Below are 69,008 nucleotides of genomic sequence, written 5' to 3'. Positions count from 1 at the left end.
ATGTCATGGGCACTAAGAGCACTGATAAGTCTCCAGGAATTTCCCATTCGGTGTACAATTTCTGAAATATTTATATTAACGTTGTAGCCATGCAAATCTGACTTAGGGAAGCCTAGGCCTTTCTCCTCCTCCTCCTCCTCCTCCTCCTTTTCCTCCTCCCCCTCCCCCTCCTTCTGGCATCCCTTCTGATTTTCACCTCTTCCTGTGCAACTCATCAATAATAGCACATCAAATAGCCCTGGTTGTCTTCACTATCTGCCTTTTTGCAAGGGGACAGAACGCATCGTTAGGATTTTCCAGGCACCTTCGGGGAAGTCTCAACCACAGGTGTAGGTGGAAACAGTACCTTGAAAGTTTTAGTTGACATTTAGGATTCGATTGGGGGAAGGCAAAGGTTAAAACCGATCAGAACATTTGAACACTTAGGAGAGGAAACAAACCATGATTGCTGGAGAACTTAGGTGGTTATTGGTTTCAAAGTTACAATAAAACCGTTAAAACTAAGCACAGAAGGTAACATGACTGTAAACGACATTATTCCTATGTAAGAAACCTTTGTTTTCTTCAGGAAGGACGACACAATCAATGTAAACGATAAAGCTTATTCTGCTAAAAAACAGAATATTTGCTGTCGGAGAAGGTTACACAGGGGAAACAGAAAGAACCGGTCATATTATGGGTGAGGGCACCGAGCAGTTAACCAAAGGAACAAACACATCAAAGTGAAGCAGACCTTCCCAGATTTTGGTGTATTCCGTGGCTCTTCAAACTCAGGTATTCTAAATGGGGATAAATAAAATTAACCTGCCAATTTTGCCCATCTTTATGTTCTTCCACACCCTGGGACAATCTGACACTGTCCTGGCTTCAGGGGTCCACGAGGTTGGAACCGATTTCACACCATTGCTGAGATGTTACCAACATGGATTGTGTCCGACTGTGCGATCTCCAGATGCGCTAAGAAGTACGATTTTTTAAACGGCGTGTTGGGATTGTTTGTAATGGAACAAGCATTTCCAGTCAAGCTCGTATTTTAGATACTTAAACCTTCAAGATGTAGTTTATTCAATTGTTTACAGTGTTTTTCAACTGCAGCTTTCCAGCGTAAAGGGCCCGTGAAATCCCAGGCTTCTGACCTCCCTCCCAGGGGAACCGACTGGAACGCTGAAGAACGAAACAAGAAACAGGAGGCTCTCGCGATCTAACTGACCCTCAGCGTGAGAAGTGTTCTGCCCGTTCCAGAATGTACATGTTAGGTAAACGAACAAACAGATCCTTAAAAGCCATAGTTCAGGATTTGATTCACAAATCCGTTTAAAAACCAAGGCCGCTGCGGGTAAACGGTCAGATATTCTTATTTCCAAATATTTTTCCTTTCGTTTGAGGCCTTTTTGTTTGTTTATTTTGATCTGACTGTCTTGCTTTCTCGGATCTGTTCTAATTGTTATCTCTCTAAGATTTCCTGTCCTCTATAAAAAAAAATCTTCACTGAATCTGTTATCTTGCAAACCTTGAAACGTTGGCATCCTGTGTTCTGTGTCGTCTTCTGTCATTCCTCCTGACTTCCTGCCTCCTCCTGTCCTAAATGTGGCAAGAGAGAGAGGAGAGACGATTCCATTTCCTTACCCATCAACCAGGCCGCGAGTGGGGTCTGCCGATGAGCTAATATGGAGGAGGCCTCCCTGTAATTGTCGTGACTTTGGAGCATCGGACAGTGTCACGTGGGCAGAGTTTGGCCCTCGGTTTGTGAGTTTGACTTCCTACTTGTGACACGGATTGTTCGGGGCCACTTCCTGACATACCTGTGGCATATCTGTCCCTCCCCGCCCAAGTTTCTGGTAGGGAACAGGCAGGAGTGACACTAATATGTGATGTCTGGGTTCCCAAGGTGTTTTCAGCCTTCACTGCATCGGGTTCACAAGCAGCAATCCTGCAGAATTAGAGGTACTCGAGGCTTGTGACTGAGGTGGGAAAGATAGTGCCCCGCGGCCTCTCTGAGGTCTTCGCCGAGACCCCGGTAACGAGCGAGTAAGAAGGAAAAACCGACCGAAGTTTGTTAACCCGTTTGCCCCGGGTACAGGTGGGGACACCCGGGGAGAACAAGTAACTGTCGCCGTGGCTTAGAAGTCCAGCTTACGCGGCATCTTCAACAAAGAACAGTGGATTTGTGGTGAAGTCATGGAACAAAGGAACGCGTGTCAGGCCAAGGGCAGAGAGACAGGCCAGTCAGTAAAGTTTGTTATTTGATTTCCAGGCTGTTGGGGTCTAAGGTTGTCTGGGGGTGAACCTCCGTCTTTCCCCGCAGAGAGGGCACAAGGGCCTCTTGGCAAACTTCTGTCCTAATTCCTCTCTCTCGCTTTCAGCTCACAATAATCCTTGTGCCCAAGTGGCATATTTGGGGGTGGCCTAGTCCTTCACCTTCGCTGTCTTGTTTGTTCACATTCCTTTGGAAGTTGGGAGGGGGGAACTGCTATGAATAAACGATGAACTCAGGGTTGCTGCGGTGTGAACGGGACGCCGCGCGCCGGGCTGGGCCGCTTGTGCTAGGTGAAGAGACAGTGACTCTCAGGGGACCCCAGTCAGAACCTTCGAGATCTCTACATAAAACGGAAAAGCCCAGTGCGCGGGCCAGGGCTCCGTAGATTCAGGAAGGCGCCAGTCTGTTTGTGGTTTATTTCCTCCCCGAGCTCCAGTCTCTCCCCTTTGCCCAGAACGTGCATCTGATGCACAAAGGCGGCGGTTCCCGGGCCCACACAAAACCAAAGTGGCGAGGGTCCAAGTCTGGCCGCTGTTCTCCTACTTGATCTCAAAAAATAAAATCAGAGTCTGACTCAAGCCAGACACCCTGGCTTATTCCCTGCCTGACACGGACCACCACACTCCCTCAGCTGAAGATGTCCCAGGTTCAGAGATCTGGGACCGAACCTCCAAGCCACAGAGTGGCACATTGCTTTCTATCTCTACTGCAAGGCACCTGTCACTCAGTTCTTAACCCAGTCTTACCTGCCATGTGCAAACCCGTCACCTTCTACCAACTACAGAAACCTTCCTCATTTTCCCTTCACCCCAGGCCCTCATAATGGGATGGCAGTGACCTGGCAAGAGACTCTCCTCGCCTGGAATAACAATTCAGCGCAGGCTTACCCGCCACACAGATTCTTTAATGCCTCTCCGACATATTTAGTGGCACCTTCCACCATGGAAAAACAGAAAACTAAACAAAGAAGGCCCCGCTGGGATTCGAACCCAGGATCTCCTGTTTACTAGACAGGCGCTTTGACCAGCTAAGCCACAGAGCCCCTTTTTGAGTTTATGTTCAGTTATATCATATTTATACCGTTTTCTGTGAGTTGTAGCAACTTGTCAGAAACTCACTTGATTTTGTGACCAAGAGACGATATCTGTGTTTCCGAGCTTGTACTTAAACGGAAACCTCCAACATTTAAAGAAGATGCATTCTTCAATGCAAGAAAGGTTTAAAATTTTTCAAATTAAAAATGGGTTAAATTCCTATTTCATGGCGACTCTCGCCATCTAGAGGACGCATTGGTTATTGCAACACATTTTAATTTTGTTTCTTCTTTAAATCCTTTGTCCTCAATCGGGAGTCACTAGCCGGTCAAGCCCTTTTCTAGGTATGGGCGATAGAACAGTGAACAAAAAATAGACAAAACTTTCTTTTCTGACAGAATTTGTGTTCTAGAGGGAGGTGGAGAAAACACGTTCCAACGATTTGCCCCAACCCCTAACCCCCACCCGCCGGATAGATAAGGGGGGATGTAAGAACGAATCCAACTACTGCCGGGTTACAAACCCACGGGGCGACCTTCTGAGCTGATTTCCTGCACTGGAGCAAGACTGTCACGCGTCGCTCTGTTATGTCTAACTTGGCTCAGGACAGCAAGCAGAGATGAGCACACACCGAGGCAGATTTGGGGCCGCCCTGCTTCCAGCGTGCCCAGACCAGCCACTGTCAGGCCCTTTCTTTCCAAGACAGTCTGGACCCCAACAGATCTGTTGCTCGGTGGGGAGTTCCACAGGAGGACACTTTACTCCTGGCACAGTCTCGTCCCGATCGCGGATTGACCCGCTGGGTTAAAACCGCCTTGGTCTCTGTCAAGACAGAAGGACTGAGAAGAGGGTGCGGAGAAGGAGAAACCGGGGCAGAGTGTGACAGATAACCCCATGGGATGCTGTGGGATCTGGGCTTGGCGCAGGGCGGGGGTCTTAGCAGAGTCACACGACCTGTCCTCTGACAGGTTCTGCGCCAGGTGGACGAAAGCAGAAGGGGACTGTGGCACCTGGGGCCCGAGTGCGGCTCAGCGTGGAGAGAGCAGGTGGGGCCGTCATCCTGAGACGTTTAGATGCTGCTTTGTGCGTTCTGAGCGACAAGGGCACGTGCGTTCCTGGGCAGCCACAAAGGGCAAGACGCTGCAGGGGTGACAGATCACTTCGGGGATCTCCTGGGGACAGGCAGATCTCTGTACACCTGCTTTCCTCTGGACACCAGCCCCGCCCCCCCCCCCGGCTCTCTTCCCAGCCAGCCTAGCCTGTACCTCACCCGGTTGGCCTTTTCTTGTGTCGCTTGAGGGTTATGCTTTCCCTTCGTCCCCAGGTCCTGCTGCCATTCCTCGCCTGGTACCAGCTCGTTTGTTTACGGTACGGCCATTTTGAGGTGTATTTTTTGCAAAGTTGAAATTCCGTGCACATATGTTACACATTTACATAAATGGCATATTATCTAGTTTTATGCCTTTCAAAGAGATTATGACTAGGTAAGCCAATTTGACAACAAATTATGTTTAAAAAAAACATACTGACTTCAAGGTCCATCAGGGTTGTCCTGTGCTCCGAAGTCGTTGCTTCTAATGCCGTATAAATTCCCATAGTGGGCGCTCCCACTGTTTCCTCTCTTCCGTCCCAGTGATGGACTCACCCAGGTTGCCTCCACTGCCCCCCGCAGGCCCCCCCCAGTTCCAAATAACACCGCCTTTTCATCCACCCCCTTTACATACATGGTGGAGAGTTTCACTGGGATGTGCGTGTAGGAGCAGAATGGCTAAGTAATCCCAGCGTGCTCTCCAGTCCACACTCCACCGCTCTGCACGCCCCTTTATCCTGGTCTCGACGCTCAGCACGAGTCAGCTTTCTACTTTGTAATCTAATATGTGTAGAGCGATGCGTCTCATCACTGTTGCTTCAAAGTTTGCCTTTATGTTTTCTAAAGATTTTGAGCATTTGTTTGTGTTTGTTGGCCATTGGCATGGACTCTTATAATCCGCCTGTGTTCTTACTGAGGCCGATGGATCTTTCATGTTGATTCGCAGGGGCTGTTGGTGTATCGTGGTTATTAGACCGCTGTGAATCTGGGATCTGGAAAGATCGTCCCCCGTTATGTTACCCACTGGCCTGTTGATGGAGGAACCTGATGGCGGATCCTTACTTTTGTTAAGGGTTTGTCTTCCCCGCCCCGCCCCATGGTTTGCCCTTTTGAGGTTAGGCTTAAAGGGCCTTTCTCTGTTACTAAGTTAAAAACTGTTCTCCTCTCTCAACAAATAATGTGTCGATTTTCTTTTTCACGTTTGAGACGTCGATCCATCTACTTTTCTAGATAAGTGTGTTGGTTTTTTATGACAATCTGTTGGAATTGTGTCTTCCAGTTGTCAAGAGTTTTTTGGTTTGGTGAGGGTGCCCAGCAGGTGAACTTGCTCACTTAGCGTCCTGTTTCCTTTCTCTTAGCTGCTTCACGTTTTTTACGCAATTACATATTTCATAAAGTTACGTGTTTTTCCTGTTAGAACATATGTCTGCAAGGTTGGGGAGAATCCGATTATCCCCTAACACACAGTACAAGTCATAGCATGGAAAGAATCTATTTTAATTTTTATTATTTTTTAGAAGTTTATTTATTTATTTTGAGAGAGAGAGAGAGGGGCAGAGAGAGAGAATCCCAAGCAGGCCCTGTGCTGTCAGCACATGGCCCGATGCAGGGCTCGATCCCACATACCGTGAGATCATGGACCTGAGCCAAAATCAAGAGTGAGACGCTTAACCGACTGAGCCACCCAGGCGCCCCTGTAAAGAATATATCTTAATAAAACACTGTTTGAATGATATTTTATGAATTTCCCAGCAGACAACCTTGCAAAGATTTGGTTTTTGTTTATATTCTTGTAAGCCTGGGCCTAAGTTGCGTAGACCTCTGACGTCAATCGCAGGCTCCCTAAACTGAAAACAAGTATTTTGGTTCCTGGGAGAAAAAGATAGGAGGATCCCAGTTCTCAGTTGCTGTGACGGATGAGTGGGTAGGGTTCTGAACTTAAAGTCTGCGGGGGTCCAGTCCTTGCTTGTGGCACATAACCTTGTCTTCTAATTGGTCCTTTTCAATACGGACTGGAAACCCCTCTTATTGGTTCCGGAAAACCTATGCATTTCTGTTTTTGTTCTCAGGCTCTTTGCTTATTTTTCTCTCTCCTGTAATCCTGCACCTCAGGACAAGAGCTGGGGGCAAAAATCCTGCTAGGCAGCGTTTAATGGGGGCACGACTGGATCTTTGCATCGAGGTCTTCGCCCACCGCGGATTCGGCGTAACCGTCTCAAGTCCATCAGCGTCTAAGTCTGCTGTAATTTGATTCTAAGCAGAAATGAAAACTGAGAAGAGCCTGGACAACACCAAGGAACACCCGGGATTACGTGGCCCACACACAGCGTCCTCGGCCTCGTGGCCCTCACCGGTGACTTGACTTTCAAAAGGCTTCCAGCCCTTCACCGAGGCTCTGGAGAGTGGGGCCTGGAGTTTGCCCGAGACGGTCACAGCCGCATTGTGTCAGAGGAAGGGAGAGAGAGAGAGAGAGAAAGATTGTGTAAGGGAGGTAAAATCTCTCTTCTAAGCTTTTAGGGTTTCTGGCCGGGCCTACAGATTAAACTGATATAAAACAGGTTGATAGAAACACACATTTCATGAAGCAATTCTGACATGGGGGGGGGGGGGGGCTCACACAAAGTCTCAAAGCAATTAGAGCCCGGTGCTCACGTGCTAGGTTGCACGCACGTTGGGAAAGCCGGGCAAGAGAAGGGGTTTGGGCCTAGGGCAGTGAGCCGGGGCCAAGTGAGTAGCAGGTAAGGGTTGGTTTAACCGGGTTCGGTGCAGATTTCTCCTGGCCTGGTCTCGGTGATCGGAAGGGTCCTTCCCCCTGGGGCAGGGAGAGCGCTTCTCACCTGGCTCCTTTACCTCCGGCTCTCAGGAGGAAAAAGGCAAGCGAGAGAGTTCTTCCTTCCCCTCCTGTTTTTCCAGCGCCTTTAACTCAGAATAATCAATATGCCAGACACGCGTACTTGGGGGTCGCGGCTCGAAACCAGGCGCGTCTTGAACCAGCCGAGGAGCCCGGAGTAGCCCAGGCGCGCCCCGAGGGGGCACCAGTCGAGAACGCTGCCGCCCCTAGTTTCTTCTCGCGTGTTCCCACGGGACTTGGCTCGAGGATGTTTCAAGCCGGGGCGCGAGCGGGACGCGCCGGGGGCGCGGTCCGGGGCCGCGACTCCCTCGGCGCGGACGGGCTCGTTCTCTTTCCGGGGCGGTGGGGGGACTAGAAACGGTTTTCCTTCGACGTGTTTGCTCGGAAACTTTTGTATGGAGAGACCTGGAGGCCTCTGCCGGCTTGCGGTTCCATAGTGTAGTGGTTATCACGTCTGCTTTACACGCAGAAGGTCCTGGGTTCGATCCCCAGTGGAACCAGCTCCGGCGGCGCTTCTTTTCCGCGCCCGGTCGGACGCAAACCGAGCGGGCTTGCCCTTCAGTTTCAATTTTAGCGGCTTTTTATTTTTTTTATTTTTTTTAAACTTTAGGCTTTGACAGCGCCGATGGAAAACCAGAACCGCGGACCGCTTGGGAGATTCACCTTCATACATCGCTCAGCTGGAGGCGGGTGCAGCAGGGTCAGGGGGTCCCAGAAAAAGAGTCTCGTTTCCTGCCACGTCCAGCCGCCGTCAGAGGCAGAAAGGAACCGGCGTCCGTGAAGCCCGAGTTTTCTCCCCAAGACACCGAGCGCCCGATGTGCAGGGATTCCTAAAACCGCAAACCTGAGCGAGGGATTCAGGTCAGCAGTGCGCAGCCTGGGCCTCCGGGCCGGGGCGACTCGCCTCCCGGCCGCGAGCGCCGGACGCGGTGGGGGGGGTGGGGGGGGGGGCGGTTCTGCGCTGCAAACAAGGGACACCGACCTCCCGGGGCCTCCCGGGCCGGCTCCAGTCCTCCTCCACCACAGACACCCGGAGCTGACAGTCCCCTTGCGAGTGCTCTGCTCTTGACTAGGCACGGAGAAGCCAGCGTTGTTACGTATTTGAAGACTATGTTACAGAAAGGGAATAAAAGACGGGGGAAAAGAGCCGTGAGGATCAAGGCTACGATAGAACCATGCGGAGAACAAACGGATATGCCCAGAGAGGTGGGAGACCGCACTGAATGCCGGAACAGGCCTGTCGACACGGGGAAAGAGGCTTCTGTAAAAGAAAGAGGTATTAGCAGAAATGAAAAATCCACAAAGCAGATCATAAAGTGTGGTAGTATCCTGGAAGATCAAAAACATAGTGCTGAAGGAGAGAAAAAAAAATAAGTATGATAGAGGGAAAGCCGAGGATGTGCAAAATTCAAGTAATATTACTTCTAGAAATAATAGGGAAAATGCAAGGAAGAGAACCCCCCCGAATCAGGAACATATCCCAGCCCTACGCAAAAAATTCTAGGTGGTCAGGGATCACTGAATATTCAGTAAAAAGGATAAAAATAATCTGATACTTAACTACTGAGGAAATAGAAGAGAGCCTAAAATATTCCAGAGAGGGAGGGAAAAGAAAACACAAAGTAGATCCGTTGACAGACTCACTGACTTTTCAAGATTGAGGCCAGAAGCTAGAAGACAGTGAGGCAACGGCTTCCAGTCTTCAAGAAGACCAAATCCACCGTAGATGTCACATGAAACCCAAGTATCCGTCAAGTATGAGCATGGGAGGCGTTTTCAAAAGTGCTTTGCCCTGTGAAATTTACCTTTACTCCTGCCTTCCCCAGGATCTAGGTAAAAATGAAAATGCAAGTTGAGAAACAGGGAGACTGGGGATACAGAAAGTTCCAGATGCAAATGGGAGGCAAGAGGGGGGTGGGATTGCGGGGGTTCAGGAAGGTCTGGGGAGGAATTCTTCCCGGAGGTGCAAAGCTGAGAGAAACTGGGATGTGGAGAGACACCCTCGAAAGAGATTTCAATAACTTGTGCGTGAATTTGGGGTTGAAATAAGACCTATAGAAAGCCGTGCAAATAAAATTAAGGTCACTCATTCCTTGTGGGAGGAGCAATCATGGTCTGTTAGGACGATTTCAAACTGGAAAGGAATATATAAGAATTGAAAAGGAATAAATAAGGAATCATTAGTTGCAGATAATATGATATTATCCATACAGAAAAGAGAGGATCGAGGAACGTTTAAAGTCAACCTGAGTTTAGCACGCTTGCTACTTTGCGTAATTTTAATTCAGAAACATACAGAAAATAAGGCCTAAAAAATTATACCCAAGAATGAATCTGACAAATTATGGATAATGTTTACACAGGAAGAGTCCTAAAATATTATGGACAGATATGAAAAACTGCTTAAGTCACCACAGAGAAACACTGTATCAAGGGGAGAAAATGCTTTATAAGGGAAAAATACGAAGTCTCTTTAAAATTATATAGATTAAATGAGAGTTCCGTCAGAACTCCAACAGATCCTAATACTTGGAAGAACCGGGGAGATTTAGCCAGCTAAATCATTTTTTAAAATGTTTACTTACCTATTTTGAGACAGAGAGTGGGGAGGGGCAAAGAGAGAGGGAGCGCGAGAATCCCAAGCAGGCTCCGCAGGGTCCGCGCAGAGCCGGACGTGGGGCTCGATCTCACGAACTGGAAAATCTGAACCGAAGTCAAGAGCCAGCTGTTCAACCGCTCAACCCACCGAACCACCCAGGCACCCATGCCAGCTAAATCATTTTTAAAAAGAAGATAAAGAAAGTAGGACGGCTTCCTCTTGTAAATACTAGATGTACCGTAAAGGATAACAATATGCACGGCATTTTCGCAGAGATCTAGAAGTAAGCCAGTGGAGCAGAATGGATGGCACAATCTCGAGGCCAATAATGAAACCATCATATCCGACGTGGGCGGCAGGGCGGGTCCAGAGGGCATGTCCACTCTTCATTAAGTCTTCCTGACTCAATTACACGTGTTGGGGAAAGGTCCACACTTCAGATGTACGTCGAAGTTCATGACAGGCGGATCAAAGGCTGAAATACGAAAAGCAAAGCGTTTAGGCATTTTAGCTACGGCGGTGGAGGAGGATGGCTAACAATTCTGCCTCGGCCAAGGGTCTACCGAGAGCTGTGGGGCAGATCCCACGCGAATCGACGTCTCTCTGTCCCTTGAGCCCGCTCTTACCTGTTCTGTTCAGCTTAGGGCCTGCTGCTGTCCCTCTCGCCTTCCAGCCTCTGTCCGGGGCAGTCTGTCCTGCCCCGGGCCTCACACTTAGAGGAAAGACTGGAGGCCGGGCCTTGGGAGGCCCGCGCGGGTGAGGTTCGGGTCAAGTGTGGGGCGGCCTCTGATGTGTCCGGACGCGGGCCGGGAGCTCGTGCTCACTGCCCAGCTGGTCCCCAGGCGGGACCTGTATGCACACAGCTCTCCTGCCCGGGGTTCTTTGTGAGGCCTGGCTATTCCCTTTTATGAGTCTAGCTACAGCCTGCCTAGGGCCCTTCAGGAAAAGCCCTCCGCCTCTCCTCTTGAAAAGCCTTCCGATCTGAGCAGCCGTGTTAGCACGAAGGAGGCGCTGGTGCGGCCTACATAGAGTCTAGAGTCGGCCTGCTGCCCTCTTGGGAGAAATGGCCCCTGCCCCGGGCGCTCCCTCTGATTTCCGCTCACAGGACAACAAAGCTTCTTGGACGTAAATCTTTCCTTTTCCTGATTCCCTGACTTGTGGCCACGCTTCCTCTGATCTGCCTCCCGCCCTGACCTCGCTGCGTGCTTTCCCCGAACGTGTATAACCTACTGTGGCAAACGTCTTGGCCACGATCGGCTTTACCCGCGGCCTCGCCGAGATCTTGAAATAAACCCTAATCCTGAGGACGGACAAAGAGATCTTCCTGCTCTTAGCTTCTCCCCATCAAAACGGCACGGCGCGGCAGTCAGGCCCCTTAAAAAGCTGCTGACTTTGGCTCCAGTGTCCGCACCATCAGCACCGCGCGAAGCCCTTCCTCCGTGGAGGTCGCGACGCGCTTTCTTTATTTGCCAATAACGACAACGGCTCGTTGGGTCGCTTTGGGGTTTGTACCTCACCGAGCCGGTGCCACCACGCCCGTCATGCCCTTACATCTTCAGAACAGTTGTAGGAAGTGGTAATTCTCCTTCGCTCCCCTTGAGAGAGGAGGACGATGGGGCGCAGAGAAGTTTAAAAGCCGGACTGTGAGTGCCGTCGAGGAGGGCAGTTTCCTGTCTGCAGACGTGGCTGGCACGCTGTGTAGGAGGCTCCCAGACCGATATTCACGCCTACGTAAAAGGACTCCCTGGACGAGGCGGTTTTTATCACCCCCCGCCGCTCGGTTTAGACGGATTTGCCACTGAGGTTCATTCAACGTTACACAATAGAGCCATGAGCAGAGCATCTTAATATATCTAATATAAATCCAATATACATCTAATAGAAACACGCGCGTGGTACCAGGTAAACATACAGGACACGCCAAGCAAGCTCTGGGCCTTTTGAGCAAATCACAGAGCATAGATCTTCACCCCGCACTCGCCTGGTGCTACAAGAGAGTTCGGGCCCAGACCGAGGACACTAACCCTCCTGCTACTAAGAGGTGGCCTCTGGGCCACAGCCCATGACCACCTCCTCGGGCCACTAAGAGCCGGAGAACATGTGTTCTGGAGAACTTCCGGACCAAGCCGTTTGTCTCTGTTCTCAACCAGTCTCCTCGTTCACTGGTGGCGAAAGAATCGACAGGAGCTGGTCCTTCTGGGTCGATACGCACTTGACCCCTGTCCTCACCATGTAAAACACTCGCTTGATCCCTGTCCTTGCCCCTGTAAGACTGAGTGGAAGTAACACACGTAACAGAGAAAACTGAGTAGATGTGGTACGGGTGACCCTGGGTGACTGGTATGACTGCGGTCGGGCCACTGGGGCTGCCCGTGAGGTGACCCCGGCAGTACAAGAAGCCTCAGTCACAACGTCTCAGAAGCTTTGTGGGTGCGAGCGTCAGACCCTACGTCACCTAGACAGTTGGGGAAGGAACGGGGGCCACTGAAGCCTTAGGAAGGGAAAGCTTTTGGAAATCGGAGATCTTCATGCGGAAATTGCTAAAAGCTGCTACAAAAATACGACAAAATAGACAGCAAATAGTATTTTTTTGAGCGTTCAAAATCCACAAGGCCCAGGAGAGAGGAGACGCCATTTGTGGGTTGTCGAGCTCCTGGGAGTTCTTGGGGGTCTGGGGGTCTCCTTCCAGACACCTCCACCTCAGCTCAGCTCTCCCTACACCCGCCTGACCTGTCCACCTGCCCCTTTCTAAATCATTCTGGAAACGGGAGAGGCTAGAGGTAGGGGTTATTCTTCTGAGCCGTATTGCCCCCCCCTCCCCAATTTTCTCCAGATGATCAGAAGGTCACAGTGTTTCAGCCCCGGCCCAGCCACTATACTCAGCAGGCGTGATTCATAATCAGACCTTTGTCCCTAGGGAAGACTGCCATCATCAACCTGGGTCTGCGTTTGGACAGTCATTTGCTCCTGTTGAAAAGGAAAAGGTTTCTATGTGTATTTTTGTCACTTCTTGGGACTTGCAGCCAGTGCCCACAGGGCCAAGGGACTCGGGCATGGTTGGGGAGAACAGCGCTAAAAAGAGACAGGGATGCCCGAGGCCGGGCTGGTGGTGACGGACACGGGTCTCAGGCGTCCCCTGGTCGCGACGAAAAAGGCGGGCACCACACACTCCTGCCGTGACTCGGATTCGAACCGAGGTTGCTGCGGCCACAACGCAGAGTACTAACCACTATACGATCACGGCGCGCCACCGCGGGCCACCCGCTCCCGGCCCGGCCTTCCTCCTTTGTCAGCAACGCCTACCTGTGTCGTCGGGAGACACCTGCACTGGGCCGTCCGTCCTTTTTTTTTTTGAATTGCTCACCCCGATGACTTCTCCGCCCTCCCCGCTCGGATACTGTGCCCTTGGCGAGCAAACCGAAGGGGAGGAACATTAAGTTCCGCCACATGGACGTGGCCGACCCTGGCGGCCCCTCGCCGGCGGCGGGAACGCTCGCGAACGCACCACTCCCACGTCCCCGCCCACGCGGGTCTCCGCCCGAGTTTTACGACGCGTGGTCCTCTGCGCTCTGGCCGCAGGCTGGAGACGTGCTGCCTCGGAGAGAGGCATCCTGGGGCCCCTTTGTGCCCCAACGGGCCAGAATGTGCGGGGCCCGGCGCGCAGTCCGGGTCCGGGGTCCCCGGAGCGCGCGGCTGGGTGCCGCCCGGTGCACCTGCCGGAGGTCGGGAGGGCCCCGGCCGGCCTGGGCCCGCACCCCGCGCTGCCCGCAGGGGCTCCGGCCTCGTTCCGGCCTCTTCCTCCTGCCTCCCCGGCTGCCAGAACCCGGACCCGACCGCGCGCTGCCGGCGTGGACCGGAAGCCCCTCGGGACGGCCCTGCCCCCTGGCGGGCTGCCCTGCCCTCTGCCGGCTCTTCACCCGGTTGGATCCAGTAGCTTCAGTTCGTCCGGGAAGCTTTCCTGACCTCCCCTCTCCTCGCGACACATTCCTCCCAGTGATGCTCCAAGAGACTCTTGCAAACCTCATGAAGAGTGCTGCAGCCGGGGACTTAGAGTAAGGCCATGGCTTCTTCTAATGACAACGATTCTTTACGTAAAAGTAGCCTCTGACACCTGCTGAGCCATTATAGTTACTGAATGAATGACGTTGGGACACAAAGTAGATATGTGTCCACAGATATTCCCCAGGTGTTCTATGATCTACTGAATCATACAACTGGGTACTCACAGTAGCATCTTATTTGAAAGTGAAATTCTATAGATAAGACCAGAACTGAGATGGTCTGGGGTGCGTGTGTGATGCAGCCTGAACTCCTTTGGTATCTGTTCCTACTGCCTGGCTACGCCTCCTTCAACCTCCTTCAATAAGGTCGTGGTGAACTCCTTAAGACCAGTTAACAGAGGATTGGCAGTCGTGGCCCGTTTCGATTGGCTTTGCAGAGCATTCTAGCACCAGTAGAATTGGATGGCCGTGCATTGTAAGTTACAACTCAGCCCAAGGGTGAGGGAAGTCCTGTCAGCACAGCACTGGGTGTGCATCCGAATGCATTCGAGTCACCCCAAAGTGGTTACCAGAGGGCTCCTCCCATGAAGGCTGTTAACCATCAGGTGGAAACGGTGACCTCTCTGGGGGCATCAGTTAACCTCTTTCCCCGGCCAAACAGCGAGTGCGAGATTCTCCCTGTACAGAGTTGGGCAGGTTCCAATCAAACGCTCACCAACACCCAGCTGAGTGGGCCACCATCACTGCTGACTGTCCTGCTCGCCAACGGCAGAGGTCGCTGCTGAGCGTCCTTACCGGGTCACTTTCGGGGCTCCATCAAGTGGCCACTAGTCAGCGATTTGATTATACCAGACCCTTCTTTCACAGAGGAAGCACTGATTTTTCTTTACAAGGTAGACACCTATTTGGGGCCTGAATTTGCTTTCCTTGTTTATATGTTTCAGCTCCTACCGCCACCCACGGGCCCACAGGATACCCTTCCCGTCATCATGGAACCCCAAACAGTGCCTCTAAGTCGGGCACATACTTTGAGTCAATGGCCTTGTGCCCATGGTATTCACCGGTCATAACGTGCACGCATCACCCAGAAGCTAGTGGCTTGATAGAACTGTGAAACGGCCTTCCGGAAGCTCATTATGCCACTAACTGAGATGAGGATCTTCAAGTTTTTGTCCTACAGGGTGTTCCTTCCAACCGTGCCTTAAAACAACGGGCAACACAGAAAGCCATGCCCTCTGTATTCAGAATACACGGATCTGGGAATCAAGGGGTCAAGGTGAGAGTGGCCCCTCTCATTGTTACACCCGGTAATCCATTAGGAGAATTTTGTATCCTACCCCTGTGAACTTCAGCTCTGAGGGCTTGAAGGTCTTCATGCCCAATAGAGAAATGTGTCCAGGAGGGAGCATTGTCAGTTTTCAAATTAATTGATTAGTCAATTTCAACAAATTTAAAGGCTGAGAACGGCCTCTGCGCATTTTAGTCTCTCCATGCCACTGAACCAATAGGCAGAGAAAAGAGTTCCTCTTCTCGCTGGGATGATTCATCCCAATTTCCAGGAAGTAATTGGGTGTCTGTTATCCAATGGGGGCGAAAAAGATACTACTGGAACCGAGAGAAGCTTCTTTTTTTTTTAAATTTTTTTTTTTTTTAACGTTTATTCATTTTTGGGACAGAGAGAGACAGAGCATGAACGGGGGAGGGGCAGAGAGAGAGGGAGACACAGAATCAGAAACAGGCTCCAGGCTCTGAGCCATCAGCCCAGAGCCCGACGCGGGGCTCGAACTCACGGACCGCGAGATCGTGACCTGGCTGAAGTCGGACGCTTAACCGACTGCGCCACCCAGGCGCCCCCCGAGAGAAGCTTCTAAGTATTGTTTGCCACCAGCCCTGGGCACTAAAGACATTGTGGCGGAACAATTAAAAAAAAAAAAAAAAAAGGCTTCCAAGGACATGGGTCCCGCGGGAACAAAGGCGTAGCTTTTACCCCCATGTGTGTAAGAATGCGGCTAAGGTGCTCGCAGAGGTCAGGGTGATAAGGAATGAGGTTTTAGAAGGAAGTGAGATGGCTAATTGAAGCCTCCTGATCAGAAGCAGGATCCCTAGTAGCTTTGTGTTGTGTCAGCTGAACTGTTTCTCATCTCACTTTTTACCCCAACACCTTCTAAGGTGGTAACATGTTACATTTAAGGCGGGTCTCTGGACAAACTGAAGTTATCCGGTGAACGGGCTGCCAGGTCACCCTCCCACGTCGGAAATACAGAGTTTTCACGTGGGAAAGGACAAGAGGAAATGCCGGGGAACGAGGGGAAGGGCGAGGCCAGACAGTTGCTCCCCCCTCCCTCACGGGCAGGGAGGCCGAGCTCTGAATCGATCAGTTCAATCTCTGCCCTCCGGCTTCCCGGCCGGATTTGGCAGTTTAGACAGAGGAAGGAGCACCCTTCGCCTCCGGATTCCCTTTCCTCCCATCGCCCTCTGGGGCTGGGAGGGTGGGGGGTGGTGACAGCCTACGTGGATCAGCCTCTCCGTCCCTTGTGACTTCTTAACAACCTGCTCCCTGCTCTTCACACGCCAGTGAAACGATATCAAAGTGTTCAGTCTGAGCGTCCTTCTTCCGGTGAAACACTAGCTGCCATACTGACCTCTTTCAGCTTCCGTGCTAGTGAAGTGTACAGACGTTAAACACAAATACAAATAAGATATGTGTTCGTGAAATATGGTAATTGATACGGAGTTTAAGAATCTGGTCTAGTAACAGCGAATGGCTGCAGAACGCGTAATGTGGGTCAGGATTCGGGGAATACCTCACCAAGAGATGAATTTTTTATGAAAAATGACATAAAATAATAGTAGGATAATAGGAGGTTGGGGCGCCTGGGTGGCTCAGTCGGTTGAGTGTCCGACTTCGGCTCAGGTCACGATCTCGCGGTCCGTGGGTTCGGGCCCCGCGTCGGGCTCTGTGCTGACAGCTCAGAGCCTGGAGCCCGTTTCAGATTCTGTGTCTCCCTCTTTCTCTGACCCTCCCCCGTTCATGCTCTCTCTCTCTCTCTGTCTCAAAAACAAATAAAAGTTAAAAAAAAAATTAAAAAAAAAAAGGAGGTTATGCAAAGAGTGACCGGATGGACAAACACTCTGAGCCTTGAAAACAGCACATGTAAAGGTCCTGAGGCAGGAAGAGCCATCACCTATTTTAGAAGCAGTAAACAATCCCTTGTGATTAGAGTGTTACGAGAAAGAAATAAAGCAGAACAGAAGTCGTGGCTGTAGAGAAGGCCATGCATGGTGAACCCTTTGCTTTATGAGTGTGCGTCTGTTGTGTCCCTGTTCCCACCTCACGCTTTTCTTTGTATCCCGAGGGCTAGGAGACTAGAGATTATATTTTTTTCGATTCCTTTGTCAGCAGAGTTCTCGGTAGTTTCCGCCAGGGGGAGGCAATGGGAGGGAAAGGAGAAGCCAGGAAGAAAGGAGACTCTAGTTGCTTCTGGCAATGGTGCTGGTTAGGTCTTGAGTGGGGAGGTTGAGGGGGTTGGGGGGACGAGATCACTGTAACACAGCATTCCTTCCCCTGGGAAAGGGACGGAACAAGCCGAATACGATCTCCTTGTGCAGACTGATCTCCTGAAAGGACATTTTGGAAACTGACTAGAATGTTCAGAGAGGCTTCTGATTTATTTAGCGAGAGTGCCAGGCCAAATCAGAAGGGCCCGTCCCTGACAGGGCTTTCTAATTCTGATCTGATAATTTTATTAATTCATAAATGTTTCAAGCAAGCAGGGTATGGGATGCAATGATTTCCCCACAAAGATACCAATTCGTTTAGCAATTCTACCATGAATATAATGCGGTTAGCTTTTGAGGGGTCAAACGATACTAATTTGCACAAGCAGTTTTGCCCTCAGAGTTCTTTTGGTATTTTCCTTTGTGTTATTCCAAGGGAGATCTGGGATCTTAAATTTATATGCCGATGGCCGGTTGTGAGCGTAGGTGTCAGTCATTCTTGTAAATGTCAGAACTCCTATCAGGTGCTGAAAATAGCACACATGGGGGGCGCCTGGGTGGCTCAGTCTACTGAGCATCTGATCAGCTGAGGTCGTGATCTCACGGTTCATGAGTTCAAGCCCCACCTCAGGTTGTGAGCTAATAGTGCAGAGCCCGCTTTGGATTCTGTCTCTCTCTCTGTGCCCCTCCCCTGCTGGCGGGCGCTCTCTCTCTCTCTCTCAAAAATAAATAAGCATTAAAAAAATTAACAGCACACATAGGGTTTAGATTCCCCGATAAGTGAAGCAACGTCAACAAAGTCAGCCTGGTATAAAGTTATATTCTTTTGTCCTTAGTCAAGCATCCCCATTATCCATAACCACGTAGATCTCTGAGATTTTGTCATTATTAATTGTCTGAATCATGTAGTTACTTTCGGGGATAAATATTAGATATTTTGCTTTGATATTAAACATTAGATCTGACCTTACAATTGTTCCCTATACCCCATGTGTTACAACAACTCCATCTAGTAATAGGTGTGATGAAGGAATAAAGAATAGAACGAGGAAAAGGATGTATTAACTGTGATCCTCGTTTTCAGGAAACGACTACTGTAAACATGACTTGAATAATGAAATCTAGTTTTATTCTTCCTCATTTAAAAAAATATATTTATGAAGCTTGTTTATTTATTTTGAGAGAGAGCGGGCGCGAGCCCAAGCAGGGGAGGGGCAGAGAGAAGGAGAGACAGAATCCCAAGCAGGCTCCGCACTGTCGGTGCAGGACTTGAACCCACAGACTGTGGGAACACGACCCTCTGGGCAAGATCAAGAGTCGGACGCTTAACCAACTGCGCCTCCCAGGCGCCCCTCATCTGGCGTTTGTTAATGCAAATCTGACCATCTACACGCCACTCCTCTGCTAAAATCTTTCAACATGTCCCTTCGAACCTTCTCAACCAAGGTTTGCTCACTTTAGACCAAAGTACAGAAGACCAGGTAGTTACGAGAAGGGCAGTTACGTACGGGTTCTGTGTTGAGGTAGATAATATCTTGATTTACAGAGTTATCTTTTACCAATTGAGAATCTGATTGAATCACACTGTACTTTCTTGGCTTACGCTGTGGGAGCCTACACCATAGGCTGGCGGCTTAAATAACAATGTCAGAGCAGATATTTAGTTCGGCTCTCACAGGAAGCCTGGAGGCCAGCACGGAGGAGGCCGTGCCCAGCTGTGGGGAAGGTCAGAGGCCTGTCCGGGCCGCACTCCTGAGAAGCCCCATCCCACCAGACGGGCCCACGATGGCGGCGCCATGACAGGAAGCCCCTGGGCAAGTGAAGAGGAAAGAGTGGGAAACCAGCGTGTCTGTCCTTGAATTCCTTCTGACGAGACCAGGAACCTTCCGGGACTCCTTTGGGTCTGGCTTGAGTCGAGGCCCCAGAGCCCAGGGTCTCCCCCGTTTCCCCAGCAATACATTTATTTGTCGCAGTTCTGGAGTCTAGGAACCACAAGATCAAGGTGCCGGTAGAATCAGTGTCGGCTGAGGGCTGGCTTCCTGGCTGGTAGAGGCCATCCTCTCACTGTGTGCTCACGTGATGTCTCTGTGGGCTGCGCGGAGGCAGGTGTCCTGGTCTCTCGCTCTTTTTTTTTTTTTTTAACGTTTATTTATTTTTGAGACAGAGAGAGACAGAGCATGAACAGGGGAGGAGCAGAAAGAGAGGGAGACACAGAATCTGAAATAGGCTCCAGGCTCTGAGCCATCAGCACAGAGCCCGACGCGGGGCTCGAACTCACGGACCGCGAGATCGTGACCTGAGCCTTTGTGCTGTCAGTGTAGAGCCTGACATGGGGCTCGATCTCACAAACCATGAGATCGTGACCTGAGCTGAAGTGAAGAGTCAGATTCTCAACCACTCAACCGACTGAGCCCCCCAGGTGCCCGCCCCCCCACCTCCTCCCACCCTGTAGTCCTTACAACTGTTTTATATCACTTTCCCTTTGAGATGAATCAAGCATCTAATACAATCTTACGGGAGTAGACAACATTAGTAAAGATTTTTTTAGAAAGTCTGTAGATTTTCTCATTTCTCTAAAAAGAAACCACACCCCTTTTGAATTCCCCAATGAAAGTAAAGAGGTGATACCAGCCATATGTGTTAAAAAGTAAGTTTTACAAACACCATCACAGACATTACTCACCGTCAGAGTTTACATGCATGTTAACGTATGTCAGAGACATACAAATGCGGGGCGCGGACCCCCCTCCGGGGAAGCCTTGCTGTCCAGCTGCAGAGCGAGTGCGGTTACAACAGCCGCCGAGCAACTTCAGGGTTTGCCCGAGTGACAGGACCTGACCCGGCTCAAGGCCGCGCCCTCGTCCAGGGCAGCCTGCAGCCCGCACAGAGCAAAGCCCATGCACACTGGGCCGGGGGGATCTTTGCCCAGTGAGGGACATCGCTGACGGGCGGCTCAGGGGTCTGTGCCCCCACGTTTGTCTGGCCCGCGGCACGGTCTGACCCTCTGTCCGGTCCTAGTTCCTCTTCCTCCTGTCACAGCTGTTGGTCCTTAATAACATCTTGTACCCAGACTCTACCTGGGCATCCGCTCCCGGAGAACCTCACCTGCGTTGCTCTGTCACCATAATCTTTGTCCTGGGTCTCTGGCATTTTATTATTGCTTTATTCAGTAGGGCTTCCGCGAGCCAAGACCAGGACTAGTGTGGGGGCCCCAGGAGGCCGCCCCAAATGGACCTCTTTGGCGTATTGACTATTTTGAATGGGAGCTTCTTGGGAAGCAGCAGGTGCGAGGACCTCACACCATCTTCGGTCCCCCGGGAAGCAGGGAACATCTCCCTTAGGAAAGGTCACCTCCCAGGACGGAGAAGTAAAAGACCACTTATCACCAGAAAAAGTGAATTGAGAGTAACAAGCCTTGTGACGTCTCTCACCAATCGACTGCCTCAGCCCAACTTTTACTTAAAATTTCTTACTAATTAAGATTCCCAAACATCTGTTTTCTTTACCCTGTCAAATCCTCACTTTTTGTTTTTTTTTGTTTTTTGTTTTGTCTGTCTCAAGTGTATGAAAACTGCCCGCTTTACAGTCTGTTCAAGTGTCAATTTCATTATTGGGCCTCCCCACGCACGTCACAAAACATTTTTTTCCTCCTCCTAATCCGTCTCATGTCAATCGAGTTCTTAGCCCGGCTCGAAGAAATCTGGACAGAGGAATATTTCTTCCTTCCATTCAGCAGCAAACAAATCTGTGTGTATTGAATTATAAACCGTGCGCTCTTAACATCGCTGTTTGTGACCACACGACAAATTAATACTTTTATGGTATCTCTCTCTCTTTTTTTTTTTAAGTGGGTTGGAGTCCACAGATTTTGACAACTTTGGTTTGTATCATCAAATTTATTACCTCAGAGATCAGGATTGCTACTGCTTTTGATGACTCATCCACATTAATCCACATACTCCAAAGTCCTACGTTATGCTCCCCCCGCTTGCTTTATTTAACACCGTAGTCTTCTGGGCCTGCTGGCTGTTCCCAACTAATGCCACACACGTGTTCTGTCTTAAGGCCTCTGCATTTTCAGTTCCCTCCACTTGTAATTCTCTTCCTCTAATATCTACCTGGCTCATCTCTTTTTTAGATGAACGTAGGTCTCTGATCAGATACACCTTTAAAGAAGTTATCTACACTTACCTTCGATCTAAAATAGGGGTCCCCATTATGCTGTGTAGCTGCTCTATTTTCTGCACAAGATATTTGACACCTAACCTATTGTATGATTCTGTGTTTGTCTCTCTTACTGGAGTAATTTCCACGGAGGCAGATTTTCTAGGTTGCATCCGCTATTGGGTCCTGAGCTGCTGGAAGAGTGAATCAAATGAACACATGGGCTCCAAAGAAATAGGACCAAGGGCTTACCCATGTGGGATCCAGTAAGTTCTGTGTACTTTCAACCAGTAAGTCAGACTAACTACCTTCGGAATGAAATCTTAAAAGGGTTAGACCACTAAGAATTCCATCACCTGAGAATTTAGAGCACTTAAGAATCAGTGTCCTTTTCCAGAACTCTTCTAGTACATTCCTACAGCTAAATTTCTTCTGGAAAAGTGGTCACTGCATCCGGTACTTTTGGCCGCCTAAAACTGGTAACGGATAACGTAATCAAAATGGGTTCAGGAATTTGCCTGACTGGCTCCATCTGAAACTTCTGGACAAGCCTGTCCTAAACCCGCTACCCCTTATCTCCAGCTTGTCCTTCCTGTAGGTCAGACTACATGTAGTTATCGCCCATAGAAGAACTGACACTTCGTCTCCCACGATTAACGAGACCCTACAACAGTCACCAAAAAACACAGATAGTGTGCACCAGCTTTCTCTTTGATAGCTTAAGTGGCTCTGAAAAGAGCCTTTGTTTGGCAACTTCCCCGACCTTACTCCTTATTTGGCCTTGTGGTGGCTCTCGGTCTTCTTGGGCAGCAGCACGGCCTGGATGTTGGGCAGGACGCCGCCCTGCGCGATGGTGACGCGGCCCAGCAGCTTGTTGAGCTCCTCGTCGTTGCGGATGGCCAGCTGCAGGTGGCGCGGGATGATGCGCGTCTTCTTGTTGTCGCGGGCCGCGTTGCCCGCCAGCTCCAGGATCTCGGCCGTCAGGTACTCCAGCACGGCCGCCAGGTACACCGGCGCGCCGGCCCCCACCCGCTCGGCGTAGTTGCCCTTGCGGAGCAGCCGGTGCACGCGGCCCACCGGGAACTGCAGCCCGGCCCGCGACGACCGCGTCTTGGCCTTGGCGCGAGCCTTGCCGCCCTGCTTCCCGCGTCCGGACATCACGACCCCAGATGCACAGAGTGTACCTGACGCAGCCACCACCAGGCCAGCACTTTTTATAACCCTATTGAGCGCGAAAAAGAAGACTTTGCATTGGCTAAGCTGGTGGCTTTATTTCATCCAATGAGAATGAAGCTTTGGGAGTCTCGCGTTGCGATTGGGCAGAACTAACTGCTGACGTCAAGTTGACTAGTCACCAATCAGACCCAGGACTGTAACTTGCACCTTATTTGCATAAGGGCTTCTACATAAAAAGGACAAGTTGCGCTTTGCCCGCAGTATAGTTTTCATTTCTCCTCTCAGCGCGTCGGGTCTTTTCTCGGCCATGCCTGAGCCAGCCAAGTCCGCCCCGGCGCCGAAGAAGGGCTCGAAGAAGGCGGTGACCAAGGCGCAGAAGAAGGACGGCAAGAAGCGCAAGCGCAGCCGCAAGGAGAGCTACTCGGTGTACGTGTACAAGGTGCTGAAGCAGGTGCACCCCGACACCGGCATCTCGTCCAAGGCCATGGGCATCATGAACTCGTTCGTCAACGACATCTTCGAGCGCATCGCGGGCGAGGCGTCGCGTCTGGCGCATTACAACAAGCGCTCGACCATCACGTCCCGGGAGATCCAGACGGCCGTGCGCCTGCTGCTGCCCGGGGAGCTGGCCAAGCACGCCGTGTCCGAGGGCACCAAGGCCGTCACCAAGTACACCAGCGCGAAGTAAAGTTGCCAAGTAAGAATATTTAACCCAAAGGCTCTTTTAAGAGCCACTAACCTGTCAATATCAGAGCTGTAACTACATGTTTAGAATCTAGGCTCAAGTTCAGGCGGTGTCTTTGAGGCAACCGTGAGGATTCCATTGCAGTGAGTAATGCCTACTGTGTCCGTAACTGCCTCTGGCCGGAAGGAAACCGGATGTGCTGTGAGTTGACTCTTGCGGGTTTGCAGCAAACATTCTAGTATGCCCCTTAACGGGAGAGTAACACAAGTCTGTATACGTGTGTTGTGTGAACTAAAAATGATTCCTGGCTGTACCGCGAATGTGGGTCCTTTGGTTGTGAGCAAGAGTGGCTTCCTGTCGATCCTAACAGCCTATTGTCTTGTGACTTTTCTCCGTTAGGCCTTCTAATCTGCTTTTATTGGTGAGTTCAGTCCCCACTGGTCTTCCAAAGCCAGCCTTTTACCTCCGGTTATCGCATGTCCTAGGCGGTACGATATAATTAGAAAGACACTGTGTGCCGGAGGGGACGTTAGATTCGTAGAGCAGTGCTTTCATCCAGCGTAGGGGAAAAAAAGTTGGCCTCTCCGGCCCATTTGGGGCCGGGACAGTGCCAGGCCACCCTGGGGGAGAGGTATGCAAGGCAAAGATAAGCTTACCTTTTCTCCTGAGTAAAGAAATGGAATACAAGGGCTCGCAATAATGTGGCTAGCTTACTGGTTTGTCATACTGCCAGAGAGAGAAGGGACAGGTGGTATAATGGGGGAAAATAAGGGCATATAAGTAACCGTTGGAATCTCGTGCCTCTACTGATTTGAGTAAGTTAAAGTCTGTGCATCTGTTCGCCCTTCTGTAGGAGAGCACTGATCTGAACTTTGTGAATTATGTGCTCTCCAGAGAGAACATGAAATCTGTGTGAATAGAGATGATAAAAGTGACTTTCTTAGGCCCACAATCGGATCTACTGTAGAAGAGATCGGAATAACGATCAGATTGGGATAGTCACGAGCTGTCCCTGTACTTGTCCTGGTACACGTCTGCCGTTTCTTCATCATGGGACTAGGACTACAGCCGACTCTTGGTGATGGCTTCTCTAGCCGCGCTAAGCAGAGAAGAATGCTTAAAAACATTATAGGTTCGTGTTATAGAATATATTTGTGACTTGGTTATTTGACTTGGCTGGCAGTGCCTTTATTTTGCCATTTTAAAATGAGAATAATAAAACCGATCAAGATTACGTGAGAGAGTCCACGGAAAGTATTCACCACAAATTGAAACAAATTATAGGCAGGATTTCTTCTCTTTCACTCTACCTTTTGTCTTTCATAATGGCTTGCAAATTTTAGGCATTCGGGCCATCAATCATGGCTTACTAAGAGAGTAGGACGATCAGTTGCCAGTAATTTCAGAAAAGTTTCCATCTCCAAGCCCAATAATGCCATGAGCAGCCTAAATTTCGTCCACTTGTGCCTGCATTTCTTTGAGGAACCGAGGGAAATAACTCCTGTACGAACAGGCATCATTTGCAAGAACTCCTAAGAATATAAACCCAACATTATTAGACCTGACTCCAAAATAGCCAAAAATCTTGCAAGAAAGTAAACAACTTTGTTACGATCAGAGAAATGCAATTTAAATACATGAGATACAATTTAGCAAATGCGGACAGGCAAAAATCTGGTCTGCCGTTAGCAAAATGTTGCAGGCGGGGGAGGGGGGAGGGTAGCAGGATTTGCAGGCGGGGGAGGGGGGGGGTAGCAGGAACTCTCGGTACTTGTGGAATCCATTGGGAATGTAGCCCAAACTACAACGTTGAGAAGCAAGCTGCGCATTTCTTGTCAAGTTGAATATGCACAGATCTTCTTGGTGAGCAATCCCACTCCTAGATAAGCAAGGAGAAGGCGTACAGCGGAGTACAATGCCCATTGCCGTGCTAGGTCATGGAGGGAAATACAGCAATTTAAATTTCCAACAGAGAAAGGAATGGATAAATCATGAATGTGGTCTACAGTTGCAAGAGGACAGATAGATTCTCTTCTAGAGCTCTCTGCAAACAAGTTTCCTGTTAAGGGGAACATTACTTTGCTTGGCCTCTTCCCGATCTGACATGAAGGAATGTATTTAAAAGATCCGTGTTAGGTTAGGTTAGTGTGGGCCTGGCCCTTAAGGCCGGACGCTTCCAGATTTCTCAAAATCTTTGGACTAAGCTATAATGATTCAAAAATAACCAGATGCCGTGCAATGCCACCACGCAGTGAAAAGGGGTCGGTGGGCCCAGGTCCTGTCCCGCTGGGTCTCAACTCCCATCCTCCGGCCACGTTTAACTCCCCGGGCAGAAACAAACATGAAGCCGCATTTAAAAACGGCTCTACCGACACCCGTTTATAGATAAGCACTAAAGCTCTTTTAACGAAAACTTGGGGGCCCTAAAAAGAGCCTTTTTGGTAAGCGACGGGAACCTTTAAAAGACTTTAGCCCCCGAAGCCGTAGAGGGTGCGGCCCTGGCGCTTGAGCGCGTACACCACATCCATGGCCGTGACCGTCTTGCGCTTGGCGTGCTCCGTGTAGGTGACGGCGTCCCGGATCACGTTCTCCAGGAACACCTTGAGCACCCCGCGGGTCTCCTCGTAGATGAGGCCGGAGATGCGCTTCACGCCGCCGCGCCGGGCCAGCCGCCGGATGGCGGGCTTGGTGATGCCCTGGATGTTGTCGCGCAGCACCTTGCGGTGGCGCTTGGCGCCCCCCTTGCCCAGGCCCTTCCCGCCTTTGCCGCGACCTGACATTTTCTGGAAGTCTGAGAGCAGAAGAATGCAGCCAGAGCGCGCAGCTCTCTTTTATAGGCAACCTCTGCGGACCGGAGTGAGAACCGGAAGGGCAGCGGCGGGAAGTCCGCCTGGGTTGGAGGAGGGACCTAAACCCGAGCCTCCTTTGTTCTCGGAGCGCTTTACACCCAGGAGCCGGGCGATTTCCCCTCGTTTTCGTGTAGCGTGTTCCGTACCCCATCCTCGTTAAGCAACGAAACTTTAACACAGCAGAGGATACACTTTAAAGAGCACAGGGAAGAAAATACTCCGTTTATGTCTCTACAAATATGCATGCATTTGCTAACTATGTGTGTAAGACTGTGCATTTTGTAAGGTTATACGGGGGGAATAATGCTCCAAATGCTAACTTCCTAGATGTTGAACAAGATGTGCTAGTAAAACAGAATTTTAAGATCTTGCAGGTGTATTGCTAAATTCTCTTCCAGCAAAGGTGTAGCAGTTTTCAGTTTCAACAGCAGCTCCTACTACATTTTACTCATAATGAAGAGAGCCATTAAGATAATCTTAACTATAATAATCCAGACTTGGTTTCTTGTATAGAGAATTAACTTTTAAAAAGTTAACCAGCTAGCTAACCAGTAGAGCATAGTATTTTCCCCACTGATTCGAGGGAATTAGTTGTTCATATATTGAATATTTCACTTAAAATTATTTCTTGAGTTTTCACTGTTCCTCTGATTAGTCTACTGGCGGTGCTGAAGGTTATATTTGTAACATTGAAAAATAGCATTTCGCTATACGTTTATTATGGCAAATACTGTGTTTTCCTAACCTGAAAAATACTGAATCTCTCCATCCATCTAGGTCTTTAAGTGTATCTCAGTAGAGGGTTTTTTTTTTTTCCCTAGATAATATATCATTTGAAAAATTTTTAAAAGCTCTCATTAATTATAAGAGCAATTAATTTGTCATTAGTGAACAAGTAAAAATTCTAATGCAGGGGGAAAAAAGTACACTTTGGTCTTTCTACGAAGATCTTTATGAAAATATACTTAGCTGAAAAAAATATATATACAACTTTACTATTGCTTAAATTCTGCGCAATTTTAACACTTTTTTCAGCACTAGCATGTAATCCCCTTGCTATCCAATGATTTTATTGCTACCCTTTATATCAATGAATTACTTTTAGCAAATGTTGCATTACAGTATTTCCAAAGTATTCCATTTAAATTTTATAAAAGAAATACACATAATTTTAAAATGTCATTAAGATATTTAAATTTCTTTTCTGCGTTTATGTGGCAATAAAAGAACACTTGCCCAACACTTGAAGAAACAAAACCCATTCAACCAGGGGGGGTATATTCTATATATTTTATAAAGGGACGGATAGCATAGGTTAGTTCAAGGGCAAATGCAAATAGGAAATAAGAGGCTTAATTCTCCCTGAGGGTCCTTCTATTTTCCTTTTTCTGTTTCAGAATTTCTTTCCTTTTTATGGCTAAATAAGTCTTGCTGGCCCCTTAACTCAGGGACTTTCCTCAAGGATCTTACTCTCTTTGAAAGGTAATCATCAGGGGAAACAGTCCTCTATTTGCCAGCTTCTTGAGAAGGAAAGGGACCCAAGTTCAGCTGTTACCTGCGTCCACACTGCAAAACCTATCTAATGTAAAGGGATGTACCCACTTAGCTACTAAATCTCACTAAAAAAGTGAGGTTTCTCTGTGCCTTTGCAGTCTCTTTAGGAGATTACCTATGATGAGCACAGTATTCTGGCTTAATGTGTGTTGAATAAAAAGATTGTTTTCTTTTCCTTCTTTTTAAATTTATTTATTCATTTATTTGTTTATTTGTTTAGAAAGCGAGAGCCGGAAGATAGGGTCAGGGAGAGAGAGAAAGACAGAGAACAAGAATCCCAAGCAGGTTCCATGCTGTCAGTGCTGAGAGAGATGTGAGAACCATGAGATGATGACCTGAGTGGCAATCAAGAATGCTTAACCGACTGAGCCCCCCAGCGCCCCCGCTCCTTTTGCTTTTAATTTTATTTCTCCAACATGAGTTAATTGGAATACATTTCACAGACCCTACTTTCTCTACTTTAAAAATCAGTAAAATTCCCACCAACCAGTAGCCTCCCTCTTTGACTTCATGGATTTTTGCCTGGCAACGCATCCTGTTAAAGTTGGCAGTGGGCAGCGATCTGGAAAGTTGGTCAGGCTCTTTATAGTTTCTGAAAGTGATAGCGGAAGGTATTTATTTTTCTATAAACCTACAGTGTAGTAGTTCATGAAAACATAATGCCATTTGGGCCGTTTTCTCATACTCACTGACTTTTATAGATCAAGATAAACTTCATTCAAATCAAGGTATTTTCCCTGTACCTTTCACAGCTGAAGGGTAGCTGAGTGTGCCTCTTTCTCGTAAGGATTATTCTGAACTGATTATTTTTGCGAAACAGCAGATACAGGAGAATGTCTGAAAATAGAAGTTACTTTATTATGAGAGATATTTACATTTTTAAAGGAAATCTTCGTTTGTAAGTACCAGGAAGGAAGACTGGTACATAACAAGAGAATTTTAATGGAAAAGACACGTACTTTAATGTGCATAACGAACCTCGGCAGCAAACTCAGTTAGTTACACTTGCCAAATACATCCTATGCCTAATGACTCTGTACTGTTTCCTTTAGGCCAAATCTCTCGAGCAGGCTACAGCAATGGTTTCCCAACTTCTAGCCTTACTTCTGAACTTTGTATTCACAATACCCTTGTGTGAGTGAACTTCCGGAAAAAATGTAGGTCGGGTTGTGCTACTCCCACGTTCGAAGCTTCGAATGGTAATTTCGGATGGTTTATACAACTCAGCTTGGCGTGATCTGACCTCTGCCCGTGACCTCTGCCCGTGACCTCTGACCACTCTGTGAACTCGCTTTCACCCCTTGGCCCCTCTGCTCTTGACCATCCTTAAACATTCTTGATCTTAGACTTGATCTTTAAATTCCTTACCCTTTTTTGATCTTGCTTAAACATTTCGTGTAAATGACTGCCTTGGGTATTTGCATTATCTTCTTAGAATACTTTCCCAAACGCACCTGTCAGAATGGCTAAAATTAACATGAATTAATTTCTGATAAGCACCAAAGAGGTATAATCTGTCTCAAGGGCCTGTTCATCCTCCAAAGGAAGGTGAGGTAATCGGCATAATCAGACCCCCTGACTTTACCCTTAAGGGAAGGTGCTCTGGCCGGAAACAGTCTTTTCTTTTCTTTTGTTTATAACTTTCTTGCCCCACCCTTCTTCCTATAAAAACTTTCCATTTTATACAGTTCCTCAGATGCTGCCCAATTCACGAATCCTCATTTAACGAAGCCAATTAGATCTTCAGATTTACTTGGTTGAATTTTGCTTTTTAACAGGTTATTGGCACATAATGGGCTATTTAACTTACAACAGTGAGTGTTTTAGGTTCGATGAAATTTGGTACTAAAACAGTGTTGCAATCACCTTGAATATATATGTCTTTGTGCACTTGACCAAATATTCGGGACAAATCCATAAAGGTTCATCTTAACCAAATTTTTGACAGAGAATTTGGTCTTCTCATTCCTTACCAGATGAAAACTCAGCAGGTAAGTGGTGCAGTACTGGAGGAAAGTGACAATGTCACCAGCGAGGCCCCAAGACCTGACCTTTACTGCTCACCTGCTCGTACTGACGTTTGTCCCACGTTTTCCTTAAGCTCTTTTTTCCAGTGTGTGTCTTAATTCAGGCAAAAGACCCGAGGGGCATAGTATCCTGTGATGGAGTCAAGATACAATACTGAGAAGTATTGTAAAGAGACAGCTTTAGTTTGCCTTAAAATTTTTAGACACGTTCTCTGTGTATTACTTAGAAATACAATGCAGATTTAAGGTTTTTTTTTAATTAAAAAAAAACCTTTTTGTTATTATTTTTCAGACAGGGAGAGACAGCGTGAGTGGGAGACGGGCAGAGACAGGGAGACCCAGAATCTGAAGCAGGCTCCAAGCTCCGAGCTGACAGCGCAGGGTCTGACGTGGGACTCAGACTCACAAACTGTGAGATCATGATCATGACCTGAGCCAAGTCAGATGCTTAACCAACTGAGCCACCCAGGTGCTCCTCAGGTTTTTTATTAATACTGACCTAATTCTGTACTAACAAATACCAACAAAATATTAGCATTAGGCATTGAAAGGTGACAGAATAGGCCACCCCAGAATATTCCACTCTGGCATAAGGTTTATTTTCAGCTGAAGGCATTTGAGATAAAGCAGAGACCAGAAAAGCTCTTGGTCTTTCCCTTCTACCTCTAAAAACAGGAAGTAGATTTGTCAAGATGTCTCTCCTTCCCTTTCTACCAGGAAGGGGAAAGGTTAATTCCAGGGTCACAGCAGGCAGTTAGGTAGGCTCTAAGAGGATGCCTGGAGGCCAGCTGCAGGGTGGGTCAGAGGCCTGTCTGGCCACACTCCCCTGAAAGCCCCAGCACACTGGAGGGGCCCAAGATGGCGGTGCCAGGACAGGAAGCCCCCCAGCAAGTGAGGAGGAAAAGGCCCAAAACCCTGCTTCCAAGAAATCCCCGCCCCCAGGTAATCAATATTCCTCCTCCTAGTTAACAACTGTCAATAAGTGATAGAAACCTCAACCCTGGTTCACACGTGCTCTCTCTCTCCCTTGAGCTCACCCGCTCTCACATCTCGAGTGTACCTCTCATCCACTGTGTTGTGTCTGCCCTTGAATTCTTTCTCATGAGGCGACCAAGAGCCTTCGGTGACATCTTTGATCTGGGCTTGGTCGGGGTCTTAGGGCTCAGGGTCTCCCCAGTTCACCCGGCCACACCAGTAGACAGCATTCGGCCCTTATCAACGGAGAAGGCAGCAACTTAAATCTGCCTGACGGACTTCATTCTTGTTCTCCTGGTGACCTTCCCATAACTGACTTCCTTTCACCTTTTGTCTTTGGCTCATGGGGGCCAAGGGCAGGCCGCTCCAAGATGCGCCACTGGGCATGAAGATTATTCTGAGCTGAAGGCAGTGAAGACCCCACGGGCTCAGAGAAACTCTTGGTACTAACTACATAGAACAACCTGAATTGGGGGTCTTTCCCAGAATAGGGTTATTGGCGGCGATAAAGTTGATCTGAGTGACCCATCCATATGGCAGGACAAACATGGAATTAGCATGCTCCTATGGCCCGGTGAATGCATTCCTTCCCTTCCTAGTCCCAGACCTCTGCCCCCTTCTTAGTTCAGGATGACATACATGCCTTGTTTGGCCTGGCTGTCTTTGGAATTTCCATGTCTGTGTGGATTCCCCATATGTATGCTGTTAATTTGATTTTCTCCTATTAATTTTTCTCACGTCAATGGGATTCTTAGTCCAGCTAGAAGGACCCTTGAAGGGGACAGGAATTCTTGCTTCCCGACAAGCTGTAGACGGTACTTAAGCCGTACTTCTGAGGCACCTCTGGAGTTCATCTTCCCCAGTGTTATCTCCTGTGTACACACGAGGTACACGTCACAGAGACGGTAAACCCCAGATGGAGTCACGTGTGCGAAACCCCACGGCAGCAAACCAAGCCTGAACGCCTAATCCGATCGGTTTCCCACCGTGGGAATGGAACCTTTAGCCACTCAAGGAGCAATTAACCTAGTCTGTGCTGGGGAGATAATCCACCAGTAGGCCCAGCCAATTCCTTTAGGAGGATGACCTTGACTGAAACAGTGCACTCTTTGCTAATAATTTCCTTTTTCTGCTGCTTTCCCACCTTGAAAAGCCTTTCGTTTTCTATAGCGCAGCAGAACTCCTTTCTGTTGCTAGATGGGACGCTGCCTGCTCCAGAAATCATTGAAAAAAAGTCAATTTGGGGCGCCGGGGTGGCGCAGTCGGTTAAGCGTTGGACTTCAGCCTGGTCACGATCTCGCGGTCCGGGAGTTCGAGCCCGGCGTCAGGCTCTGGGCTGATGGCTCGGAGCCTGGAGCCTGTTTCCGATTCTGTGTCTCCCTCTCTCTCTGCCCCTCCCCCGTTCATGCTCTGTCTCTCTCTGTCCCAAAAATAAATAAACGTTGAAAAAAAGTCAATTTGACCTTTAGTCACTTGAATTTTTGTTGTTTAACAACGTTAATAAATTTCTGTGTGTTTTTTTCCTTGGGAAAACTGTCTTCTACTGCAGGGTCTCAGCCAAACTTTCAAAAGCATAGAGGATAAATTATTTTTCTTGGCCTATAATTAGAAGACATAGTTAAAGACAGAACAAGTGAGTAATGAATAAAATCATTTGGGTCACCCAGCTTGTAAAAATCCCATCAAATGTCAAAAATACCTTACTATGGGGAGTGTGCCTTTGAGTGCCCGTCAGTGTCAGATAAGTTGTCAGCATTTATTTTGATTCCAAGAAGTCATAGTTACACTGGGATTCGCAGTAATTGTATTTTAAGTACAAGAAATAGAAACAACTGAAGGGTGTGAATATTAATATGAGAGATTAATAGACTTCGAGTGTTAAAACGTTGATAAATGGTGTTTTCCTCGCAACACCAGCCCCTCAAGGCCCCGGAAACCTTGCTTCCAAAATACCCTAGAGACTTACTCTATCCCTGACCCCCTCCCAACCTGAGGATATATATAATGAGCTACCCGTCACGACCCCATACAGCTCTTCCTGCCCACGGGTCCTGTCCCTGTGCTTTAAGAAAATCACGTTTTTGCACCAAAGACGTCTTCAAGAATTCTTTCTTGGCCGTCAGTTCCGAACCACCCCACCACCATCACCCCCCAATTTTATCGGGTTGAAAATAACGGGTAGGTCAACCAAATTTGAGAGCAAGTGCTTTTAACCTGGAGTCCATATACGCCACAATACCTCCAAGGAAAAAAAAAATCAGCAGCCTGTGGATGGGGTGGTGGTGCTGATAAGGGGGTAAGCCTGTGAGTTGGGATGGGGAAAAATACACTTCGCCTCTGACTAAACTTTAGCATTTCCCTTTATGACGATATTGGGCCATCAATTTCAGTACCTGTGACTTTGTCACCCACTGAAAATCACAGATGTCTCCAAAAGACTGCATTATGGAATGTGCTAACTATATAAACACACTGATCCTTCCTACCAAATTTATTACTTTTTAAAATTTGGATAAGAAGTGGAATAAACATTTTTTTGCAATGTTTGCATTTTATACCCTTGAAATATTATCCTAAGCAGAATTTCCATAAATGTCATCAGGCGGCCAACGTCGTCCGTGACATTCAAGAAAAAAAGCGAAGAACGTTTTTCTCCCCGTTTTTGAGATGACATCCGCGACAGGGGTCCAGTGCACAGAAAGTAGGAGGCAAGATTGTGCCCTGGGCAATCAAAACCATTGGCAGAGCTTTCCTTATTTGGTGACAACAGCAACAAAAGTAAGTCACGTCAATCAACCTCCTTCCACACCTAACCGGTCAGCTGGGCGGGGAGACCTGGGTCGTCGGGAGCCACAGCACTCCACCTCTCCATTCAGAAGCATTCCTTGGTCAAACCATACAATCCTCTATTGATAGGATTTTCCTTACTCCACATGGACCTTGAAGTCTGCAAGGCGGAACAGCCTGTGCGATTAACTACACTTTACATGTCAATGGCAATAGTTGTGGGAACTAACTTAAAGTGGGACAGAAATAACTACCCGGAAGCAACCAACGGCACTGACGATTTTAGGCTCCTCCCAAACGGGAGAAACATTTCTCGGGCTCCAGAACGGTGTCCTACCTACCAGCGTAATCCCAGTATTTCATTCATTTGCCAACACGGAGGGGGGCTGGCGAGGGCAGTGCCTCAAAACTTAGGTAATGTTAGGAAGACTGGACGTGGCGGCCAGCCTCGGGATGGCGCACGACAATCGGGCCCTGAAGCTCTCCGTTCGCCTGTAGGCGAACTGCATGTCCTTGGGCATGACGGCGACGCGCTTGGCGTGGATGGCGCACAGGTTGGTGTCCTCGAAGAGCCCCACCAGGTAGGCCTCGCACGCCTCCTGCAGCGCCATCACGGCCGAGCTCTGGAAGCGCAGGTCGGTCTTGAAGTCCTGCGCGATCTCGCGCACCAGCCGCTGGAACGGCAGCTTGCGGATCAGCAGCTCGGTGGACTTCTGGTAGCGGCGGATCTCGCGCAGGGCCACCGTGCCGGGCCGGTAGCGGTGCGGCTTCTTGACGCCGCCGGTGGCCGGCGGCTCGCTGCGCCGTCCGCCCAAGTCAGGGAGGGCAACTTGTTTTGCGCCAAATTTCATTACCCGAAAAGCTACGTAAACAATGAAGATACCGAAAAAGTCTATCCCCAATCACCGCCATGGGCTGAAATCTACCCCGCTTTGCACGTTAGGCTTTATCTATGGTGTCCTGCTTTCAACCCAGGACGGAGGTTCGTGAAGAGTGACCCAATTTTCCTACATCTCACCTTCCTTCCTTAGTGTCAAAGAAATGTTAAGTTCCTTTCCAGAAGAGATAGGTGGCCCTGAAAAGAGCCTTTGGGCTTGGACTCGACTTACTCGAGCTACTGTAAACTATCATATCGGCCACTACTTGCTCTTAGCCTTGTGGTGGCTCTCGGTCTTCTTGGGCAGCAGCACGGCCTGGATGTTGGGCAGGACGCCGCCCTGCGCGATGGTGACGCGGCCCAGCAGCTTGTTGAGCTCCTCGTCGTTGCGGATGGCCAGCTGCAGGTGGCGCGGGATGATGCGCGTCTTCTTGTTGTCGCGGGCCGCGTTGCCCGCCAGCTCCAGGATCTCGGCCGTCAGGTACTCCAGCACGGCCGCCAGGTACACCGGCGCGCCGGCCCCCACCCGCTCGGCGTAGTTGCCCTTGCGGAGCAGCCGGTGCACGCGGCCCACCGGGAACTGCAGCCCGGCCCGCGACGAGCGCGTCTTGGCCTTGGCGCGAGCTTTGCCGCCCTGCTTCCCGCGTCCAGACATTGCGGCTCAGAAAAGCTACACTGCGATAAACTGCCAAGACGAAACCGATCGTGGTAGCAGTTTTTATAACCCTTATTGGGCTTGAAAAACAAAAGTTTTCATTGGTTAACATTCCAGCTTCATCTTAACCAATGGAAATGCAACTTTGGTATCCTTGTATTCCGATTGGGCAGAACTCACTCCTGACGTTGCCCTGAGCGGCCACCTATCAGACACAGGATTCTAATTTACACCTTATTTGCATATGTGGTTCTATATAAAAGGGGCGCATTAGGCCCTTCTCCTAGTTTCTCTTTTGTTTTTTCCTTTAGGAGTCTTGAGCTGTTCTGAGTTATGCCTGAACCAGCCAAATCCGCTCCGGCCCCGAAGAAAGGCTCCAAGAAGGCGGTGACCAAGGCGCAGAAAAAGGATGGGAAAAAGCGCAAGCGCAGCCGCAAGGAGAGCTATTCCATCTACGTGTACAAGGTACTGAAGCAGGTGCACCCCGACACCGGCATCTCGTCCAAGGCCATGGGCATCATGAACTCGTTCGTCAACGACATCTTCGAGCGCATCGCGGGCGAGGCGTCGCGCCTGGCGCATTACAACAAGCGCTCGACCATCACGTCCCGGGAGATCCAGACGGCCGTGCGCCTGCTGCTGCCCGGGGAGCTGGCCAAGCACGCCGTGTCCGAGGGCACCAAGGCCGTCACCAAGTACACCAGCGCCAAGTGAACAGTGAGTTGACTGCAAACTGAACCCTAACGGCTCTTTTAAGAGCCACCCATATTCTCAAGAGAGAGCTGCCACTTGCTTATTCTGTGCTGATCCTGTGACTCATTACAGTAGTTAGTCTGAACAATTCCCGGCTTTTCCTGTTACAGTAACTAAGCGGCAAAGCTAATACTGGGTCTTAGCCAAGCTCTGGGACTCCTGTGCAAAGTAACAGGCTCTGAGCTTGTCCCTCACTTAGGAGCCAGCTACTTTCAAAAGGGCTCTGTCACGAGTTCGAATAACCTTTAGAATTAAGTAAACGATGGAGGAGAAAACAAGCTGGAAGCAAATTCAACTACTCCCCAGTCACCCCTTGAGAACAGAGCTGGACTCGTGCCCAGGTTTCGGGGGTTGCGCCTACAGTTTAAATTTGCCGCCTTTCCTCTCTGCGCCCTGATTGGTTCTGGCATCTGAGACACCCCCCCCCCCCCCAGCCCAGCACACTCAGGCACCTAGAGTAAATATTCTCCGGCTGTCTATCCTGTTTTCATCCTCTTAAGCTTTCTAAACTTGTCAGGAGTGAGGTTTAGTATTTCCTCTTGGAATTTTCGTTGGAGAGAGGAATCTGGAAGATGTTTTCAGGCTGAGAAGTACCAATGCTGTATTTCCAATTAGGCTGCTGCTTTCCTTCTGCCATATACCTATATAATGGAAAATATCACCATGACGAGACAGGGCTATTTGGGGGTTCGATGAAGGCAAAGAAGCTTGATAGCGTCCATCCCAGACTCCTGTAAAACGAGAATCCGTTTTTCTTTTAAAGTTCCTTTGGTTGGCGCTTAAAGCTGCTGTTTGACATTGTTGGGAACCAGTAAGGAAAAAGCACGCTCCGCGTCGGTTAGGTTGCCACAAATAAGAACCAGTCAGCCAACAATGTGTCTCTAGATTATAATTCTTCAATATCTTGTGTCTCTTAGCTAAACAGCCATGATCTGTAAAGCAATTGGAAGCCTCCAGTCCGGCTGGTTTGGGGTTTAGGTAGTAATTTTAAATGCATTTAATTGATATAAATAAATTACCCAGTTTATCTAAAACGGATCTAAATTTAACACAGCGATAATGTCTAAAACAATGTTTTGTTAGATCCAATGTCAAATATAGGCTTCTCCTTTGTTGACTCGAATCCTACTCCTGGTTCAGTGCCCACGTCAATCTGGCCTGCTCTCCAAAATTCCCTTTCCTTGTCCAGCATTTGGGAACTGCCTCCATATAGTATAGTTAGTGAATTGCTACTAAGTGGTTTGCTGTATGTTTCCCCACAGAAAATGTGCAGTCAAGACAGGAAAAATAAAGAAGGAAGAAAAGAGAAAGTTCTTTCCTTCATCTCCACCCCACACTAATGATAACCGAGTACCTGGAAACAACGTAATTTTTGTCACTTCTCTCATATGAGCCCCCGATCCTCTCCATTAATCCAAATAATCAGATGATAATGTTCAAGCTAAATGCTTTTTGTTCTTGTTGTTTGTCCTATAGGATACAGAAATGAGAATACAAAGCCCGAATTCGTGGAAAAAGCAGAGGGATTGGGACAGAGGATGAGTCGTAGGCAATAGTCCATTCCCAGATGAAACTTTGTGAAAACTAAGTTTTTTTTGGAAACAACAAAGTTGAAAAGATAACCAGCCAATTTACCCTATTACTCAGAAAATTAAACTGCTTAAGCCATACACAAATCAGGAAAAGAAATCAAATTTTCATCTGTGGAGTTATTTGCACCTGGATGGGGTCCCCTTATAAATAAGGCAAGAGTTTAATCTTTTGCTTGAAAAACTGTTGCACTTTATTTATGTATTTATGTATGTATTTATGTATTTATTTATTTATGTTTATTTATTTTTGAGAGAGACTGAGCACAAGCAGGAGAGGGGCAGGGAGAGAGGGAGACACAGAATCCGAAGCAGGTTCCAGGCTCCGAGCTGTCACCACAGAGCCCGTTGCGGGGCTTAACTGAGGGAGCCACTCAGGCTCCCCTACACTGTTATCACTTTAACCTACTTCTAACCAGCTTCAGAAGAATTGGTTCAAAGCTAACCTAACACAGTATGTCATTTACAAAAGTGTACATTGTACATGGTGTTATATCTTATCCCAAAATACACACATTTGTTGCTCAAATACTTACGGCTATTTGGCCCATCTTCCCCAGAGATCATAAACCACAATGATGCCTTGAACATTGTGTTAGATGAACCGGCTGTTTGTAAGAAATCTTTTTTCAAGCTATACTATATCAAATGATATTTCATGTTTCTACCGTGCACATATTTCTTTGTAAGCTAATCTACATCGGTTGTGGAAATCAAGGCACCCTTTCCCCAGGGAGTTAATAGAGACACGCTGACAAAGTCCATTGAAAGATGCATGACCCTATATCTAGATACCTATGCGGATATCTGTTCTTCAGCTCTATCTTTGGTATGTTAAAGCTCATCCCATTATAACTTTTGTCAATTTTATTTTCAAGTTTTGATGATACATGGCAAATACCCAGTTCATAATAACCATATTTCCAAACTATTGATTTGAACGACTTATGCTAAGCTTTAATTTCGAAGAACCACTTTTCCTGATATTGTCCCCAAATGTTGGATATGCAACCCTGTTTAGAGTCTGCATTCCATGAAGGCCTGTGCCTTCTGCCCATAAGTCTAGAACGGAATTTTTGAATTTTAAGAACACTGTTTGGCATACCTGAAGCATTTGTTTTGCACATTACTAGTATTTTCTCCAGTCTTTGCAAATGTATTGCTTCACCCTCACTGTGGAAACGATGCTATTTATTTGACATCGGGACAGAAGAACACGTTGTTTGTTCTCCTGCTATTACTTGTACACCACCAGATCGACAAAACTATGACGTATACATCGGTACTTGATCGTCAGGAGGAAGTGATACACAAAAGGCTCGGCCTGAGCAAGTGCTGAAGGAGGAAAATAATTTTTAGAGCAAGTAGCTCACACCCCAATTATTTCTACTTCTGAAACATAGTTATGCTTTTTGCTAGTTTTCAATAGCATGAGGACTTTTCCTATCAATACCTGATTGAGAAACACTACCTAGGTTTGAAACTAGGCCCTGCCACTTGAAATTTGCATTTACACATGACTTTGATTTCTGTCGCTTTCTTCCTCATTTCCAAAGGGGGATTTGGTACTGCTTCTCGTGAATTAGTAACTTCAAAAAAAAAATTTTTTTTCCGTTTATTTATTATTGAGAGATGGAGAGACACAGAGCATGAGCAGGGGAGAGGCCGAGAGATGGAGACACAGAATCTGAAGCAGGCTCCAGGCTCTGAGCTGTCAGCACAGATCCCGACGCGGGGCTCGAACCCACAAACCGTGAGATCATGACCCAAGTCAAAGTCGGACGCTTAACCAACTGAGCCACCCAGGCGCCCCTTGTGAATTACTATGTTAACAATGTGTTGCATATAGTAAGCCTTCAACATATTTGAGCTAATACCACTGCTGACACCAGTCAAAAGGGCAGTATTAGAACGAGTAATAACAACGTCCCTTTCAAAAGTACCCATGAAAGACAACAGAAAAGAGAGGAGAACGGCATCTCATTGTTTAGTTTTGCTGGAAAGAGAAATGATCTAAGATATCGAGCTAAACTGATGCATGTGTGTCTGGCTGGGCAAGGGTTTGCAGGGGACAAAAGTGGAGGTTTGTGGACGAGTTTGGGGGACGAGTGATATGGATGAACTCAGAATGGTCCCAGAGTGTAAGAATGACGTTGGCCCTTGTGGATGCGAACCAACAGGTCTGTCCTTCCGAGGAGGCTATCGGTACTCAGGCATAGACAGCCACCATGTGCACGTCACAAAGTTTCTTTTTCTCAACACCCTTCCTACTGCCCAAGCAAGGTGGCCGGGGTGATGCTGCTGGAGGTTACCCACAAGCTCTTTGGTATAGACTTAGCTCACCAGAGTCGACCTGGACCCTGGCACTGCTAAGTGTCCCGTGTGCCGGGACCGCTCTTCTTGAATCCATGTTGTCATGGATGAGGCAGCTATCGGACTTCGCTGACACAGACACTTACTCTAGATTTGGTGTGTTTCACCTTCTCTCATGCCGTCGCTGGCAAGATTATCCATGAACTTCCTGAATACTTTGTGCCTCTATCTCACAGCATTCAGGTCATTTTAGAAAAAGGGTAAGGCATTGCGAAGATGGCTTGGGACTCACCAGTCTTCATGGGCACCACATCCTTCATGAGCACAGCCTTACCAATTACTGGGAGACTCTGTTAAAGTGGCATCTAGGAGTTTGGCAAGTTATCGGAGTCCCATTCAACTGGATAACGTATAGGTACCGAAGAGTGACAAATAGGCATAATTTCTGCCATTGCCGAAACACATTGGCCAAAGAACAAAGAGGCAGAAAGGGGGTAGTCCCTCTGCTCTTAGGGTTAATCACCAGCTCAAAAAACACCCACTTTCCATCCTTGCATCTCAGGGCTCTCTCTGTTGCGTTCATTGGATTTTCGGTTTTTTTGGTCTTAAAAGCTTTAGTACTCAAAGGAGGAATGTGTCTGCCAGCGGAGACTGAGATCACACTGTTAAATTTTATTGATTTACAAAAAATGAGCCATTTCTGATACAAAGTTAAAACAATTTTAATTAGATTCACGGACTGGCTTAAGAGACACATGGGAAGGGGGCACCTGAGTGGCTCAGTCGGTTAAGCGTCCGACTTTGGCTCGGGTCATGATCTCACGGTTTGTGGATTCAAGCCCCGCGTGGGGCTCTGTGCTGACGGCTCAGAGCCTGGAGCCTGCTTTGGATTCTGTGTCTCCCTCCCTCTCTCCCTGCCCCTCCCCTGCAGGCGCTCTGTTTCTCTCTCTCTCTAAAAAATAAACATTTAAAAAAATTAAAAAAAAGAGAATGAGAGAGACATGTGGGAAGTCTTGAGGACTTTGGGCTTTCGGATTCCTCTGTTTCTCAATCTTGTATAAATTTTTATTTTCCTTCTTCCCTCCCGCACCCTCTGTTTTTAGGAGGGACAGGCAAGCACCTGGAACAGGGAACGTTTGAGTGTTCTTTAAAAGGCCGTCATAAAAAAGATACAATGAAAGCCGGTCGACTTAGAAACCTTCAAGTACAAGTTAAAGTACACTGGTGTAAGTTACTACAACATGCATAAGTACACAAATAAAGTTTTAATAATTCTTACAAATGGGTCACTTGGTGAAACAGTTTTCAGATAACCGAGCTGAAAAAAAAAAAAAAAATTGTGCTGTCTACCCGGTTTCCTCCTGTGAGATTTCACGTGTGTTAGTTGGCTATTTAACCTAATCTCTGGTGTTTCTTTCCTTCTCCTTTACTGTTTTATTCAGGGTGTCTTGGTGCCACATGACTCTACAGGTGACACAGTATACGTATGGCCTCACCGTGGAACCAGAAGAACAGTGGATTCGGGATTACGAGCTATTTTCTATAACTGAACTGATTCTGCCTCTGCTCTTAGGATATGACTGAGACATGCAAAACGAGAACATCGTCACTGTCATGGAAAAGCAATATGTGGAAAAGAGTGTATTTTGGTCTTTGGCCAAGGTTTACTTCTCAATTTACACGAATTAATTGAATTTCTATGTAACCACAAACTTTTTCGCACATTACTAAATATATGTAATAGAACCATATAATAGCTGCTGTAAATATAATGGGTCAAGAAGAAATCCAATGATATCAGACCCTTATTTAAAGGCATTAAATGAAAAGATATAATACATTCATGGGCACGAAATATTAAAGATGTCAGGTCTTCTAAAATTGGTATTCATGGTAATTCCAGTCAAAATCCTAATGTCAGTTTTGGAATTTGGAAGCTAATCCTAACATTTATTTAAAGAGCAAAATGGTAAAAACAAATCAAAACAAAACAAAAACAAACCCAAGAAGCTCTCGATGAGAGGTAGAACCTGATGTAGTGATAAAAGACCTGATACTGGGTGGCAAGGCACAGAGATGAACACATTTACCAACGGAATTAGATAGAAAGCCAAGGATCGCATCTAATTTTTTGTTGAAATTTCACGTTAGTGAGGAAACGATAGGCTGCTCAAAAAAAATTGATGAGTGCAGTTGGTTATGGGTGATTGTAGGAAGACCCCCTAAGTGTAAATCTTCTTTTAGAAGATCAGCTAGGAAAATATGATCTCACTATAGAGAAGGACTTCTTAAACAGGAAACAAAAGTACTAACCACGAAGAAAAGAGTATTACATTATACCCCCTTAGAGGAGGCACTTTCTCTTAAGCTATTTTGCAACATCCATGCTTCTAGGCTCTTTCTTCCTTAATTTGGGAAGGAGAAAATATTAGTGAATGTCAACTTAAAATGAAAAAGGGGTTGAAAAGTCTGTGCTGAAATCTGACCTCGATCTCACCTGAGGTCAGATTTTTAGCTTCAGGCTTTCTTTTCTTCTCTCTTTCCTTCTAGTTCCTAAGTGAGCATAATAAAAGTGTTAAGATACCTTTTCCCGGGGCACCTGGGTGGCTCAGTCGGTTAAGCATCCGACTCCAGCTCAGGTCACGATCTCGCGGTCCGGGAGTTCGAGCCCCGCGTCGGGCTCTGGGCTCATGGCTTGGAGCCTGCTTCCCATTCTGTGTCTCCCTCTCTCTCTGCCCCTCCCCCATTCATGCTCTGTCTCTGTCTCAAAAATAAATAAGCATTAAAAAAAAAAAGATACCTTTTCCCATTTTATCTATGGATATAGAAAACAAATTTGTTTATTGTGTTAAAAAACTACGATTTTCAGAGGCGTTTCAATTATAAACTTAAGGATTTAACTTTTTTTCTTCTCAGATTTTTATCTAAATTCTAGTTAGTTAACATGCAGTGCAACATTGGTTTCAGGGGCAGGATTCAGTGATTCATCAATTGCATACAGTACCCAGTGCCCGTCACCACAGGTGCCCTCCTGATACCCATCACCCATCCAGCCCATCCCCCGCCCTCAGTTTGTTCTAGATCTTTAAGGGTCTCTTAAGGTTTGTTTCCCTCTTTTTTCTTTTTTTTCCCCGCTTTCCATATGTTAATTTATTTTGTTTCTTGAATTCCACATGTGAGTGAACACATAGGATATTTGTCTTTCTCTGACTTATTTCACTTAGCATAACACACTCTAGCTCCATCCGTGTCATTGCCAATGGCAAGCTTTCATTCTTTTTGATGGCCGAGTAATACTCCATTGTGTATATATACCGTACCCTCTTCATCCATTCATCAGTCGATGGACATTTGGGAAAGATGTTAACTTTTCACATGAAAACGTCAGTATTTCTTCTTATCAAATAACTTTTCTCCCCAGCACTTTTCGCAGAAAATGTCTACAAGCAATGACAATCCATGAGCAGTGAGAATTGCCATCACCCAGATTGTTTCTCAACCCTTTTCCAGAGAGCGAACTCGGCTAATTTGGACATTTGGTTAAGGGTTACGCTTTAAAATAGATTTGAGAGACATAGCAACCAATCGAATCCTACTTCAGTTAAAATAAATTATTGTAAAAAAGTATTTGAGGCAATTGAGGGGTTTTCTTTGTAAGCAACTAGATATTGGATGATGTTACAGATCATCACTTCTAAATTTAGGTGCGAGGATCTTGTGTTTTGTTCAACTCTGCATCTGTTGGGACTTTTGTGACAATATTCATGATTGACGTAATACGTGGTTTCTTTACACTGTCCCCCTTCCGCCCAATGTAGGCGCGAAGAGTGACACCCTGTGGGCGAGACTCTAACTGACGAGGACTTGTGTAGCTTCCATCCCGCCTCAGTCCCTTCGCTGCCTGCCTCCCCGACTTTTGTAAGAAGTCAGCCCAGTTAACGAAGCTATTTCTCTTTGGGACAAAGGGTGACACAGAGAGCGACTTCAGCGACTGAACCGCAGGAACAGGCAGAGGGTCGGCAAGCGGGGAGGGGCTCCCGGCCAGGTCTCCTCCTCCCATCCCTCCCCCAACCACCCCGCCCGCGCCCGGGGAGAGCGTTGGACTCTGTCGGCACCTTGTGGCCATTTTGGGTAATGCATCTAGAGCTTTGTTTTATTTCCGGTTTCTATCCGTCCGCTGCGAAGGTTTAATAATTGCTTATATAAAGAGCACAAGAAAGAGCCCTGCTCCCACCGTCCTCCTCGACCGCCGAGCTCCCCCATCGATAACAAAGAAGCACGGTCACCAGTTTGGGGTGCAGCCATCTGGAACTTCTTTATACAAACAGAAACATCAACGTGTACTCTCAGCCCCCACCCCCAACCCCCCACTTTAACTCAAATGGCCAGCGGTGATGTTCTTCTCACGGTTCTCCTGCCTACTTTTCTCATTATCTAGCTTGGAACTCTTTCCTTACTAACTAGCGCGGCTGAAACTTCTCGGCAGGTGCACCCCAGTGACCTGAGGCAGGTAACCTGAGACCAGACCTGTTCCTACACGGGAGCCCCTGCATGTGAGCCTCTCCTTCAGTTACCCATTTCTCAGGAAATCACTCATTCTCCTGGAGCCCTAATGTCACCCTCCCTCCACAGCGCTGCGGAGAACAGAGGCAAGAGGGAAATGACAGGTAAAATTCCATTTTTTAGTAACCTGCAGCCCGTTGGCAAATAGTTGAGGCAAATCCGGAGTAGAGCATTTCTCCAGGAACCCCCTCCTGTCCTAAGGGACAAGCTTAGCTTGATAACAGAAAGGCCTCTGGTATTTTAGGAGTCCTCTGTAGCACATCGCAGTCCCTCTGGGGGCCTCCCTAATCAGTCACTCCTTCTGACCCCAGCGCAGCTCTTTCTGTCCTGTCCCCATGCTTTAATGAAATCACCTTTTGGCACCAAAGACGTCTACAAGAATTCTTTCTTGGCCGTGGGCTCCGGACCCGCCACCACTCCAAAACTCCATCGTTCTGGGAAGCAGAGAGGAGTCAGACATCACCCCTGCTCTCAGTCTAATAGAAGAGACCAGAGGTGCCTTTACACTTAATCCCAATAATCCTGCCACCAGAAACAAAGTGAGATGTTCAGGGCCTCCTCAGCCCACCGCCCCCCCCCCCCCCCGGCTCCAGTACCAGTATCCGGCACCGCGTTTCCACTTGCTCCCGTTTTCTGTCCTTCAGGCCCCGTGAACACAACCCTGGAAGAATGGCCTCCTCCATGCAGAAGGAGTAGAACCAGACCTTCCAAACTACTTTCGTAAACTCAGAAAGTATCCTCACTGGTTTCCTTCTGTTCTATTCTGATAACAGGGCAGGTTGGTAGTATACACATCGTGTTTGGACTTTCCAGCATGATTGATTCAAATGCCACCTTAAAATATTTTTATTTATGTGCTTGATAAAAAAAAAAAGCCCATCTTATGTAAAGAAGTGACAAACTGAAGATGAACAAACCACAGTATATTTGAATTTATGAATTTGTATGTGAATTTAATATATTTTCATTAATTATGCTACGAAGTCAATACTTTAGGGTTTGTGTGTGTGTGTGTGTGTTTATTTATTTTTGAGACAGAGAAAGCAGGAGCCAGGGAGGGGCAGAGAGAGAAGGAGACGTGATCTGAAGTGGGCTCCACACTGACTGCAGAGAGCCCGATATGGGGCTCCGACTCATAAACTGTGAGATCATGACCTGAGCCGAAGTCAGATGCTTAGCTGACTGAACCACCCAGGCGCCCACAAAGTCAGTACTTTAAAGTTTGTAATTTGAATTCTTAGATTTCTTTATTGATTAAAAATAATATACACATGATAAAATATTTCATTGACTCCTAGTGGCCCGGAAGAAATGGTGACAATTTAGGGCTGAAGTTGTTAATTTGTGCTTTAAGAATGCTTACAAGACAATTTCAGGAAATGCTAACAATTTAAATTTCATACGCTTGGTTACTTTTCAGAGGCTTTTAGTTTGTTTGGGTATTATGAATATAAGCTCTATGAATATTTTTGTGTATGTATTTTGGTGAACTTATGCATCCATTCATTTCAGGCATATAATTAGGAGCAGAATCGACAGTTTATAAGGTAGTCATATGTTCGCTTGTCAGAAACGCTGACAAATATTTTTCCAAAATAGATAATAGAGACCAACTCAGTCTCCTGTGAGCAATATAAAATGATTTTAATTACTTCATATTTTTGCCTTTATCTTGTCAGGCTTGTTAATTTTTGTCCTTCTGGGAAGATGTACAGCGCTATTCTGTTATTTTTTCAGTTCCTTCATGAGTAATGATGTGATGTACCCTTTCATATGCTTACTGTACATCGAATACCATTTAGTGGAGATTATTAATATATTTGACCATTTTTATTGGGTTATTTATCATTTACTTATTGATTTGTAAGGGTCTTTTCCATATGGATGTTTCCATATGGACGTATCATTGACCCAATGCAGTTTATTAAAAAGACAACCCTTAGACCATTTGCACATTGTTGCAAATCGGGTGACTATATACGTGTGGGTATATTTTTAGCCCAATACCAATCACCCTTATTACCATAGCTTAAGATAGGGGTTGATATCCAGTAGTCCCCCAAACTTGTTCTTCTTTTATGATGGTCTTTACATTTTCATAAGTGTTAGATTCGGGGAGAAAAACTTCCTAGTTCAGGGGTTGGCCAACAGTGGTCTATAGACTAAATCCAGCCCTTCAGCTGATTTTGGTAATAGCGTGTTATTAGAGCACAGCTACACCATTCATTTGTGTAGAATCTGTGGTTACTTTTTCACTTCACCAGCAGAGGAGTGACAGAGACCCTACAGCCTGCACAGCCTAAAATACTTATTATTTGGCATCTTTAAGAAAATGTTTGCAAACACCTATCCTAACCCATTCTATGATGGGGGGTATCATTTTGATGCTAAAACGAGGCAAATACATTACAAACAAAGAAAACTACTGACCAATATCCTTCATGAACATAGATGCAAAAATTCTAAGCGAAATTTTAGAAATTAAAATCGATTAATATATTAAAAGAATCATACATCATGATCAAACACCTTCGGTTTATCCCTAAAATGTAAGGCTGGTTGAACATTAGAAAATCAATCAGTGTAATACACTACATTAACAAACTAAAAACGAAAATACATATGATCATCTCAATAGATGCAGAAACTCATTTGACAATATCCATCTCTGATAAAACCTCTCAGCAAACTCTGGAACAGATGTTTTCACCCTGATAAAGGGCGTCTACCAAAAAACTCAACTAACTACATTCTTAAAAAGAATGATGGTTTCTCGCTAAGACTGTGAATAAGATTGCTATGTCTGCTCTCATTACTTCTATTTAATGTTTTATCAGAAATTCTAGTCAGTGAAATCAAGAAAAAGGAAAAAGAATAAGATAGAGAGAGACAGAGAGGGAGAAAGGCGGAGGGAGAGAAAGAAAGAGAGAAAGAGTCATCCAAATTGAAAAGGAAGCATTTGTACTGAATCTACAAAAACCTACTAGAACTAATGAGTGAGTTCAGAAAGGTTATAGGACGCAAAGTTAATATACAAAACTCAACTGTATTTTACTATACTGACAACAATCAGAAATTGAAATTTAAATAAATTTCATTTATTGTTTAAAAGAGGCCCAAAGGCAAACTGGTAGAAAAAGGATATCTTTTTTAATAAATGGAAAAATTCAATATCCACACACACACACACATACACACACACACACGGACAACTTGGGTCCATAATTTGCAAAAACTACCTCAAAATGTATCACAGACTTAAACATAAAGCTAAAAACTACAAAACTCCTGGAAGAAAATGTAGGAGAAAGTTTTGTGACCTTGGGTTAGGCAAAGAGTTGTAGACATGACATCAGAAATATGATCCAAAAAGGAACAAATTGACAAATTAGGCTTCTTTAACATGAAAAAACTTTGTTCTTCAAAAGACAAGAGAATCCCACTGGGAGAAAGTCAAGTCACAAACTGGGACAAATCGTTGCAAGTTCACTTATTTGATAAAGGACTGTATTTAAAGCATGCTCAACATTTCAACACTGAGAGAATAAGGGACTCAGTTAACTAAATGGGCAAAAGAGATGAACAGATACTTTATAAGAAAATATGGGGCTGCAAATAACCACAGGGAAAAGGTACTGCATATCATTAGCTCTCAGGGAAATGCAAATTAAAATCACAACCAAATACCACTACACCTATTTGAAAAGCTAACGGTAAAAAGATTAATCATGCAAAGTGTTGGGAAGGACACGAGGGAACCAGAACTCTCGTAGACTTGTGCTATAAATCGAAAATGGAAAATAATTTGACAGGGTCTTAAAAATTTAATCATATAATCTACGACATGATTCAACTATTGCACCCCTAGGTTCGTACTCAAAAGAAAATGAAACATATGATCATTGTAAGCATGGAAAGATTGTCCTTCTTTCCTTCTAGCTTCTTGGTCTCGTCTGACAATTAAATTGACATGAGACAGATTAACGGGAGAAAAACAAATTTAGTTTCATATGTGCGGGGGCCCCATAAAAACATGAGACTCAAAGACATGAGCAAAGCAGGCGGCTTTTATACCTTGTAGACAAACAATACATCTGTGAAGAATTGACAAGACAGTTTGGGTTTAGGGTGGTTAAATTTGTGAAGTCACAAGATTTGTCTATACAGCCTCCTTGACCCTAAATTCCCATCCCTGGGTCTTCTGCCCTTCTGGTACAGGGAGGGTATCTTTCACATGGGAGATTTATTTCCTGCTTTCTGGGGGGAAAATGAGGGTCAGAGTGATGAAGTTTCGGAGTGGTGAGGGATTTGTGGGGTCTGGAGCCGAAGGCCAAGAAAGCATTCTCGAGATATCTTTGGTGCAAAAAGGTGATTTTATTAAAGCATGGGGACAGGACCCATGGGCAGAAAGAGCTGCACTGGGGTCGTGAAGGGTAACTCATTATGTACCCGCAGGTTGGGAGGGGGTCAGGGATAGAGTAAGTCTCTAAAGGAATTTTGGAAGCAAGGGTTCCAGGACCTTGAGGGGCTAGCTGTTGCTAAGGAAACACCATTTATTACCATTTAATAAAACTTGTCTTAAGACCCTTCAGATGCATATCAGGGGGCCATAAGCTTGGAGTACAATTGCCAGCATGTATCTTGGGGCAGCTGAGATAAAGGAAATTGACTTGCAGGCTCCTCAAGGTTGGGATACTATTAAGCTAAGGTTCTCTCTTTGCCCCCAGCAAAGTGTCATCGTCAAGGCAGCTGAGCTCCTAGAGGAGGTCACTCTGCCGGTTTCGAGGACTTGTTGATGGGCTGTAGGCAGTAGGGGAATTTAATTTTTCATTTGCCTTAGTTTCCCCCATCACCGTGGCCAGCCCTGAAACCCCTTTCCTTCATTCTTGGGCGGCCAGGAGTGTCCGAGGAACATCACACATGTCCCACCTGCAGGCGGGGGTGCTGTAACCTGTACTTGGCCCTCAGCTCGCCCTGCGCTCCCCCATCAGTGTTCTTCTCGAACCAGCTGCTTCTCAAGTAACTTTACTCAAAACAACCAATATGCCAAAGTGGCCTATTCTGCGACGGAATATTCCACTACCCTTCACCGTACAAAGATCTGCACACACATGTTCGTAGAAGCCCTATTTGTATTAGCCCAAATCTGGAAATTGTCGAAATGGTCATCAATAGATAAATAGCTAATAAGTGAAAGAAGTCAATCAGGGAAAAACAAGTACCATATGATTTTTACTCGTATGTGGAGTTTAAGAAACAAAACAGATGAACATACGGGGGAGGGGGCGGGGAGAAAAGAGAAAAGAGGGAAGGAAACAAACCATAGGAGACTCTGAAGACAGAGAACAAACTGAGGGTTGATGAGGGGAGGTGGGTGGGGGCTGGGCTAGATGGGTGATGGGTACTAAGGAGGGAACCTGTTGGAATCAGCCCTGGGTGTTGGATGCAAGCGATGAATCACTGAATTCTACTCCCGAGACTGACATTGCCCTGTATGTTAACGAACCAGAACTTAAATACGATTTTCAAAATAAATAAAAAAATAAATAAATAAAAGATTCCTTACCTACCCTCCCCCAAAGTGATCAATAGCTTCCGTGTGTGGTACATCATGTCGTGGAATTCTACTCGGCAACGAAAAGGAATGAACAGTTGGCCAACAAACTGTTGGCCCATCCCAACATGGGCGGGATACATGAGCCTTGTTAAGACAATAGGCCCCAGATGGAGTTTATGCTCAGCCTTGGATCACCAAACTGATAATTACAGTTCTAGCTCTCTCAGAGAATGGAATCGTAAACCGGTCCATCAGAAATCACCCGGTCAGCACTAGGTAGGTGGGTAATCTGCCTGACAGACCCCAGGCTTTTCTGCAAAGGAAAGTAACCTTGGCAATAACCAACCTGCTCTTCTGATAGAACTTCCTTCTTCTCCCCGCTTTCTGCCTATAAGAGCCTTTCACTCTGTATAGCTCCTTGGAAGTCCTAGAACTTCTGTCTGCTAGACTGGATTTATGAATCCGATTTATGAATCGTTGAGTAACGCCGACAAGATCTTTAGAATTTACTTGGTGGAATTTTGTGTGACGCCACGAGCTTAGTGTCTATAAATAATACACGTTTATTATCTCAGGATAGTAAATGCTCAGCTCCGGGAAAGACTTAGCCGCAGCGTCGGCTTAGTGGCTCCCAGGGCTTCCGTCCAGACCCCTGCCAGCCTGCATTCTCATCGGGGAGCTTACGTAGCGGATGAAAAACAGTTTCCCCTCTGCCCTCCTAGGTGCTGTGGCTGAGACCTCACCTGTAACAAAAGGCAGATTCACAAGAGGAAAACAGAAGCTTAATAATATGTCTACCTCATGTATGCATGGGACAGGCCCAGGAAAATGAGCGAAACTCCCTGAAATGGCACCACCTTAAATATCATCTTCAGCTCAAGACAGAAGAAAGCAGTTGGAAGTTAGGAAGGCCAGTGAGGCGAGGTTCCCAGGAAAAACTGTAAAGGAGGGTAAGGTCGTTATGCAGATTTAAGTCAGCACCTTTTTCATGGCTGAGAGTTCTCTTCCTGGGACAGAGAGTGAGACATCCTTACAAATGGAGACTCATCAGGTCCCTTGGAGATGGAGTCAGAGGGGGCAGGAGAACAGTATTCTAGAAGGGGACAAGGAGACTTTAGGGGTGAGGGGGGAAGTTCACTATCTTGATGGCGGTAATGGTTTCATGTGTATACATCTATCAAAGCTCATTAAATGTATGCTTTAAATATGTGCAGTGTGGGGGGTCTGGGTGGCTCGGTTGAGCTTCCGACTTCGGCTCAGGTCATGATCTCAAGGTTCATGGGTTCGAGCCCTGCGTGCTGACAGCTCAGAGCCTGGAGCCTGCTTCAGATTCTGTGTCTCCCACTCTCTCTGCCCCTCCCCTGCTTGCTCTCTCTCTCTGTCTCTCAAATGTGAGATAAAACATTTAAAAAAATTAAAACAAATAAATATCTGCAGTTTGTCACATGCCAATAACGCTTTAATAAAGTTGTTTTAAACAAGTAAAAATGTCATTTTTCAGTCATAGTAAAAATATCATAGGATAGAACAAGTCTGTAATACACCTTTTTAAATTCAATTTGAAAAGCCCACAAATAAGGGACAAGAACTCTAGTTCACATATGGAAACGATGTTCTTGTGGGATTCTTTACCTCAGTGCCCGGGATTTGTGGTCTCGCCGCTTCGAAGAATGAAAAGGGGGAAACAAAATTGATGAGGGAGCGCGGGGCCAGCTGAGGGCCAAGTACAGGTTACAGCACCCCCGCCTGCAGGTCGGCATATGTGATGTTCCTCGGACACTCCTGGCCGCCCAAGAATGAAGGAAAGGGGTTTCAGGGCTGGCCACGGTGATGGGGGAAACTAAGGCAAATGAAAAATTAAATTCCCTTACTGCCTACAGCCCATTAACATTCCTTGAAACTGGTAGAGTGACCTCCCTCTGGGAGTTCAGCTGCCTCCATGATGGCACTTTGCTGGGGGCAAAAGCGAACCTTGGCTCAACATTATCCTCCGGTGAGTCTGCTTTAACATGTAAAAATTCCATTGGAAACTTCCTTGATCTCAACTGCCCCAAGTATATGCTGGCAATCATACTCTAAGCATATGGCCCCTGATATACATCTGAAGGGTCTCACGACTGGGGTTTTACTAAGTGGTAATAAATGGTGTTTTTCTCACAACACCAGCCCCTCAAGGTCCCGGAAACCTTGCTTCCAAAATTCCTTAGAGACTTACTCTATCCCTGACCCCCTCCCAACTTGAGGGTATATAATGAGTTACCCATCACGACCCCGTGAAGCTCTTCCAGCCCGTCCCCATGCTTTACTAATATCACCTTTTTTTTTGCACCAAAGACGTCTTCAAGAATTCTTTCTTGGCCATCGGCTCCGGACCACCCCACTATCACCCCAAATCTCCATCAAAATGAGCAGCAGACAAAAGTTTATTAGACTATAAGATGAGAAAGGGAGAATAGTAGGAAAGCTGTCTTTGCAGAGAGGGGACATTTGAAAGTGAACGCCCACGGTCTATAGGGGAGGGTCCTTGTTCTATAAGGTTCTGGCCGCCCCCTTCCTTTCCCCCTCGCTCCTTCTCAGGTCCTACCCTTATCGGCTTGCTCTTCAGTAGTACATTCATGGTACCATCCGGAAGCAGCCGAATGCTACCTCTTGGAAAGATGCCAAAGAAAGAAACAAACCCACCCTTGAACTGTGGCTTCTGGGGTCTGGTTCAGCTCCACGTTGAGCAAAACCTAGTATTTAGAATTAAGTCAGGTTTTTAAATCACTGATTTATTTTTGCAGTTCTAATCTGAAGTCTTCCTTATCAGAAAAACAAATTAGAGGCGCGCCTGGGTGCCTCAGTTGGTTAAGCATCTGACTCTTGATTTAAGCTCAGGTCGTGGTCTCATGGCCATGATCTCACGGTTGTGAGATCAAGCCCTGCGTCGCCCCCCACCTTGGGGTTCTCTCTCTCTCTCTGTCTCCCTCTCTCTCAACCTCCCGCTGCCCCTCCCCTGCTCATGCTTGCTCTCTCTCTCTCTCTCTCTCTGAAAGAAAGAAGAAAGAAGAAAGAAAGGAAGAAAGAAAGAAAGGAAGAAAGAAAGAGAAAGAAAGAAAGAAAGAAAGAAAGAAAGAAAGAAAGAAAGAAAAAAAGATTTGATCATTTTCTCAACCTTATAAACTCTTGACGATATCAGAGAAAACTGGGAGTGTATGATCCAGCATTTTCGTCAATATCAATATGCTTTTCTTTTTGGACAGAGATGACACCATCTCCTGGACAGGACCATGGTCAAATTGCAACACCCGTAGTTTCTTTGGCACACATCTCCATGGCTTGAATGTTCCCACCCTCTGCTGGGATTGCAGGCGGAAAGAGTAGATACAGAGGATCTGAGGTAGATGCGTTTGTGAAGGTGAATAAGGGGAAACCATCAAAGGCATTGAAAAGTGAAATTTCTCAGATCAAAGTCCAGAACAATATCTACTTACCGCATGTTGGGGGGTCACGCGGCGAACAGTCCCGGTTTCTGTGCTAGTGGTGACCTCATGCCCTCCCCCCGGGGAGAACCCAGGTCTGAAGACACCAGGAAAGGTCCTTGATGGTATGTAGACGCATTGCAAACTCCCACAGCCCACTCTGCTGTCCCTCCCACTGGAACCGCCTAGCGGAGGGGACCAGAGGTGACCAGCGGACCCCGGGCCACGAGGAGCTGAGATGAATGTCTGTGGTGGGTGCATCTGGATGAACCCACGCCAGAGGCTCCAACGATCGCTGCCTGTAGCCGGATCCAGACGCCTTCACAATAAAGAGGTAATAGACTCAAGCAAAGTAGAAAACAGTTTGATAATGACACTAATAATAGGAGTAAAACAGCATGTAAACAATCTATCATTGGCTCCGGTTCCTGTACTAATAACGTTACAGATACTAACATGTTTAATTCTGAAAAGGGCTTTTCTACTCTCCCCCCCATTTACAGAGGACGAACCTGAAAGACAGAGGTGGTGGCAAAGAGCTCAAGGTCCTGCAGGCAGTAACGGCCGCAGAGGTTATTAAAAGGCAGCTCAAATAGCTTCACAGTCTCTGTCTGAAGCCCTCGTTTCGTGTTAAATCCTGTTCAGTTTCATGTGCGTCACAACACAAGATTTTTAAGACTTGAACTCAACTGAAGGTTTGTTATACGTTGAAGGGCCTTTACAAGGGGTTGGAACAGACGTTCGGGCGAAGAGCTTCTTGTTGGATTAATGCTTTTTTGCCGAAACATTTTCCGGTTCTGCCGAATCGACCCGACTCCCTGAAGCAGACGCTGAAACTAGGAACAAAGACCGAGAACGTCGGGTACTAACACGCCCACCAGGCTCGCACGCTGTGGCCGGGTCACCAGTATCTCTCATTTCCCAGCCCCCTCTCGGGCTGCAAGGTCCCAGTCCAGAGAGGGGGGCGGACTTGCGAGGAGGGTGACGCGATCATCTGAGCTGCCCCGGGGTTGGCTACGGCTGCACTCGCGTGTTTCGGTGACTGACCTGGTCTTAACACAGGGAGACGTGGTGAGCTACGATGCCACGAGCCGTCAGCAGAGGCGACGTGTAAGTTGCAGCGGCCTCAGATATTTAACCTGCAGCTTCTCTCAAAATCCACCCAGCCCTTCAAGTTAGAACAGCGATCCCTCCCCTCCTGGGCGAAAGTGTTGGAAGCTGCCTCTCCCTTTTAGGGAGCTGGGATGGGGTGATCACCTCCAGCATCCACAGGCGGCACACGGGAGACCCCGCTCATTGCCAGCATCCCCCGCGCTGGGATCTTAGCCCCCGGCCTCCCCGGGATCACGCTGGTCCGGACGCTTTGGATGCGGCTGATGTCAAGCCATCGAGGACAGGTGGAAGAGCCGTCCGGGTTCTCCCTCTCCTAAAGTCCAAAGGACAAGTGAGGCAGAGGACGTCAAACAGGGATCTTGAAGTAGGGACTTCGGGTGAAAGGGGCGCGTCAGTCGAGGCCGCTCCGAGTTTTGCCGCCGCGGTACCTGTGGAAAAAAGAAGGAAAGATTTACCATCGTGTCAATGACACGTGACAATTGTCTCGTTGCCAAGTGAGGCTGTAAGATACGCATAATACATACGGGACACCAGAGAGAATATTGGAACCAATGCATTGAAAGAGGTTACTAGACTCAAAACACGGGCAAACGCCAATTGTATTTCCTCACATGTTATGGTCACAGACCGAAAGATGATATTTTAAAGGGGTCCTCTCCTTTCTCCTCAGTTTAACCGGCGGAATCAACTGTATTTCTACCAACACAGCAGCCTTTGCCTTTTTTGGCAACTGAGAAGAAAAGGTAAGTCGATGTGGACATGAGCAGGGTCCAGAGACCTCAAGACCAACACAAAATGAAAAAAAGCGAAAGGAATTGCACAAAAAATATCACGTGCTCTGTGAGGCCAACCTAGTCATAGCCACCTGGAACTCCTCCTCAGAGAACGACTAGAACGAAAGGAAGGTTTCAAAAACGGCAGAAACTCGTATGGAAACTCAACGAAAGACACAGTGAGCGCTGCCGAAAGGGGGGGTGGGACAGCTTTGTCAGCAAAGAGGGCTGGGCTCATCGGGCAAGAAGAGAGAACAAGTTTGACAACGACCCCTCTGTGTCACCTTAGAAATTTCAGCTCACAATGCAATGTATATGGAGCGTGAAATGAAAAAACGGGGCATGAGACGTCCCCCCGGGGGAAAATTGGAGGCTCGTTGCGGAGGGGAGGACTGTTAGAGGGGAGAGAATGCAATCACCGTGAGTCGGAAGATGGAAAACCGGCGTCTATTAAAATTGTGATAAAAAAAATAATAAAAAAAAAAACCACTGATAGAGCGGAAACGGAAAAACACAGTGGCAAGACGCTCACCGGCCAAAAAAATATCAAAAACACTCCCTAACCAAATAAAGGAAGATAACCCCACCTTCGCAAAACAGTCAAGACTTGGGGCACCAGGTGACTCCGTCGGGTAAGTGACCGACTCTTGATTTCGACTCAGGTTAATGATCTCACGGTTTGTGGGTTCAAGCCCCGCGTTGGGCTCCATGCGGACAGCGCGGAGCCTGCCTGGGATTCCGTCTCCCCCGGTCTCTTGGCCCCTCTCCCTGGTCACACGGCCTCTCCCTCTCTCTGTCTCAAAATAAACAAATAATAAATAAACTTAAAACAGGATAGTCACGACCCGAAAAGGCACTTTACAAAAGCGAGTTTCCAAATGGACCATGCATGTGATACAAGGGGACTCAAACTCGGTTGGCGTGTCGGGTGTTCCAGTGCGAGTCACAGCGTGGTAACACTATACAGCAACCGTAACCAAGGTGAGTGCCTAACCGTAGAGACACCAGCACTGCGTGACGGCAGGTAGGAAAGCGACAGGCGGCCCTGGGCACTGAGGGCGTGGGAAGGATGGCAACAGCCACACTGAAACTCGGACACGTTTCGGATCCGTGACTCAGCGGCCCGAGTAGCTACGAGCACGTGGTGTCCGGAAGGACGAGGACGTTTACAGCAGGGGCGTTGGCATACTCGTCCCCAAACTTGCCAGGGCCCCTGCGGGACCCTGTTAGTGGGTGGGCGTGTAGGAAAGATGCTCAGACGCACACACTGACGAGGCGTAACTCCCGCGCAGGCCACCTGCTGGTCACCATCACCAAGGAGGCAGGGTTTCCCGGGCACACGCTGTGTTCACACGCCACAGCGGGGCTCCTCAACGTCCCCGAAAACAGAGACAGGTCAGCGCTTTCTGGAGCTTAGCCATGGATGCTGGGGAACGGAGACTCTACTGACACCAGATCTTTTAAGTTCTTGGACCCGATTCCCGTGTGGGGGGCGGTGGCCCCCAACCACAAGCTGGTGTCCAAGAACTCACTCAATTCTGACAACATCTATGGGGAGACAGCATCAGATCCCACGGGTCAAGGGCTCCGTCCTATAAGACTGCCCCCAGCCCTCGCTGCAGCTGCCAGTAGTAAGCCCCAGGGGGTTACCTGTGCTTCTGACTGCCTGGTTACAGATCGCAGGCTCCCAGGACCTCCTCCTCCTTTAATTTGCTAGAACGACTCCCACAACTGAGGGAAACAGGCTTACCAGTTCGCTAAAGGATGTGAGAAAGGGTATGAATCACCACCCAGAAGCGCGAGGTATGGACAAAAGGCAAGAAGCCATCAAGTCACACGGCACGGCCCACATCTCCACGTGTTCACCAACCTGGAAGAGTTTCAGACCCAGCGCTGCTGGGTTTTTATGGCGGTCTCGTCGCACAGTCCTGATTGACTAAGTCATTGGCCGTTGGCTGGTTCAACTTACAGCCCCTCCCCGCTCCCCAGGGGTCTGGGACTGAGCCCCTCTGATCACAGGGTCGGTCCTCCTGGCTACCAGCCCCGCCCTAAGTTGGGATCCAAAAGTCACCTTCATTAACAACAAGACACCCAGTTCACCTTTATGGCTCTGAAGCAGTTACAGGAACGGTGGATGAAGACCAAACGTATCGTTGTACCGAGGAACGCAGCCGGCAGTAAGGATCATGCCATCAAAAAAGACGGAGTGTTCCATCACTATCCAGGATTCTTTCACTCCTTTGAGCAACATTTAGGAGTGAAAACAAGCTGACTGGAGGTTGCAAGTGAAATATGATTGATCAGTGAGCCAAGACAGGATGTATAATCCATAAAAAAAAAATGCTTTGGCAAAGAGCCCACAAGTAACACTTATTTCTGCATGGAATTTGCATTCTTTAGTCCCCCTTTTGTTTACCGTCTCACGGCCTCCTAAGATTTTGAGTTCTGTGAAACATGGCCCATGTTTCTGTGACCTTTCATTTTAGCCCACGTCCAACAAATAACACTCAGCATAACTTTAAGTGGTTCCAATACACGGCAGAGCCCTTTCAATGTTTAAGGAGACTCCCCTTAGAGTCCTCATGAATGTTTTCTCTAAATTTGCTGGGGGCTGAAGGGGTAGAAGCATTCTATTAAAGAAGGAATGGTGTGAGACCATTCCTCTGTCTTCCACACTGTCTACTTACTCTGTTTATGTATTTACTTTTTAAACAAATACCCCCAATAGCAAACACATATCCCTCATCAAAGTGATTTCTAATCAAGTATAGAAAGAGTGCGAGAAGTAAAACTCACCCCTTACACCGAGGAGCTCTTTTCAGGCCTCCAACCCTAAAGACTGTGCACGTGAAGGCCTGCGGTTTAATGGTGCCTTTTTATCAGGATGGGCAAGATCACACCTTTTACCCACGCCCTGCCACACTCATCTCATTTGCATGGATTTCCATTAAACAAACCAATCGAAATAAGGCAGGACATTCACCAGCCTATGTGAGACTCCAGAATTTGTGGATGGTGATTTGGAGGTGCAGCCCACAGTTCAAAATTTTACTTGGCACCTATTTTGTGCAAGAAGTAACTTTTTAATTAATGAATGAATTACCTTTTAATGTTTATTTTTGAGAGGGAGGCAGAGGGCAAGCGGGGGGGTGGGGGGGCGGGGACAGAGACAGGGAAACACAGAATCCGAAACAGGCTCCAGGCTCTGAACTGTCAGCACAGAGCCGGATGGAGGGATTGAACCCACGCACCAGGAGACCATGACCCGAGCCGAAGTTGCATGCCCAACCGACTGAGCCACCCAGGGGTCCTGAAGTAACTTTTTTTTTTGAAGATGTTATTTATTTGGGTAATCTCTACATCCAGTGTGGGGTTCGAACTTATAGCCCCAAGATCAAGAGTTGCCCGCTCTTCTGACTGAGCCGGGCAGGTGGCCCATAAGGAGAAACTTAATGGTGAGTGGGGAAGATTGGAAGTGTATAACCGTAGTTAGCATGATTTCTTCATTGAAAAATGAAAATTTTCATTGAATGAAACTTCATGAATGAAAATTTTCATTCCATTCTAAAATGGAAAAATTTAGAAAATTATTTCATTTGTGTTTCTGAATTTCATTCTAAATCTGATGAAAAAACACAAAGAAGAAACATTAAAACGCACGTATTTAAAATGTTTTGACACATACTAACAAACAAGGACAGAACACAAAGGACAAACTAGAAAATATTTGCCTTATGTGAGACTGAAAAAAGTCAGTATTGATGATCTATAACAAATCTCTTCAGAAAATGTGCCGATACTCTGTAGCCATGAGAACTTCTGGGTCTTTTTCTCCTCGCCCAGGTATCACTAAGTCAAAATAATTAATTCACAATTTTGTAACCCCTGGAGAGCAGGCAGTTAGTTAGGCTCTGAGGGGATGCCCGGAGGCCAGCACGGAGGAGGCCGTGCCCAGCCGCAGGGAGGGTCAGAGGCCTGTCAGGCCCTCACTCCCCGAGAAGCCCCATCATACCAGATGGGCCCAAGAGGGCCGGGCCATGACAGGAAGCCCTGAGCAAGAGAGGAGGAAAAGTGGGAGACCAGCCACGCTTCGCGCCCCAAGTAATGAATGTTCTGTCCCCTAGTTAACATCCGGCAATGAAAGAAACCCAACCCCAAAGGCACACCTCTCATTCTCTGTCTGTCTCTGTCTCTGCCTCTCTCTTGCTCTCATGTCTCAAGGGTACTTTTCACTTTAATAAACTTTCCCACTGCGTCGCTCATCTGCTGCGTGTCTGTCCTGGAATTCCTTCTCGTGACAAGACTAAGCACCTCTGGGGACTCCTCTGGGTCAGGGCCCGGGGTCTCCCCAGTCCACCGGGCAACGGAGGTTTCTCAAGAGGAGAACGATTCTCATCATTATCAGTCAGATGATGGTCAGAATATGTTAAATACTCAGGCCCCTGTGGGTCTGCTTCGATTCATGGCTTTCATGCCCCCGTCTCTGGGATGTTTCTCCCAAACCCCTAGGTGACGGGTTCTGTCCTCACAGTCCCATCTGGTTCTTTTCAGCACACACGAACGATGCCATCAAATGATTCCGTGATTGCTCACGTAATGCTTCCCTTCCAGGAAAGCATGTGAGTCCTCTAAAGGCACGGACACGGTTCCTGACTCAGCAACAGGCGCCAGCATCAGGGAAGCAGGCACCTGGGCTTCTCGTTCGTTCCATACACCCCATCACAGCCGGGAACCAAATCCAGGGAGCCTCAGAGGCCTGTTCCCAACACAGTTCCTCTCACCATCTTCTCTGCTGGCTACAGGGATATGCTTATTCATGGGCCGGTATCCTGGCATTTCGGCTCCAAAACCCACTGGTCCTGCCGTACCCCAGACTCTGTTCTGCACTCGGTGTCTTCTTGAGTGTGGGACTCTCACTCTCAGGTGTCCACTCGCAGTGTGAGAGTCCCACATTAAGCAGTATCGGTTAGTGGCATTTGTCTTGCCTTTGAGAGCCTACAAATGATCTCATATTCATCAGTTCACTTATTGCCTCCCAAATCTGACAGGTGGATAATAGTTTGAAGATGAGAAAAACGAGGAGCCAGAAGCCTGGAAAAGGGAAAAGACGCACGAGCGGTGCGTCCATAAAGAGCGGTCATGTCCTCGGACCCTTTCCAGAAAACACACTGTCGCTCTACGCCGTCCCGTACTGAGAAGGCAGTTAGGTGTGTGGAGAGGAATTGCTGGGGGATCAACACGTCTTAGAAGGTTCTAAGGGAAGATCTTCCAGACCAGCAGAGACACACGATGGCACCGAGGTGCGGCAGCACCCAAAGCGATGGGTGAAGATAGTGACCACCTGGGGACGGGCAACAGTAAGAAATCACCGATTTCTGCAACTATCTGTGGACATTGCACTCGATTGTTCATCTGCAACTCTCTGTGGACATTCTCCCTGCAAATCTCTAAGTAGACCAATCCCTGCACCCAGGTCAGAGAGTTCCATCGATTTCCTGAGCTGCAACCATAGAAACACTTACTATATTTCCACATCGAATGGACATTTAATGGCCACTGTATGCCAAGACCCCACAGATGTCAGGCTGACCGTGAAGGAGATAGGGTTGCCAGACAAAACATTACAGGTGAATTCCGAATGGATGAATCATTTTTTTATTTCTTTGGTTAATTTTTTTAGGTTTATTTATTTGTTTTGAGAGGGAGACGGAGAGAGTGCGCAGGGGAGGGGCAGAGAGAAAGGGAGAGAGCGAATCCCAAACAGGCTTCACACGGTCAGACAAGAGCCTGACGCGGGGCTCGGACTCACAAGCTGCCAAGTTCAGGACCTGAGCCGAAAAAGCAAGACTCTTCGCTTAGCCGAGGGAGCCCCCCGGGCGCCCCCAGATGAATGATTATTTTTAAAAATATAAGCATGTTCCAAATATCGCATGAGATATACTAAAAAATGATCCGAAGTTGCAATTTAATTAGGCATTTCATATTTTCATTCGCTGTATGTCGCAGTCCTGGATGGACCAGCTCTGCTTCCTCAAGTCTTGTGGGGAGAAGTAGCTACATATACAAGTGAAAAGGATACAGAGTAATTTCAAACGCTCACGGTTCTTGGAGGCAACAAGGAAACGTCGGAGTTTTAAAGAGAAGGGTGTGTGTGTGGGGGGGGGGGTCTTGGAAGGCCTCTTAGATCCAATACCGGAAGGAGAAGAAGGAACCAGCCTCCTGAGACCCTCAGGGAAAGGGATAGCTTAGAAGCGTGGGTAAGGCAGACACTAGATTTCAGACCAGACGGCTAAAAATCCTAACCCCCCAGCCCAGTTTATCAGCTGGTGACCTTGGGAAAGTTTAAGTTCTTTGTGCCTTGGATTTATGAAATTTTACACGGAGACCACGATTGTATCAGATATTTTTTAATGAGAATGTTATCCACATTTGATTAGGAAGGGCTTATCCCAGTGTTTGGCACACTGCCTTATTTGACCCTCGCTGCCTTATTTAGTGCGTGTGGGGGTGATTGTGTCATTTTGAATACACGTCTGCTCCTCAGACTCTGTGTCTCTGGCGTTCATCTGTCTCTGTGCCGCTCCAGGTCTATGCTAGAGTTTTTACCTTTGAGTAGCTGTATGTGTGGTTCATGTTGTGTCTCAATAGCATGAGCTTGTGCCTGTGTTGTGGCCTGTGGGGGTCACTGTCTGTATCACCTACCGGAATGGACTTCCTTAAGACCCAGGACAGGGTTCTTACTATATTGTACTCAGGGTTCTTATGATATTATAATACATATGTGTGTGCATTATGTTAATCTCTATCACAACATATCAGGACTTCTCAACCTTGATGTTAGTAACATTTCGTGCTGGAAATTATTTGCTGTTGGAGAAAGTACCGAGCATTGGAGGGTGTCGGCAGCGCCTCTGGCCTTTCCCCGCCAGATGGTCCCTCTCTAGTTGTAACAACCAAACATGTCTCCAGACATGGCCGAACGTCCCCCGATGGGGAGAAATCACCTGTCACTGAGAACCACTTCCGCCCACCCTCCAGTCACGAGGGCCACGCTGGGTGAGCGGAAGCCTCAGCCACGATTGGAAAAAACGGACATATGGGCCAGAGGCCAGCAGCCCCTTGGGTTTTGTTCTGCTAAAGTTCCAAGAAGTTTGCAATGAGCTTTGGGGGATGAGAATCTCCGTGAGCAAGATGCTCGTAGATGTTCATATCGAAGCAGCAACGAAAGTCCACTAATTAAACCATAAGGCTCATGTCATATACTTTTGTATCATCAATGTTCAGTGAACTCGTCCATACTTTCTAATCAATTTTATATCCGCAGTAAAGTGCATGTATCACAGGAAGCCTACCTAGTGAGTGGATCATTAAGTCTTGGAGGGGGAGAGGGTGCTCTCGGATGCTGTCAACAGATTTACTCAAAAGACAGCTTCTATGCGTAAAGCAAGGGTGGGTCCTCTGTTGTACCTGGCAACTGTCCTCCCTCCTCGACCCACTTGAGGGAGCCAGAAATTAACTAAGCGGTGACTCCTGTCCAGAATGTTCACCCGCACAGTAAGAGTGCCTTTCAGTAGAACGTTTTCTCTCTCCAATACAAAAAGCCTATCTCAGTTTCAACTTCCCCCACCCCGCTATTTCTTTCCCGAAAATTGTGTGCTGCGACGTACCCAGTGCCGACTGCGCATTCCCTGGGGTCCGATGGCCTGTATGCATCTCCTGATGGGGCCTCGGCTTTTCCTAATATGGCATTTTCCATAGCAAGACCATCTGCCTGTGATGTCGTCTTTTCAACTCAGCGCCCGCGTGATGAGCTATTATCAGGCTTTCCGTGACTGGTATATAAAAATCCACTGGATTTCAATGTTTTAATAAACAATAAAATTTCAAAACCTAATAGCATATACAACAACATATTCATATACGCCATATTTTACAGCCTAATTCAGATACTTAAATACAAATACCTAAAACATATCTAGTGAAATACGGGCTATATTTCTATGTAGACAAATCAGACAAGCCACTGTTGAGATAAATTCAAGAAGACATACATAATTGAAGGGTCTAATATGTATTGTAAGATTCAATATTTTAAAGATGTCTATTGTATTCACATTGCTCCATAGATTCAAACATTATTAGCCAAAATTATATCAGCCTTCCCCTGCCCCCCTTTTTTGGGGCAGACATTTACATAACGATTCTAAAATGTGTATGGAACTACAAAAAGGCAATTTACAACAGGCGAATCTGGAATAGGAACAAGGGGTTGAGACTTGTTACAAAGCTCTAGAAATAAGACAGCGGAGTATGTAAATCAGACAAGCCAAGAGTAGATACCTGAAAAGAACCACACAGACAGGGCCATTCGATGTCCACGGTAAAGGTGATCTGTTTGAATAGCAATATGACTGTATTTATCTACAGGTGGATGATAGATCAATGAATAAATACTCCAATTGATTTTTCCTTCCACTGTAAATCGATATTAGTTCCAGGAGAGTTGCAGATCTAAATATAAGCGGTAAAACAGTACAGCCTTCAAGTGTTAATAAAGGGCCATCCATATCTTTGTGATTTCTAGGGAGCAGAATTTTTCACCTGTGTTTCGCTTCTCTCCTTCCTCAGGGACCCGAAAGGAAGCCTTCCGCGGGCACTTTATTACTCACATAAAGTATCCACACAGACAATATTGACAACCAAAGCCAAGGTGAAATTGCACGCACTCCTTCCCGCTCCCCCCCTCGCTAAAATACCTACACCGACGAGGGTGGGATTCGAACCCACGCGTGCAGAGCACAATGGATTAGCAGTCCATCGCCTTAACCACTCGGCCACCTCGTCACGACGCACCACGGTCTCCAAGTACTTTATTTCAGAGTTGACCCTCGGGAGCTCCCGGCTGTCCTGGGCGCCGGGGATCCAGGAGGCGGCTCGGGGACGCCCGGGAGACCAGCTCCGGCTCCCACGCGCATGGACCACGACCGGACTGGAAAAGTCGCGACGCGAAAAGCAAGCACCTCGGCCTGGGCCTGGGCTCCCCCCCGCGCGGCTGCCTGGCACCGGTCTGCGGTCCCCCTCCCTGCGGCCCGAGGGCGCCACCCGCCCGAGCCAGCCGCGGGCGGGGGCTCCCAGAGCCGGTCCCCCTGGTGTGGACCTCAGGGAGCCTGGCGAGTCCGGACTCCGAATTCGCGGCTAAGAAGACAGTCCGGAAGCTTAGACGACGGTCGTCACCGCCTCGACCCTGCGGGGTGGAACTGCGCAGGGCAGACAGAGCCCTTCACTCGCGGGGAGCCGCGACTTCCGATTGCCCCCAAGTCCCCGTGTGCTTCTTGGGTGATCTTAGGGGGGACAGGTGGCCCGACTTGCGCCTGATTTCCAAAGGCTGCGGTGCAAAAAAAAAAAAAAAAAAAAAAAGTTACAAGAGTCACTCCCAGCGGGAAGATTATTTGGGGAAGCGTGCAAAAAGCTTTTTCAACTGCTTTTTAAAAATTTGTTTCACAGAATGAATACAATGCACATAAGGGAACATGGGTAGGGCTTGATTATGGCTAATCAGAATGAATCATAAATGCCTGGGGAAAGAAGGCTGTATTAAAGGTGAGTCTTGCCGAGGAAGTTTTCTAGAGCTGGCCAGGAGAGAGGGTGTCCTTCACTGAGGACAGGGCCTGAGCAAAGGCCGGGGGGCCGACAGTGTCTGGACGAGTGTTGAGAAATCACTGTGGCCGGAGCGCTGAAGCATGTGTGTGACCCATCAGGGAGAATCCTGAAATCTGAGCAGGAAGGTGGTCATGAAGATATTTTGTTTGTTTGTTTGTTTTCCGAGCCCAAGCAAATCAATCATAGGAAGCACAACAGGGAGCGTGGGGGGATCCTGCGGGAATGGATCCCCGCCGATTCTCACGCTCTTAGTGTCAGGACACTCTACCTTGGGTCCCACTAACCTCTTCTGGAGTCAAGACCACTCTGCTTGCGACAGAGAAGCCTTCTCTCTTCTCACTTGAAAACAACCTTCTATTTTAGTGTTTGCAGCGCTGACCTGCTTGGATCTTCATGCTTAACTTCAGCCACGTCCCTCTGCCTTGTTTTCTCCGCTCGGTCCAATTCCCGATTCGGTATCAAGAAAGACCTATTTCCCCTCTTTCCAACAAGACCTTTTTCCCTCATGGGGTATTCCTCCCCTGCCCCATTTGAACCCGGATGGATTTTTTTTTCTAATCCACACCTTTGTTCTCGGCTTCAGGCTTATTTTTTAAGTTCACATCTTTTCCCATCAAAGTTAACCACACGTTTAAAAATCTTAAGTACTTCGAAAATTCGTGGCCTTCTTCCTCATCTTCCCCCCTGGGAGAGGGAAAGATTTTCAGCCATTTGGCTTTCGGTTTGTGGTGGTGTTTGCTTTTCCCGGCGTATCTCCAAATCGGGTGCTACGGCAGAGACGGCTGGTTGGACATTTAGTAGGGCTCAGAGCCACCCACGAGAAGTCCCCAACGCACAACTTTCCTTGATGCTAAGTGGGATCATGTGACCAGTTTCGAAACCAGTGCGTTGGAGAGTCGGTGTATGTGAAACGTGCAGGTTATGCCCAGAAGAGGAAAGGAACACCCTCCACTTCTCTCCTCCTACCGTGTGTGCTTGCTGGACGTGGCAACACCGCGGGAAAGAAGGAGTCACGAAACACGAAGCAACCCCGTAGGAAGGAGGGAGCCACGAGGTACAATACTGGAACCAACACCGTGGGGCCAGAGCGTCAGCCTCGATTGTACCTTCTGACGATCATGTGAGAGATGAGTAACGTCCGCCTCCTTTAAGCTACAGTAGGTTGAGGTCTTTGTCACAAAGCCAGAATTGTATTCTGACTGATACGGATGCTTTCTCTATTTAACTGATTTTTCAAGTTTAGAATTTTCGATTGACTACTCACCACACAAAAAGGCTCATCTTGTTTCCTCGCCTTAAACACCACCGTATAGGGACAGGCTTCCGATCCATCTTTCTTCCAATTACATCATAGTCTTTTTGAGTTGGTCTTCACTGCTTGTATGTGATGACTGGCAAATATTGTCCACTGTTCTCTTATGATATTTAGATTTTTTAAATATTTGGGTATTGGAGAATATCTTTTATGTTTCTCTAACGTTCGATTGAGTGTTGGTTGGGTATGGAATGCTAGGTCGGGGAAGTTTTTCTTCAGGATTTTGAAAGCGTTCTCCGTTTTCTTCTAGCTTCCTGTATTGCTTTTGAGAAGTAAGAAGTCATTTTAATTACTGATACTTCATTTGCAATTAGCTTTTTTCGCTTTCAGGATTATTTCTCTGTCCCCAGTGTTCCTAAATGTCTGAAAAATATGCCTTCATGTGTTTCTATTTTCATTCATTGTTCTCAGAGCTCTATTACAGCATTAAATTTGCAAAATCATGTATTTCAGTTTGGGAAATTAGCTTGACTTTTTCTGTCTTGATTTTCTCACTTATGTGTTCTCTAGTTTCTTTCTTTCTTCTTCTTTTTTTTTTTTTCTGGGACTTCTTTTACCTTGGATTTTAAACCTCCAGGGTGTTTCGTCTCCCTTTTTCCTTTTCCCCCACTTTTTAAAAATTATTATTTACACTCTTCTTATTTTTATTTAAAAAAATTTTTTTAATGTTTATTTATTTTTGAGACAGAGAGAGACAGAGCATGAACGGGGGAGGGTCAGAGAGAAAGGGAGACACAGAATCTGAAACAGGCCCCAGGCTCCGAGCTGTCAGCACAGAGCCCGATGCGGGGCTCAATCTCACACACCGTGAGATCATGACCTGAACCGAAGTCGGACGCTTAACCGACTGAGCCACCCAGGCGCCCCCAAGGCTTACTACTTTTTATCACTAAATAATATTCCATTGTATGGATGTATTGCAGCTTGTTAATTCACTTATTGAAGGACATTTTGGTTGCTTCCAAGTTTCCACAATTGTGAATAAAGCTGCTATAAGCATTGCGTGCAGGTTTTTGTATAGGCGGCAGTTTCAACTAATTTGGGGGTCTCCTAGGGAACATGACTGCTGGAGTTTCCCTTTACATATTTTACTCCGTCTTCTGGAAGAGAATTATTCCAGCTACTCCATTAAGTTTTTCATTTCTACACTCACAATTTCAATTTTAAGAGGCTTTTGTAGCCAAGCTACTGTTTTCTACAGCATTCTTTCTCCCTGTAATAACTTTCCTGAGAAGGTTTCTTCTCTCTGCATTACATTAGCCTCTATTTTTTCTAAGTTCACTCTTATCCCCCTCATATTAGACACTTAAGTTTAGACGTCAGGTGATCTTTGGTTGCTGGGTATTGTTATAATGAGGCCCTAAAAATAAATGGAAACAGATTATGAATCCAGCTTATTGACGATAGACTTCACTGTAAAATGACCTGCGTGTGCCTTTTAGTACCAGACAGTATCTTTAACTCACCCTTCTTGGGATAATAAAATCCCTCGAAAGAAGATTATTCAATCTCTGGTTTAGATGGCATAAAATTGACTTCCTGAATCCTGAGAACATTCTTGAAGGGCAAAGGTTGGAGGAAGTTCCCTTTGAATTGCAAACTTAATGAATGACACCATCTACTTCAAATTATAAAATTATTTTAAATTACAAATAAATTTTAAATTCATGTTTCGTGTGTAAAAAGAGAATATGTTACGCACCACTTCTGAACGATGACCTGCGTCTTCAAGCCTATTGGGCCTTCAACTGATCAGAAAGGTAACAAAAGACCCAGTCTTTCAGAATACTGAGATGAGCTGGGCCAGTTGAGCCTTGAAAGAAATTGGAGTGGTGTGTGTGTGTGTGTGTGTGTGTGTGTGTGTGTGTGTGTTCACTTTCAGTTTGGGTCACAACACAGTTATTAGAAAGAAATAACTTAATTCAGCTAGCACGAGTAAACTAAGTGAATTAATACCTTCCTCTCCACTTTTTCTTCTCTTCTCTTTTCTTTTTTCTTTTCTTTCTTTCTTTCTTTCTTTCTTTCTTTCTTTCTTTCTTAAACTAAGTGAATTAATACCTTCCTCTCCACTTTTTCTTCTCTTCTCTTTTCTTTTTTCTTTTCTTTCTTCCTTCCTTCCTCTCTTTCTTTCCTTCTTTCTTTCTCTCTCTCTCTCTCCCTTCCTTTCTTTCTCTTCTTTTCTTTTCTTCTTTCCTTTCCTTTCCTTTCCTTTCCTTTCCTTTCCTTTCCTTTCCTTTTCTTTTCTTTCTTGTCTCGTCTTTTAAATTTATGTTCATCAAGGTACCCGAGCGTTTCAACAGTTCAGAAGTGAGCGCATCTCCTGGGGCAGAGGAGAAAGTACTGGTTAAGTTTCGGGCATGGGGCAGGGGTTGCTCCTTCTGGTTTCTCTTTCCTGGCGGACAAACCCTGGCGGGCAACATTCCCTGGAGCGGACAGGTCGGCCCTGGTTCTCCACGCTTCTATGGGAATGCTGTGCTTCGTCCAGGAAGCGTGAACATGGTAAATATTTAGCTACTTGTGATGTGAAATTCCGTAGATACAGAAACTAGTTTATTTCTTGTCCACCACTGCGCCCCCGGCACCCAGCACAGTTGACCTGCAGTATTCGCTGAAAATTCACTCGCGGAACGAATAAACGAATGAACAACCCCGACAACGCAGGAAAAGAGCGGCAGGCGTCTCACGCCAGCAGCAGACCGGGCGCCTCTTCGCTCCGCGTCCTGGGAGCGGCGGATGCAGCGCGTCGTGGACGCTCATCCCGTTGCCAGGCGACAACGTAAGTCAGGAATTCGCGACTGCGCGCGCGCACGGGAGCTCCGAGGGGACGCTACT

General features: G+C 47.2%; 6 protein-coding genes, 1 long non-coding RNA gene and 4 other non-coding genes across 14 annotated transcripts in view; 4 read left to right on the top strand and 7 right to left on the bottom strand.

Annotated features, from left to right (window-relative positions):
* LOC124528519 (uncharacterized) overlaps positions 1 to 965 on the top strand; it is a 4,421-nt gene extending 3,456 nt beyond the window's left edge. The window contains exon 3 of the long non-coding RNA XR_006966174.1: positions 1 to 965. This exon is cut by the window's left edge and continues 866 nt beyond it. This is a non-coding gene — a long non-coding RNA (uncharacterized LOC124528519).
* A 2,260-nt stretch (positions 966 to 3,225) lies between these two features.
* Positions 3,226 to 3,299, bottom strand: TRNAT-AGU (transfer RNA threonine (anticodon AGU)). Its single transcript has one exon. It is a non-coding gene; the product is annotated as a tRNA-Thr (tRNA).
* Positions 3,300 to 7,659: 4,360 nt separating this feature from the next.
* Positions 7,660 to 7,732, top strand: TRNAV-UAC (transfer RNA valine (anticodon UAC)). Its single transcript has one exon. It is a non-coding gene; the product is annotated as a tRNA-Val (tRNA).
* Positions 7,733 to 13,003: 5,271 nt separating this feature from the next.
* Positions 13,004 to 13,075, bottom strand: TRNAH-GUG (transfer RNA histidin (anticodon GUG)). Its single transcript has one exon. It is a non-coding gene; the product is annotated as a tRNA-His (tRNA).
* A 9,180-nt stretch (positions 13,076 to 22,255) lies between these two features.
* On the bottom strand, positions 22,256 to 22,652 carry LOC124528482 (histone H2A type 1-E-like). Its single transcript, XM_047102114.1, has one exon. It carries the CDS (start codon positions 22,650 to 22,652, stop codon positions 22,266 to 22,268), a length of 387 nt encoding a protein of 128 aa, XP_046958070.1. The 3' UTR covers positions 22,256 to 22,265.
* Positions 22,653 to 22,948: 296 nt separating this feature from the next.
* Positions 22,949 to 41,192, top strand: LOC124528488 (histone H2B type 1-K). 2 transcript variants are annotated; one of them, XM_047102124.1, is made up of 2 exons: positions 22,949 to 23,367; positions 41,177 to 41,192. In XM_047102124.1, exon 1 carries the CDS (start codon positions 22,978 to 22,980, stop codon positions 23,356 to 23,358), a length of 381 nt encoding a protein of 126 aa, XP_046958080.1. In that variant the 5' UTR covers positions 22,949 to 22,977; the 3' UTR covers positions 23,359 to 23,367; positions 41,177 to 41,192. The 2 variants fall into 2 exon arrangements, with proteins under 2 accessions (XP_046958080.1, XP_046958081.1); XM_047102125.1 differs by lacking the exon at positions 41,177 to 41,192 and adding an exon at positions 27,979 to 27,994.
* Positions 25,725 to 26,145, bottom strand: LOC124528510 (histone H4). The gene has a single exon (XM_047102146.1). It carries the CDS (start codon positions 26,133 to 26,135, stop codon positions 25,824 to 25,826), a length of 312 nt encoding a protein of 103 aa, XP_046958102.1. The 5' UTR covers positions 26,136 to 26,145; the 3' UTR covers positions 25,725 to 25,823.
* Positions 32,480 to 34,405, bottom strand: LOC124528462 (histone H3.3-like). The gene has a single exon (XM_047102093.1). It carries the CDS (start codon positions 34,396 to 34,398, stop codon positions 33,958 to 33,960), a length of 441 nt encoding a protein of 146 aa, XP_046958049.1. The 5' UTR covers positions 34,399 to 34,405; the 3' UTR covers positions 32,480 to 33,957.
* LOC124528469 (histone H2A type 1-H-like) lies at positions 34,684 to 35,131 on the bottom strand. The gene has a single exon (XM_047102101.1). It carries the CDS (start codon positions 35,077 to 35,079, stop codon positions 34,687 to 34,689), a length of 393 nt encoding a protein of 130 aa, XP_046958057.1. The 5' UTR covers positions 35,080 to 35,131; the 3' UTR covers positions 34,684 to 34,686.
* On the top strand, positions 35,387 to 41,266 carry LOC124528487 (histone H2B type 1-J). Of its 3 annotated transcripts, none has more exons than XM_047102122.1 (2): positions 35,387 to 35,796; positions 40,838 to 40,852. In XM_047102122.1, exon 1 carries the CDS (start codon positions 35,413 to 35,415, stop codon positions 35,791 to 35,793), a length of 381 nt encoding a protein of 126 aa, XP_046958078.1. In that variant the 5' UTR covers positions 35,387 to 35,412; the 3' UTR covers positions 35,794 to 35,796; positions 40,838 to 40,852. The 3 variants fall into 3 exon arrangements, with proteins under 3 accessions (XP_046958078.1, XP_046958077.1, XP_046958076.1); XM_047102121.1 differs by lacking the exon at positions 40,838 to 40,852 and adding an exon at positions 37,309 to 37,324; XM_047102120.1 differs by lacking the exon at positions 40,838 to 40,852 and adding an exon at positions 41,177 to 41,266 and having other exon boundaries at positions 35,388 to 35,796.
* A 22,697-nt stretch (positions 41,267 to 63,963) lies between these two features.
* TRNAS-GCU (transfer RNA serine (anticodon GCU)) lies at positions 63,964 to 64,045 on the bottom strand. Its single transcript has one exon. It is a non-coding gene; the product is annotated as a tRNA-Ser (tRNA).
* Positions 64,046 to 69,008: the final 4,963 nt, after the last annotated feature.

This window comes from Lynx rufus, unplaced genomic scaffold (genome assembly GCF_022079265.1).
Source record: "Lynx rufus isolate CCGP_SWC_20201006 ecotype Redwood Valley unplaced genomic scaffold, mLynRuf1.p SCAF_6, whole genome shotgun sequence".
Classification (NCBI taxonomy): Eukaryota; Metazoa; Chordata; class Mammalia; order Carnivora; family Felidae; genus Lynx; species Lynx rufus.
The sequence above is the reverse complement of the archived record's forward strand: the minus strand, read 5'-3'. Positions and strand labels throughout refer to the sequence as shown.

Coding starts and splice junctions, on each gene's coding strand:
- LOC124528482 (XM_047102114.1), bottom strand. CDS start 22,652: ATGTCCGGACGCGGGAAGCAGGGCGGCAAGGCTCGCGCCAAGGCCAAG.
- LOC124528488 (XM_047102124.1), top strand. CDS start 22,978: ATGCCTGAGCCAGCCAAGTCCGCCCCGGCGCCGAAGAAGGGCTCGAAG.
- LOC124528510 (XM_047102146.1), bottom strand. CDS start 26,135: ATGTCAGGTCGCGGCAAAGGCGGGAAGGGCCTGGGCAAGGGGGGCGCC.
- LOC124528462 (XM_047102093.1), bottom strand. CDS start 34,398: ATGAAATTTGGCGCAAAACAAGTTGCCCTCCCTGACTTGGGCGGACGG.
- LOC124528469 (XM_047102101.1), bottom strand. CDS start 35,079: ATGTCTGGACGCGGGAAGCAGGGCGGCAAAGCTCGCGCCAAGGCCAAG.
- LOC124528487 (XM_047102120.1), top strand. CDS start 35,413: ATGCCTGAACCAGCCAAATCCGCTCCGGCCCCGAAGAAAGGCTCCAAG.